General features: G+C 35.3%; 2 protein-coding genes and 1 long non-coding RNA gene across 4 annotated transcripts; 1 reads left to right on the forward strand and 2 right to left on the reverse strand.

Moving 5' to 3' along the window:
* Positions 1–11128: 11128 nt before the first annotated feature.
* On the reverse strand, positions 11129–41004 carry LOC117983334 (uncharacterized). 2 transcript variants are annotated; one of them, XM_034969848.2, is made up of 9 exons: positions 40932–41004; positions 40389–40524; positions 39394–39536; positions 37746–37844; positions 26044–26131; positions 21695–21780; positions 16696–16803; positions 14478–14537; positions 11129–14031 (listed from the first exon to the last, which is right to left on the reverse strand). In XM_034969848.2, exons 4-9 carry the CDS (start codon positions 37842–37844, stop codon positions 13945–13947), a joined length of 528 nt encoding a protein of 175 aa, XP_034825739.1. In that variant the 5' UTR covers positions 39394–39536; positions 40389–40524; positions 40932–41004; the 3' UTR covers positions 11129–13944. The 2 variants fall into 2 exon arrangements, with proteins under 2 accessions (XP_034825739.1, XP_069355431.1); XM_069499330.1 differs by lacking the exons at positions 39394–39536; positions 40932–41004 and having other exon boundaries at positions 40389–40770.
* A 132-nt stretch (positions 41005–41136) lies between these two features.
* LOC138402497 (uncharacterized) lies at positions 41137–43182 on the reverse strand. The gene is made up of 2 exons (XR_011236867.1): positions 42942–43182; positions 41137–42058 (listed from the first exon to the last, which is right to left on the reverse strand). It is a non-coding gene; the product is annotated as an uncharacterized lncRNA (long non-coding RNA).
* Positions 43183–53011: 9829 nt separating this feature from the next.
* LOC117983179 (uncharacterized transmembrane protein DDB_G0289901-like) lies at positions 53012–55743 on the forward strand. The gene is made up of 2 exons (XM_069499041.1): positions 53012–53166; positions 53555–55743. Exons 1-2 carry the CDS (start codon positions 53093–53095, stop codon positions 55596–55598), a joined length of 2118 nt encoding a protein of 705 aa, XP_069355142.1. The 5' UTR covers positions 53012–53092; the 3' UTR covers positions 55599–55743.
* The last annotated feature ends 12212 nt before the right edge of the window (positions 55744–67955 follow it).

Here is a 67955-nt window from a genome sequence, read left to right on the forward strand (position 1 = left end):
TAATCCGTTGAACCGTTGCGACGTGATTGAAGGACAAACCAACAAACCAATAAACCAACAAACCAACAAACAAACACACTTTCGCATTTATTATAAGGGTACCGATTTAGCGCGTTCCGAAGTATTCGAAACCGTTTCTATTGATTCGTCTGACTCCAACAGATAAATGCATAATTTCCGGCATGCTTACCTACTCGCTGACTAGACATACCGAGCCGTGTTACACTATGGTTTGATAGAATAGAATATATTTGTAGAATAGAATATATTTGTAGAATAGAATATATTTGTAGAATAGGATATATTTGTAGAATAGAATATATTTGTAGAATAGAATATATTTGTAGAATAGAATATATTTGTAGAATAGAATATATTTTTATTCAAGTAAACTTTTACAAGTGCTTTTGAATCGTGAAATAGTTTAATTTACCACTGGTTCGGAATGCCGTTCGTACCGAGAAGAACCAGGAAACAACTCGGCAGTTGCTCTTTTTAAGTTATGTAGACTGTAAAAGGTTAAAAACCAATCATAAAATACACAAACATAGTTTAATATTATAAATAGAGCTTTTGCACAGAATTTGAAAGAGTGATACCCATAGTAAGCGCCTTTCGCACCCTGTAATTGTGTTAATGAAGCCCATTGATTCAAGCTTGATTTTCGTAATCAGAAATGAAATCTGTGACGTTTGAAAGCTTTAACGATGGAAAAGTCCGTAATTTTTCATAGCATGGCAATGTTTAAAATCTATCACATTGCGATCTATCTCGAAACTGGATACGTTTTAGAAGTACATCAAGTACATTAATAAATATAAAATATAAAAAACAGGTAAAATTTAATAGTTTGTGAGAGGTATGTCGGGAACTAATGATCCTAAAAAAAACTCTAAAAGTTATTTCCCTGATATAATATATCTACATTATCTCCGGCTGCTATAGGCTATAAATTACGAACTTACTATAAAGTACTATATCACATGGACGACGTCAAGCGCAAAAGCTAGTACAGAATACAGGTAAATTAAAAAGGGAAAACAAAATACCTACCAAGGGGCGTCACGCGTAGCTACATTGGCGTAGCGCTACGAATATTGTTATTCGTAGGCGTAACGTATGCTTGTAGCAACATAGCCTTGATGTAGCCTCGATTCTCACGTAGCCGACAGCCGACGCTGGGTTTTGTTTTATGAAAGTGAAGGAATATGAAAGTGGGTCATTATTTCGAGTTTTTTTTTTTTTTTTAAAGAATATTAGCCATGTTAAATGGCTTATATTCCCCTTTCCTCTCCAACTAAGCGTCAGGCTTGTGCTAGGAGCAGGTACGACAATAGTGCAACGGGCAGGGTGAGATATGTTGTAGCCGTATGGTAATAATTAAATGCGGCAACGGTGAAAGATGTTTATTGAGAGCCGACTTATGATCTACTCCCCCTTATGGACTAACAATACCAATAAAGAAATCTTACATACTATTGTCTTAATCGTATTGCCTAACTACGTAACCTACATAATTTTGCATCACCTCTCATTCAATCCGATGTGCAGGCAACCTAATTCGATATATTGAGGAGTTGCATTTTTATGTTACAGCTAATATGAAGATGCTACGTTTAAACTGTCAATTCGTACATATTACAACTCCCCTGAAAATGTATGCGGTTACCCCTCCCCTTAAAAGAAAAAAAATGTTAGACGCTACATCGAATCAGAAGAAAAGATGATGACAATCACAAAAATAAAATCTAATGCTAAATAAAATTAAAATTATGTAAGGAAACATTTTTTTTAGTTAGTTCCTGTGCTTAAAGTGCAATTTATCTTATCTCTTACTTCGTATGGGCATACTTTTAACCTTACTTATATAAATATAAAAATCGTAATCTATTAAGTGCACAGTCAAGGATTTAACTTTTACAAAAGTTTCGAAAAATCTCATCATAATAAAATAATCTCAAAATAGCATCATAGGTATTAGATATGTATAAGCTGAGGTATCGATTTCACAAATCGACTTCAAAAGATTCTTTGACCTATCAAATCGTCGTCATCATAAGTATACAGCTGTCGTATAGCATCGTCGTAAGACGGTAATTATAAGGTTTCTATTCTATAACCCATAATAATACCTATTATTAAGTAAACATCTCAGGTATTCATATTTCCTGGACATTCAAAATAAATTTCTCCTAGTCTTCATCTTCCTTTCAAGTTACTTCTTCACATAATACAAATAAATAAACAAATCAACAAACGCGGCGCGTACTCTCCTAATCAATATTTAACATAACATGCTTGCGAGCATTTTTCATAACACTTATAATCTTCATCAAACTTATTTCTTTCAATAAGTATTTCAATAACATTCAACTTTTCATAAAAATTCTAGGTCTTTCACTAACACCAGCGCGGTAGATAATGATCAAGAGTCTAGACAAATATATAGTTGAATGAGGAGGTACTAAATATGCGCAAAACATCGCGTCCAAATAAATAAATAATAATCATCTTCCTACGTCAGTATGTCTCAATCCCAAAATAAATATTGTATATTTTATACCTATAGCACTTCTACAGCCGAAGGGTGATCAAGCCTTTGGTTTGCAGAGTCCTAATTTGTCAAAGCCGGGTATAGTCTTACATGGTCAAAACTTGCACGAAACTAGACGAAAAACGTCTGTAGGGGAAAAAATTCTCCTTATTTCATATTCATTTCCTTGTATTTGCAAATTGCATCGCGAGCAAAACCATTGTCTCGTATAACAATACAAAATGTTCGGGTACGCGTGTTTCGTTGACCACGCGATGACACCGTTATAATTCTCTGAATTATTATATTTTACGAAAGAAGTAAGTACCTACCTACTTATTCATTTATTAATTATTATCTATTATTAGTTTAAACTATCCTACACACTATATAAAATCTTACAAATTAAGCACGAACGGAACTTATTAGTAGCTAGTGGAGCAAGTATTATTTATTTTAAAAAAAAATTACCAATATTCTCCTAACCTATACGTACAAAATTAAATTATCTACCCAAAAAAAATACAATACCTAGACATTCTACCTATTTGCCCATTACGAGAGATAAATTGCACTTACTTTAACTGTTAGTGACGCATTTTATTAATCAATTTCGTGACCGCCGTGTAGTCGCCGTCGTCGTCAGGACTGGTTTTGGTCATCAGGTCCGGAGATCTGGAGTCTGCGCCTCTTCTTTCTTCTTGGTGAGCCGGGAAAACCCTGGACTCCTCGAACTGGGCCGGTAATACCCTGGACACCTCCTAGTTGTGGCCGGGATAACCCTGGACGCACGATGATGCTGGGCCGATCAATGCTCGGGATCAAGCAATCAATCAAGCTTTAGATGTCTTCTGTACATAAGCGATTCATTTTTGGGCTTATTTCTTGATGTTAGTGTTTCTTGATTTTTAATACAGAACGTGGAATTTTTTTTTCTTCTTTTTGTTCTAATTGAGTCTTGAATCTTGATATTCCTTTGAAAATTGTGTAGTCTTCTTCTTGATCGGTGCCCAGCCGGTGCACGCACTTAGATTAGGCATGCACCGACTGGCAAGGGTCGCCATGAGATATGTTGTAGCCGTATGGTAATAATTAAATGCGGCAACGGTGAAAGATGTTTATTGAGAGCCGACTTATGATCTACTCCCCCTTATGGACTAACAATACCAATAAAGAAATCTTACATACTATTGTCTTAATCGTATTGCCTAACTACGTAACCTACATAATTTTGCATCACCTCTCATTCAATCCGATGTGCAGGCAACCTAATTCGATATATTGAGGAGTTGCATTTTTATGTTACAGCTAATATGAAGATGCTACGTTTAAACTGTCAATTCGTACATATTACAAGGGTTTGAACCGTCGACCTTTCGGTTTTCAGTCCACTCGTACCGGTTGAGCTATTGAGGTTTATTGTGTACGGTTTCTTGTTTTGAAAACGGACTTATAACTTGAAATATGATGGCAGTATAATTTAAACCCATATAGCTAAGTAGTTTATATGCGGTAGCATAGCACGACCAAAGTCTTCCATCCGACCAGACTAGACACAAGACATTATATTTTACTCCCAAAATGAACTCGGGAATTTAACTCCAAGCCTCCTACTTTTAAGATCACAGCCTCCTACTTTTAATATAATTATTCCTTTATGTTTCCACAGTGACCCTTCTGTTCAGATATTGAATCATGGCGATTCAGTAAATTCTGTGATATTTCGGGAACATTTTAACAAAAGATACGAGGGTAGTCGTGTAAGGGTGCGGTGTGACATTGTAGAGAAATTTATGTGAATACATAAGCACCGAAATGTTCAGAGGGAAATCTTTAAGTATACTTTTACTTTTATTTTATTTGTTTTTCGAAGGAAAGTGTAACAGGTGCTTTAAACGCTCTAAGTGATGTAAGAACCGAATTATTTTGTCGCGTTTATTTTTTTGAACTGAAGATTTTTGCTTGACGGATTTTTACCGATTTTTTTAAATTGAGAACGCGCTAACTTTGAAAGGGTGAAATCAGTTATATTTATGACATAATTATTATAAAAATTAAATTAATAAAAAAATAATAATTTTAAAATATTTAAAAAGCATTTTAAGGAGGTATTCAGATATTATTTGTAGTACCTATAGTTGGATTGGTGAAATGGCCTGGGAAAAATAGAGCTATATTTCCGCAGAGCTGATTGGTGCTAAGCGCCATACTTACCAAGTTTTATCCTACTCACAAGTGAGGTTCTAAATATTTTATTTATTTAATATTTAACGTAGGTACATATTATTTCTCATATTTTTTTTGTATTCATTGAAAATTAATATGCCTAATGTCTATATACATATTTTATTGTAAATAGCTCTGCTGCTCCCTGTTTTGATTAGTTTCAAGCTTGGCAAGAAGACAAAAGTCACCATGGCTTAGATAAGGAGTTGGTATTGCTTATAAACTAATATGAATATAAAACTTTTGTTTAAATCATAAATCATAAATAAATCATAAATCCTTTATTTTGCTAGAATACATGTCACAATGGTAGTTAATTTTTAAGGTAAGTAAGAATCAATGTAATCGGCCATTTCTGGCATGCAATTTTTTTTCTATTATAACACAATTAATAAAATTCTAATAATTATTAGCATAGTTAAATTCATTAAATTTTAATTATTTTTACAATCTAAGTCAAGTTTAATTCTATATATTATATATTATAAGAGTCAACTTAACCTACTGTGCCAACATTTCATTGATTGAATAAAAACATTTATCTATAAGCCACTTAAAAAGATCCTTCTTAAATCGTTGGAGAGGTAATACCCGTAATCCTGCAGGTAGTTTATTAAATATTTTTATACACATGACATAACTACATTTTCCGTAAGATGCACTGTAAAACCTATGTTCAATCACCAGTCTATCACCGTTTCTTGTATTCCTTGGATAAATATCTTTTGCTTTTGTAAATAGATCATCATGTTGTTTCACAAAGATACAGAACATGTTACAAAATAATTTGCAACATGTACTTACGTATACATTTCAAAATCTTGAGAAGCGCTGTGGCGGTTGGCAGCCGGCCAAGTCTATAACATTCGAGCTGAGAAACTTTAAATCTCATGCAAAATTTGTTTGAGACTTGCTAAGTCTTTTTATTACTTACTCCTTCAAAATTTTCCTGAAATAGGCTGTGTTTGACGCGTGCAAGTCGATCGCTAACAGTTCGAAGCCGCCCAAGAAAGCGGTAATTGTACTAGTAATATTTGTTGTGTAATTTTTACATTTTTGTTTCTTTTTATGACTGTGTACAATAAAGCATATTTCATTTCTTTCATTTTCAAAGCGCAGGCTAGACGGCAACGCGGGCGGCAAAATGAAAGAAAGCGGACCCCACCTAGTTGGGACAACGCTAAGTCGAAGAAGAAGAGGGTTTGACAAGTGCACTTACTTTTCTACTTCTACTATTATTATATACTCTATTATGTGTTTGAAATATAAACCTTCCTCGTAAAATGTTCTAAGTGATGGTGAAAATCACATTGAAAACGACTATAGTCAAGTAAAGAGTATGAGTATGTTATTTAATACAACCTATAGTACCTTGTGTTATACTTTCATTTTTCTAGTCCTACTAGGTATATCGGTTTAAAGAATTTATTCTCAAAAAGAACATACTGTTCACTTACATTAAGATTAATTATATATACATTTTAGTAACTACTAACACAGACGCATGCATTACAAATTCAATTTTTAAATTTTACTATGATAATACTTAACTATGTCTATACCTAATTATAATATCGATAAAAAATCTAACTTATTAACTATTTCAATTTTATGCAAATTACAAGTTCTAGTTAAACAATATTGTCCGCAACATATTTCTTTAGCCTATTCTTAAATTGAACAATGGTTTTAGTCTGTTTTATCACTTCAGGTAAGCTATTAAACATATGTACACCCTCACACATTATATTTTTAGTTCCGTAGGTTTTTGTTCGTGGTTGCCAAGTGTGTAATTTACTTTTATTTCTAAGATTATAGTTGATAGTTTTTTGTTTAAATGTTATATTGGTATGTACAGTTTTACTAGTAATTTTTTTAATGAGAAGACATGTGTTGTATGTGTATAATTGTTTTATGTTAAGGAGTCCAGTCTTTCTATATAGGTCTTTAGTTGGTGTTAGGTAATTATAATGAAATAGTGTCTTTATTAGTTTATTCTGGGTTCTTTGTAATCTGTTGATGTGTGTTTGTGCAGCTGATCCCCAGATTTCTATCAGGTACTCCAAATGTGACTTAGCAAGGGCGTTATAAATGATTGTTCGGATTTTAGGTGGAATGCAATTTGAGACTTTTCGTAATGCTCCTGTGAGTGATGCTAATTTGGAAGTTATTTGGTCAATTTGAGAGTCCCATATAAGCTTGTCATCTAATATTAGGCCTAGATACTTTTCTTTTTTAGATCTGTTTAGAATACTATTATTTATCTGAAGTGGTGTGTAGTTAGGTATTTTTTTGTTTTTGGCACTGAAAATCATGTAAGATGTTTTAGTTGTATTAATTGTAAGTAGATTATGTAGAAACCATTCATTTAATATATCTAGATCCTTTTGTGCTTGTGTTATAACTTCGTGAATAGAATGTGCAAAATAGAAGAGACAAGTGTCATCTGCGTAGAGTGATAAGTGCCCTGATAAATTTAAATTTACTATATTATTTACGTATATTAGAAAGAGCAATGGTCCTAATATCGAGCCCTGTGGAATACCACACGTCACCAGTTGGGAGTCACTCTTATAATTGGAGATTTGTACGATCTGCTGGCGGTTGGTAAGGTAAGAGACGAACATATCCAGTGCTGTTCCTGCGATTCCCATGTTGCTTAGCTTTTGTAATAGCTTTTTATGACTGACAGTATCGAATGCTTTTTTTAAGTCTATGAATATGCCTAGACACACATGTTTTCTATCTATGTTAGTTTTTATTTTAGTAACTACGTCAATTGCTGCAGAAAGAGTGTTTGATTTGGATCTAAAACCATATTGCTGTTCAATTAAAAAGTTTTTAGCGGTTAAGTACTCATTCAGTCTATTACATATAATTTTTTCAAAAATTTTGGAAATCACAGGGAGCACCGATATGGGTCTATAGTTACTGGGGTCTGATTTTGATCCTGCCTTATGGATTGGACTGACCTTTGCGACTTTTAGACTATCAGGAAAAACCCCATGTGATAGACATTTGTTGATACAATTTGTGAGGTCTTCTGCAATAACATTTTTAATACATTTCAGAGCTTTTGGGCTGATTCCATCAACACCGGTGCTCGTATTACTATCTAAATTGTCAATGATTTTAATCACTTCCTCCAGATTACAAGGTTTTAGTTCGCTCAAAATTATGTCATGTTGATAGGTATCTTTATACATGAAGGTATGAATTGAACTTGCATGGTATTTTGAGTGTATGTTATTTGCTAGTTCAGTCCCTATTGTCAAGAAGAAGTCATTAAAAGTCTGACAAATCTTATTACCATCTGTTATAGTACCAGTAGCTGTAGTGAGTTTTGGCAAGGCAGTAGCGTTCTTGAGTTTGTTTACAGCTAAAGTATTGATGACGCCCCACATTTTTTTTGGTTTATTTTTACACTTATTGAACTCATTGCAATAGTACATTTTCTTAGTGTCCCTGATCATTTCACTTACACTTTTTCTTTCTAAGTTATATTTAGTTAATAAATCTTTATTTTCATTGTCTTTTTTCAATCTGTTCCAGTAGATATTACGTCTATTAATCCCATCAATGATGATTTTATTAATCCAATCTTTCTGTGGTAAGTTTAATATTTTAGTCTTAATTATTTTATTTTGCGCTAATTGTGCCATTATATAGTTTTCTAGGTAGTAATAGTCGCAGTCCTTATTTATAGTTTTAGTTTCTGTACAGCTTTTTAGTAGTCTTTCGTAATCTAGGGCCGTATACTGAACCCGTTGGAGTGTTTCTGCATTACATTTTGATAATTCCATGTAGATTTGTTTGTGGTCAGATAAAGATGATTCGATGATAGAGAGTGTGAATCTAGTATTATTTAGGTTAGTACATACGTGGTCTAGAATAGTCTGGGTTGTAGATGTCTCACGTGTACAGTATTCTTTGTCGATTTTATTTATTATGTCACATCCAGCTTCTTCTATCATTCTCAAATAATTGGTAGTATTATTGTTGGTACTTAAAAGATCCAAGTTGAAATCACCGAAAACAATTGTTCTTTTACGTTTTTCCAGTTGGGTGGAGTATATTTCCAAAAACTCATTAACGTTGGACTCACCGGGTTTATAGACTCCGCCTATATTCAGTGCAAACTTGTTTAAATATATCCATAAATAGTGATTCCCATTCTCTGTTAATTGCTCCGTTATGTCATATTTAATACTGTTATGAATAAACATAGAAACACCACCACCTTTACTGCTTTTCCTATAGTTGTATATATGTGTGTAATTCGGTAGCTGATATTGACGGGCGTCTTGTTCGGATGTAAGCCAAGTTTCGGTAAATATAAGGATATGAAGTGTCCTCGGTACGGCTTTAAGTATACATTGAATTTCTTCGAATTTACCTGACTTCCTAATACTTCGCAAATTGGCGTAGAATATTTTTAAAGACTTTAAGCTGGTTGGTAGGTCTTGGTACTTCTGAACTAGGCGATGCGTGACATAATGACTATCTGTGGTTATAGGACATGTAGTCAATGAAACATGAACAGTATGCTTTAATCGTTTTTTGACTTAATAATTTTAGGTACTCCCTGTATATATTTGATAAAAAGGTCTGTTTCCCCATTTTCTTTCCGTTTTTGTAATTCGTCCGAAAGTTGTTTTAAAAATATCTTCTGAGACGGAGTTTGATCAGCATATAATCGAATATTGTCAGTCAATTTAGATTTGTTTCGTAATAATTGTTTAGGTATATCGGTTGATTCAAAGCATACTTTTAATGGTCGATTTTTGCCCGGGTTATATTTTCCAAGCCGCATTGTTTTTATCGGTTTAGGGCAATGCTCAAATAAGGAGGTAATTACATTTAGTGTTTCACAGTCATCATGCTTACGTCGGGTCGCGTAATTCTTGTCGCATATTTCTGTAATGCCTACCAATACGACATTTCTCTCTCGCTCGCAGCGGTCTTTCAGCTCGAGCATAAGGTCTTCGTAACTAGGCGAGAGCGATTTTTCGCGCGTACTGGTATTAGCTGCGGAAGAAATAATCTGTTCTGACTGCTTTAGTCTATCATGTAGCACTTGATTTTCTGATTTTATGGTTTCAATTTCTTGATGTAAAGATTCATATTTTGAGTTTAATTTTTCCGTCGTCTTTTTGATACATTTGATTTCATTCGTGATCTCAGTTACCTCTTGGCGTATAAGCGATAGTGTTTCATTTTGGGTGGTCGCGAAGTCTTGGAAAAATTTGGTAATTTCGTTGCGAAAATCAGCCAGGTCCCTTTTGAAATCATATTCTGTTGAACGCTCTTTTCGTTTTCTAGATCGTCTGTCCATATGTGTATATTCGTCTTCACAATTTGACAAATTTGACGTGGAACCTCCACCTCCGCTGCCGCTTGTAAGGTTTCCGCTAAGCGATGTTTGTTGTGTGCTCATCTTTACAACAGGTTAGTCAATGCAGAGTGCAGCGTACGCGCGTCCTGATGCTAGTGCGAGCGAGTCAAAAAATCGCAACCGTACTCTTTACCCGAGGGGGTGAGGGGAGCTCCGTAAGATTTGCACTTCGCACACAGTAGTTATTAGTCTTATGTAAAGGAGACAATGATTTCCCAAAAACACTTCACAATCAATTAGAGCTTAAGTATCACTTTTCGTTGCATTAGGTCAACTGAATTTACGAAATATTTTTAATAGGTTTATTAAAGTAATGCACACGTCCGCGCAGACCGAGCAATGCGTGCGTTCAGTATTCACTACATATAAGGAATAGTATGTACCTACGCCAGGTCCGTATCACATCGTTAGCCTCGGCGACTATACATGTATGTGAAGGAAAACGTGTACTAGAGGCTTCATAAATATCCCTTGAGAGTTATGAAAAGATGTGAAAAGTTTGATTGAGAAGGTATTTCGTTAGATGAAGGATAAAGTACATTGTTATTTTTGTTTCTGTACTTGCTTATTTTGTCAGCAATTTGTAGTTAGGTTTGAAAGATGAGCTAAGAGTACTTAAACTTTTTTTATGGTGTGTTTTAGGGCAAAAAATTAGAGTCACCATTGTGGTACCATTTTTTATATATGTGCCTACTTAAAATACGACTTGTAAAAAAGATGTCACATTTTTTTATAAGCTACAAAACACCCCAATCTTAATCCTACTGACTGACCCACTGGTTTGCAAGAGTAAAACGCAAAAAAAAAACGACCTGTCTCTAACAACCCCAAGTTTACTTTTCATAGTATCATGACTAAGTAGACGTAACATTCCCTTGCTTATAGGTTCAGTAAAAACATATTGAAAAATATATTGTTTTCCTAACAAGAGCTTTCGTGGTTGTTTATGGAAAGTATAAAGCAAACAAGATGAGGCAACATTCAATAATATTGTTTATTAGGTTTAATACATCGGATTGTCGACTGTGTTCTTATTTTTATACATTATGACACACACTAAGTGTACTCACCTAAAGGTAAACATGCGCTATTATCGTCATTAGTTTTACGGCTCTTCCACATTGTAGGATCCGATAATATGTCAGAAAATACGTTGATTATTATTAGACGACATTAGCCAAATAATGTAGTTATGGCACTGTATATCTGTAGATAGCCAGAGAAAGGCGGTTTCGAGATATGTATTCAAAATTTTGCCTCCCGTGTAGGTAAACACTAATCCTTTGTTGTCTACAACTTTCCATAATGATATATCCATAGGATCGGAACGGAGCCGATAAGCTTTATCATATATCTACCCATTGATATCACATCGGATAGTGTGGAAAAGCCCTTAGGCACTTGTCCCACCGCCAACGAGAAAGCGAATAACTATCAACAATTTTTTCGCTCAAGAAACGTACATCAATGGTTGATTGTAGACTGTGCACACGGCTGCTGAGAACCCCTCCCACTAATATGTCACAGCGATAAGAGCCATCAAAGAAAAAAACTCGTTCAGTGACGCTCTATTGGCGGTTAAAACAATCGTGTAGTTTGTACAGGGATTAATTAGTGTACGTCTCGGCAACCGGTGCGAGTAATCGTCCGTCAAACGCACACGCTCGCTAATGGACAAAATGATTCCAAATATCCATTTCTAGTTTTTAGTTCGACTCATTTCTCGCTGCTCATCGGCGGTCAGACAAGTGGTTAACAGTTGTAAAATTATACTTATACAAATTAATACTCTTTGAAGCTAGCTACTATTTACATTTCGTTTATAAAAAACTTTATAACTGCGAAACTCTGTCTCACTTTGTGTCCTCTTAATGTTTTCATCCTTTGAAACGATATACAATATGGAATTTTCTTTTGAACGCTATGTTATTATTTACATTATATATTTTATAATACAACTATTTTACACTTTTGTAATGTACAGTTAACAGCTATTAACATCAAAGAACAATGAAAATATATTATAACGGTAAAATTTAGTCACCAATATAATAAGGTGCTTCAAATAAAGGAAGGCTGTAATTTTTTTAGATTCATAGCAGAAACACATCCCCACGCCATGCGACGTGATTAGTGTTGACTTGTATACAACATGACACGTGGTCGAGTATTGGTACTTGTGGCGTAAGAACCAGCGCGTGCCAGATTTTCCTTATTTTATAAAAGCTGAAAGTTTCTCTGCGTATTGCCCCCAACACTGGGAGGAATGTTACGGCATGTGCAGAGGTGTTATATAATAATTCATAGTTGTATACCATGGTTTATGATATATAAATTAACACAATGAATAACATTTCACCAAAGTGTAAACACATGCTATTAAATCAACATCAAACAATGTGGGTGAGTTATGCAACAAAAGTTCTATAACTTGTTACATGATCTGGAGTGTACCTTAAGGCTGACCTTACACGGGCAGCTCGAGCAGTTAGTCAGTCAGTGATTAAAATACACAGAAGGTGTCATTGATAACTGCTGCAATAGCCAGTTTCAACTGTCAGTCATGTGTCAATCAATCATTCAACCATCAGTCACGGGCAGAAGACGTGGAGGTGGCTGATCAAGAAGTCAGTGCCTGGAAACTGCTAGACCACACAATGAAATCATGGTGCTGCTGACCGCCCGAAGCAGTCGTGACTACTCGAGCGGTTCAATGTAGGTATGTATGCAAATAGAAGACTGTAGTTCACAGTGAAGTCACAGCTTGAAGCAGTCCGTCCTGACTGCTTCCAGCTGCCCGTGTAAAGCCGGCCTAACAATTTTACGTTGTTCAAATACCTCGCTGGAAGTAGTTTGTACTTCGAATAATCATGAATGCATAGCAATTTGGAAGACACTTTGTATAATTTGGTACAGCAATGCGCGAGTGTGTTGTAGAAGTGAAATTATAATATGTTATCTATGCAAATATGAGATAGGGACTCTGTAAACAGTGTAGTGCAAGCGAATTCGATCATTAAAGTGCTAAACGAGTTTTGGCCTTTGACTGTACAATGAAATGTATATTGTTGAATTCAGTGACATTATACCATAGACATATTGCGTTTATTTTACATGGCGTGTAAAATTCGTGCTCGCGGATGAGAACAGAAGATACACATCGCACGACAATAGAAAGAGACAGCGCTCTACAATTAATGTTACCCAAGTGTCGTAGAATTAAATCTTCACTTTCGATACGCATGTATCTACTTCTCTTTCACTAACGTAGCCTTCTTTTTTATAAATTCAGATACAAGTTAGCCCTTGACTGCAAACTCACCTGGTGGTAAGTGATGATGCAGTCTAAGATGGAAACGGGCTAAACTGGAAGTGGTATTGTAGTTTTTATTAACCCATGCCCAACTTACATAATATACTTTAAAAAAAGAAGTAGATAGGTACATTACATAGCGAGCTATTTGTTCTACTCAGATGCGTTTCTCATTGGTAGAATTAATACACTCAGATATTTTGCAATTTGCTACAGTTTTCAATATAATTGTGTATTTTTTAAGGTACCCTATTACATTGATTAAACATTATACATAAATTATAACATAAATAAAACATAAATTACGACAGTGAATAAATACAAAGTTATTTCAACTAATTATTACAATCGAAAGATTTGTCATAGCGAATGCAGACTGGCATCTGTGTCACTTTCAGCACCACCTAGTAATAGGCTTGTTTCACACGGAGGAGGGCGAGTGGGCGAATCGGGTCGCGCGTCTGGCCGCGGCATTAGTCACAGCTCGATAGCCGCGGAACCCTTCCACGTGATGCCGGCCCTTAGTAGATGGTAGAGGCGTAATACGCACCATATGCATAAACACTGGAATAAACAAAAATTTGTAAATGGTGCTTTTTGACAGATAACAACCTTGCTAAACTAAGCTAAACGTTTAAAAACTCAAAACTTACTACAATAATTTTGTAGTTAAGTAGTAGAATTACAATTATTGACAATATCAGATTGGGAGATATCATAAAGATATTTGTGGCATTTCTTCAAATTCTTGAATATTCTTTTTTTTGGACCTGTTTTTGCATAGCGCTACGATTTATCATCTTCCATAACTCGATTCATCAAAACAATTTTCTTTCAGTTTTATTTTTCAAGCTTTGTTATCTTTTCCATTAAAAGTAGATAATATTACTTAAGTAGTACAAAAAAATAAAATTTGAGAAAAATTAGAAGGAAAAGGCAAAAACTTCAGCGAAAATGAAAGGGATTAAAAATTATCGTACTCTCAAGGCACGGTCTAATGGCGTACTTACATTTAGAAGTACTCTTGGTATTAAAAATAATACCTCCGCTTTGCATATCGCGTCGAATTGCTGAAACAAAAAAAATCTTAAGCTTACTCTGTTCTAGTTCTTACTGGTATCTTTTACCCCAGATTTTTATAGACAAGATATAATGGCAAAATTTTAATATAGAATCAGTACCCTTATTATAAATGCAAAAGTGTGTTTGTTTGTTGGTTTGTCCTTCAATCACGTCGCAACGGTGCAACGGATTGACGTGATTTTTTGCATGGGTATAGATAAAGACCTGGAGAGTGACATAGGCTACTTCTTATCCCAGAAAATCAAAGAGTTCCCACAGGATTTTTGAAGACATAATTCCACGTGGACGAAGTCGCGAGCATCAGCTAATTATATTCCATAAATACTAAATATTATAAATGCGTCATGCGTCGTTGTTACTTTATTGCCAAATCCGATTTCCAGTTTCATATATTTTTTTGTAGTCATTTTACTTTTAACAGTCTCCAAACAAGCCTCATCTAATTTGGGATACAAACAAAAGAAAATTAATTTCTGAACTTAATACACAACGTTGACAAAATCTAATAAAGCCATTCTTAGTTCAAGAGAAAATGTTGCTTATAAAAAAAATTAGTTTTTTTAAAAATTAATCGTCTGCCTTTTAATCGGAGATCGGGGGTTCGAACCCGAGCACGCAAACTTTTCGGAGTTATGTGCGATTTATGAAATTAAATATCACTTGCTTAAAAACGTGAGGGTTTTTGTGTTCTGTGTTCTCCATAATGTTCTCCAAGGTGTGTGAAGCTGTCAATTCGCACTTGACCGCTAGGCGTGGTACACTATGGCCAAACTCCTTCTCACTGAGAGGAGACCCGTGCTCTGTAGTGAGCCGGCGATGGGTTGACCATGATGATGATGATGATGAAAAAAACTGTATCGTCGCTGGTATCATCTTTTCAATTTGATGTAGCAGACTGAATGTTTCACCTATTTGTTAAAGGCGGGGTTTTTATTACGTCGGTATTAAATTAAAAACACATCAGCTGTGTTTCAGCATTAAAGTAATTAAGCAATTAAGTAGAGTATACGAGTCCCACTCGACGCATTATTGCGTTGGTTAAAGTTTGTTGGTCATTTAGTAATGGATTAGTAATGGGAAATCCACATATTATAGTGGCGTAGTAGTTCATGCGTTGAGTTACCTACATGTGCAGGAAAGATAACTTTCAAGGTCGCGTAATTTATCGATCAATACTAACAATATCTTTGAGAGTCGAATATAATTATTACACTTGTCAAAACAATGCGGTTTTGTTTGTTATTTAAGAAAAGTGAAAATGAGAAGCTGGCGAACAAAACGGTGCAAAATATTGCAGGACAAGCAAATATGAAATCTCTTGCAACTTTACTGATTATTCCGTTTTGATTGAAATCACGAAGTTTGGACTAAGTTTTATCACAAAGTTAGGATGTTCGTATTCAATGATCAAAATCACAAACTTTTGACTCAATTTTAGTGCAGTTTTAAGCTGATTTGCTTAAAAATTTAGTTTTATATTCATTTGGCAACAAACATCCGGATTAAAAAACCGGCCAAGTGCGAGTCAGGCTCGCGCAATGAGGGTGCCGTACTACAGTCGTATTTTTTCGACATTTTGCACGATAATTCAAAAACTATGATGCATAAAAATAAATAAAAATCTGTTTTAGAATGTACAGGTAAAGACCTTTCATATGATATCCCACTTGATATAGTCACTCACTTCGAAAGTTGAAAATACTAATTATTAGTTCATGACCACAATTTAATTTTTTTTGTGTGATCTAACCCTAAATTCGCGGTTATCAGATTTTTCCCCAAATGTCAGCTATAAGATCTACCTACCTGCCAAATTTCATGATTCTAGGTCAACGGGAAGTACCCTGTAGGTTTCTTGACAGACAGACAGACAGACAACAAAGTGATCCTATAAGGGTTCCGTTTTTCCTTTTGAGGTACGGAACCCTAAAAATAAGTATTTACGTGAAATTGTATAGTATTAGGTTAAACTTATCTGTTACAATATTAATTAATTATTATTTATTGCTGAGAAGCTGTTTATAATAGATATAATCAAGTGCGCGCGATGGCTCTTCCAGGAAGGTTGAGCCGTCAATGGTACTTAATTAAATAAAGCTCGATCGAGAAGTTAACAGCTAAAGTAATAAAAATATAATAGTTTACTTTGTTGACGTGATCTCGGAGTATGTTTGAGTAGACCATGGCCATCGCTTCTAAGGCCATAAAGGTCATACATCCAACGACCCATGGCACCAGGAATGCGATGTTTTCCTGAAACAAGCCACGACCATTACAAGTTCCTGCTAAACTTTTTTCTTCTTTTATTACGAGTAGGTAGACATAATGTTTTCAGAAATAATTAAGATAGTATAAGGCTATCAGCTAGTATTACAATAAAACTTAAACCTAGCCTTATCTAATTACTATAGAAATCATGTAGCGTGGGATGGTGCCAAGAATACTAGCTGCATTTCAGCCAGGCTGATCCATTGCTTAGAGTCTAAAGAGTCTTAGACATTGGTCTGCTTCTTTAAGCTAGGTAATAAAATTATTTCAAGGCTGTAAAGTTTTGTAACACCGAAATTTATGTAGTAAGTAGTACATAATTATTTTGGTGTGAGACTCGATAAAGCTTACAAAAGCAGTTAAGATAAGCTCTTTTTAACTGCTATAACACAGCGATAAAGTTATAAAATAAAGTGGGAACCCCTCATAAAACCCTACTTGACACTCAATCTTAATTCAGAACAGATTTATTATAGTTTAAATATATTATGTATAACTATATACAAACATAAAACAACATTTAAATAATAGGTAATAGGTAAACATTTAAATATACCTATCTACCTACTAGGCATTTTGTCTGATTCTTTAGTTTCATCTTCTTTTTCACATTTTTTGAAGTAAAAATTCTTGCGTGACGTGAGTGTAAATCAGTTTTTTCGGACGGAAATAAGAAAGCTCAGAGTCACTCAGCGGGCGATGGAGAGAGAGCTATGCTTGGAGTTTCTCTGCGTGATTCAATCGGAAATAAGGAGATCCGTAGGAGACCTAGAGTAACTGATGTATCTCAACGGGTTGCGAAGCTGAAGTGGCAATGGGCAGATAGTTCGAAAAATCTCCAAGGTCCTAGAATAATCCACCTGCTCCTTTGCTCGCTATCTCTATTAAAAAAAATAGTGACCTCGCACCGGAAAGCGCAGCGTTGGAAGATCCCCCACTAGGCGGACAAACGTTATCAAACGAGCAGGTGGCGCAAGACCGTGGCGTGTGGAAGCCCCTACAAAATACCTTTGTCCAGCTGTGGACTTCTATTGGTTGATAATGACGACGATGATGATGATGATAATGATAACCTTCTTTGATAATCCTTTTTAATATAAAGAATGAAAATCCGTACAGTAATTTCTGAGATTAGCCCGAGGAAACACGCACTCAGCGCGGCGGGGGACTTAAATTTATAATACTCGTATGTAATGGATGTGATTTAATCGTTATATCGGCCACATCATCCAATAAGATTTACAACAATTGCGGGTAAAAGTTACACGTACCTATCTACTATAGTTTTTTTTTGTAATTTTAAAAATAGCGTACCTAACTTGCCAACCAACTGCGGTCTAGCTAGTAGGTCTAGTTTGCCATACTCATGTATCACAAAAGTACCACTTAAGAAACTTTCATGTTTTATCAAGCACCTGTTCAAACTTTGCTACGAGCTCTCAGCCCAACGAGAATGCCTGAAAAGTTAAACAGTTGAAACTTCACGTATTCTTCATGTTAGAAATGCATAGACCGAATTCGTAGCAAAATTGTAAGAATATAAAATACTGACTCTTGCCACAATTTAAAAATGCAAATAAATTTTCTTATTTTGAATTTCCCAACGAAATTCTGTATTACATTTATTTTAAGGTTGCCAAATTGAAAACCTATATACGTACTCTATAAAAGAGTAGGTACATCTATAAAGAGAAAGAATCTATAAATTTGGATGTAGTAGGTGATCTCCGAAACTACTCATCCGATTTCAAAAATTCTTTCATTGATAGATAGGTACATTATCCCCGAGTGCTAGAGGTCATTAATTATGTGGGTAAAGTCGCGGGCAAAAGCTAGTATTTAATAAAAAGGGAAACTGACTGCCTAAAATATCGACACACCACCTGTTGTACGTTGACTGCTCAAATAACTGGGTCTAGAAACTTAAATTTTTTCATACTAGACCCCCACTAAGAAAACATTTTCAGAAATTCCAACTGAGGTTTGGTGTGGGTGTGCTAGAATGTCTGTAATTTTTGCAAAGAATTACTGTTTATGTCTGTTGTATGATAGATAATATTATGTATGTATGATGGAAATAGTTATTTTTTATGTTTAATAATGAATTATTTATTTATAACTGGTTACGCTACCTACTAGGATCCCCGATATCGCTGATCATACCCCCTCTATTCTCGATCTTTTTCTCACCACTCACCCTACCGGCTACCAAGTTAGTGTCGATGCTCCGCTAGGGACGTCTGATCACTGCTTGGTACAGACCACCGTGCAGCTTCCATCATCCGTTTGCACGCGTGATACCGGTAGCCGTAGAGTCTGGCATTACAAATCAGCTGACTGGGATGGTCTCCGCGAATTCTACGCCTCATATCCATGGGGGCAGCTTTGTTTTTCCGTAAATGACCCCAACATCTGTGCTGTGGCCGTTGCTGACGCTATACTCCAAGGTATGGATTGCTTCATCCCCAACTCTTTAATACCCACCGGTGAGCGAGCACAGAAATGGTTTAACGGGACCTGTAAGAGGGCTGCAAACCTTAAGCAGTCCTCTTACCGATCCTGGTTATCAGCACAACGCAACAACGAACCAAATACCGCCATCCTGAAAAAACAATTTAATGTTGCCTCTAGATCCTACAAAAATGCCATTGCCAGGGCAAAATTCAAGCATGTCGACAGAATTGGACAGAGACTAGTCGCAATGCCATCTGGTTCCCGCGCGTTCTGGTCGCTGGCAAAAGCCATTCAAGGCAACTTCTGTCGTTCCTCGTTTCCACCTTTGCGCAAACCGGATGATACATTGGCCCACACCGCCAAAGAGAAAGCCGAAATTCTAGGCACACTCTTTGCTGCCAATTCAACGCTTGATGACGGGGGGAGAACACCGCCTACCATCCCGCGGTGTCAAAGCTCGCTGCGTGACATACGCTTTACCCAGACAGCTGTGCGTAAGGCACTCCTCTCTCTCGACGTCAATAAAGCGAGTGGGCCGGACGGTATTCCTGCGGTTGTGCTCAAAATATGTGCTCCTGAGCTGACACCGGTCCTGACTCGTCTGTTCCGTCTGTCTTACTCCTCCGGTACAGTTCCATCTTCGTGGAAGACTGCCTTAGTTCACCCTGTTCCGAAGAAAGGCAATCATTCAGACCCCTCAAATTATCGACCTATCGCGATTACCTCCCTCCTGTCCAAAGTCATGGAGCAAATCATAAACGCCCAGTTGCTGGGATATCTTGAGGAGCACCAGCTGATCAGTGATCGTCAATACGGTTTTCGCCACGGCCGATCAGCTGGTGATCTTCTTATTTATCTCACGCACCGCTGGGCGGAAGCCATTGACAGCAAGGGAGAGGCCCTGGCGGTCAGTCTTGATATTGCAAAAGCCTTTGATAGGGTTTGGCATGGGGCACTTCTATCGAAACTACCATCTTACGGACTACCAGTGAAGCTGTGTAATTGGGTCGCCAGTTTCCTTGACGGTCGCAGCATCAAGGTCGCTGTCGACGGTTTTTGCTCGGAACTCAAACCCATCAATGCTGGCGTCCCTCAGGGCTCGGTGCTATCGCCCACACTGTTCATCCTGCATATCAATGACATGTTGCATCACAACAACATCCATTGCTATGCGGATGACAGTACGGGTGATGCCCTGTACAAAGGACATACACAGCTTTCTCGCGCAGTGCTGGAGGAGTGTAGAGCCAAACTTGTGTCTGACATAGAAACCTGCCTAGGTAAAGTGTCAGAATGGGGCGCACAAAACCTAGTGCAATTTAACCCATCTAAAACACAGGTTTGCGCGTTTTCCGCCAAAAAGTCCCCTTTTACATTACCTCTTCTCTTTCAGAGCACTCCCCTCACACCTTCCAACAGCATTGGGATCCTTGGAGTCCACATTTCGAGCGAGGTTCAATTCCGCGATCATTTGGAAAGCAAGGCCAAATTAGCCTCCAAAAAGCTTGGGGTGCTCAACAGAGCAAAGCGGTACTTCGCGCCTGAGCATAGGCTCCTACTCTATAAGGCGCAAGTCCGCCCTCACATGGAGTACTGCTCCCACCTTTGGGCTGGAGCACCCCAGTACCAACTCCTTCCATTTGATCGGATCCAAAGGCGGGCTGTTCGACTTGTGGACGATCCCAAACTTACCGGCTCGTTGGAAAGCCTGGAGCACCGCAGAGACGTTAGCTCTCTATGCGTGTTCTATCGCCTGTATAATGGGGAGTGCTCTGAAGAGCTTTTTGACCTCATTCCACCCTCTTTTTTCTACAACCGCACCGCGCGCCACCGTAAGGAATTCCACCCTCACCATCTGGGTGTCTGGTGCACTTCGACCGTCCGTTGCGCCAGATCCTTCTTTCCACGCACGTGCAAACTGTGGAACCAACTCCCATCGGCGGTGTTCCCACTAGATTATAACATGGGGTTATTCAAGGGGCGGACCAACAAATTCCTAAAAGGCCGGCAACGCATCGGCGGCTCCTCTGGTGCTGCAAATGTTCATGGGCGGCGGTAATCACTTAACATCAGGTGACCCGCCTGCTCGTTTGCTCGCTATATCTATTAAAAAAAAAAAAAAAAAAAAAAAAAAAAATATTATACTACTACATAATATTCTGTGTAAGTACTATCCAACAACCCTAGTTTCTCCTTTCACAAAAGGTTCCCTGGTGGAGATTAGGCACTCTTAGCCATAAGGCCGCCTTGCAAACAATTGTTTTTAGTTTCTTTGTTTTTGTCGTAATCAATAATAAAATAATAAAATAATAAAGTTTTGTATCTATCTTTCTAACTTTTTCTAATAAAAATGCACTCAAAAATGTTAAATATGAGTAGCTAATACATTGTGACAGGTAATACAAGGTATTACGGTACTTACTTTATAAATCCCGTAAAACAGGAATATGCTGAGGATAATCATGAACATTTGCGTTCCTATAATTGCGAAATATGCTATCTGTACACCTGAAATAAAACATTCATTAAATTCAATTATTTTAAATCACGTTAGGTAATAGAACATATTATTAGTTAAAGTATTCGTGTCATTATGACCTACCACCTTCGTACTACGGAGAGATGGAAAAGAGACGTAAGAAACTAACTACCTATATAGTACTGACAGGTCGAGATGGCAATCGGGGAGGGAACGCCCCGCACACCCGCACAGACCTCGAGCTAACCCGGTCCGGCTGGATGGATTCACGGCAGATATCTGCACAGCAGCGATTAACGTGGATAAAGAAACTTTTCTGTGTATCCTTAACAAATGCTTAGAACTATCTTATTTTCCACAACAGTGGAAAGAGGCAGCAATTCTCGTAATAAGAAAACCGGGTAAAAGCGATTATAATGAGCCAAAATCTTATAGACCTATAGGTTTATTGTCTGTTCTAGGTAAGATTCTTGAAAAGATGTTTATTAGAAGAATAAGGTGGCATATGTTGCCCAAAGCCAATACGAGGCAATATGGATTCGTGCCACAGCGAAGTACGGAGGACTCCCTCTATGACTTAGTACAACATATTAGAGAAAATCTTAATAAGAAACTAATCAGCGTGATCGTATCACTAGACATAGAGGGAGCCTTCGATAATGCATGGTGGCCGGCTATTAAAGTACAACTGGCTGAAAAACGATGTCCTCAAAATCTGAGAAAACTAGCACAGAGTTATATGGAAAATAGAAAGGTTATTGTGCGATACTCCGATACCGAATATAAGAAGGACGCAACAAAAGGATGTGTTCAAGGATCTATAAGTGGCCCAACGCTGTGGAATATCTTACTCGACCCATTAATTGACAGCTTCGACGAAAGAATTGTTCATTGCCAAGCATTTGCCGATGATATCGTTCTGGTAATTTCCGGAGATTCAATAAGTCAAATAGAAGAAAAAGCTGAAAGAGTTCTTCAACTTGCTTATGAGTGGGGATGTGCTAATAAATTACGATTTGCACCTCATAAAACCAATGCTATGCTAGTCACAAGGAAACGTAAAGTCGACAACCCACGCATAAGCATGGGAGGAACTCAAATACAGATCGTCAACGAAATAAAAATACTCGGACTTACGATTGATCATAAATTAACATTTAATAGTCATATCCAAAACATTTGTAAGAAAGCCATAAATATCTATACGCCATTAGCTCGGACAGCAAAAACACAGTGGGGACTGAATCCGGAAATTATCAGAACGATATACAAAGCAGTAATTGAACCAATAATAATGTACTCATCCAGCACATGGGCGCCGGCTGCAGAAAAAATTACAACGCAAAAGAAATTACGTACTGTGCAAAGAGGATTCGCACAAAAAATATGTAAATCCTATCGCACAGTGTCTTATAACGCAGCAGTGGTTCTGGCCGGACTCATTCCATTGGATGCAAGAGTCAGAGAAGCTGCGCAGCTTTACGAGGCGAAAAGAGGGAGACCACCGTCGATATTAGCTAATAAGGAAATTGAAAATAGAGTCTGCTTTCTTCTTGCTCCTCACCCCGCCAAAGAGCCGAATATAGAATTTTCTTGTTTAGAAGATATGGAAGAGCTGACAGTAGCTGCGAATGGAATAACCGGACTGAATATATTCACCGATGGAAGCAAGACAGATGATGGAGTGGGTGCAGCTCTGACCTGTTGGGAAGATAGGGAAGAAACGCACAAAAAAAAGTTTCGTCTCGAGGCTTATTGTACAGTTTTTCAGGCAGAGCTGTACGCGCTCTTTCAGGCAACAGAATATGCCTTTAAAACGACCGGAAACCAGGTGAATATATTCAGTGATTCGAGATCCTCACTAGAATTGCTTAAAAACATGCAAGTTTTTCATCCATTAGGCTTTGCTATCAAAAATAATTTAATAAAATTAGAAGAAATAGGTAAACTGGTAAAATTATTCTGGATACGAGCCCACGTAGGGGTGCCGGGCAACGAGAGAGCAGACGTGTTAGCAAAGGAGGCAGCAAACGAATCAAGAACACAAGCTGACTATGACAAATGCCCAGTATCATATATAAAAAAAGTCATAAGGAAGGAGACTATAAATCGATGGAACCAAAAATATATAGAAGGCGAAACTGCAAGCATAACTAAAGTGTATTTCCCCACAGTAGAACTGGCGTACAAATTCGTAAGGGAAATAAACCTAACACCGATTTTGGTTCAGGCAATGACGGGACATGGAGGTTTTGCCGCCTATCTTTACAAGTTTAAATGTAAGGATTGCCCGTCATGTGTCTGTGACCCAGACCAAGAGGAAACTGCTCTGCATGCCATTGTGGAATGCCCCAGATACGGAAGAGCACGGGAAGACCTACAGCAAATAATAAAAGTAAATTTAACTCTGCAGTCGATCCCTGAAATTATTATGAATAGTGAAATAAGAAAAAGGTTTTTAAAATTTTGTACATGTGTAGTAAATAAAACATTAGATAGAAATAAGTCAAGATAGTAGCTAATTAATATTTGAAGCCATAATTAAAGTTAATTTAAAATAAGATATATAAATAGAAAATGTAAGAAATTATGTATATAATATATTATTGGAATAATATGTTACATATGCATATAAATATAAGTCTGAATAGAATAAGTTAAAAAACGTAAGGCTATTATTAGCTTAAAAATCATGATCACAGTACAAAAAAAAGAACCTGTTTCATGACAATATAAAAGAAAAAGGTAAAAAAAAAAAAAAAAATGCCGTGTTAAGCTATACAAAGTCTCCGATAACCATGTCGGAGGATTGCCAGCGAAACATACATAAAAAAAAAAAAAAAAAAAAAAAAAAAACCCGGTCCGGCGAGCGCGGGTGACGTGCGGGTGTGCGGGCGTCCCCCCGCCTCATACCCGATTGCCATCACGCATAATTATACGCTCTTTGCGTAATTATACGTGCCACGTGGTAACTAAGAGGTAAAAGACCCATGCTCAGTAACACCTCGGTATTAGCTATACCCAAGTACGTATGCTAAGTTGCATTAAAATCCGTTCATCAGTTTCAGCGTGAATCGTGTACAGACAGAGAGAGAGACAGACATACTTAAATTAAAAAAATATGGTCTTGTGCTGTATATCAATAATAATGCTTCCTCTGGTTAAAATTTTCAAAATAATATATTTAATGTACAAATGTACAGAAATTGTCCAGTTAGTTTTATAATAGGTTTGTTTATACACCAAACCTAAACAGCACATCTGCTCCAAGTTTTGATAACATATTACCTACAGCGACCACATGGGTTATGTGGTCGCCATATATCTATAAAACAAACAAGGTTTTACTACAGCTCTCTCATCAGAAGCACGTAATCGATTCTGAAGTGTACTAACAAAATGAGCAGAATCGATCACATCGATTGCCCGGAGGTATTTACTCGAACCTACCCCGCTCAGCTTGATAAAATATATGAAGGAATTACGCTTAAGATCTCCAAGCAAATTGTAGTAAATTGAGAATTTTCCTTCCCAAAATTAAATTACAAGGATCATTGAATAAACCAATTTAAAAACGCCTTTAGTAAATGTAGACTTTTAGCTATGCGACAACGATGTGCGACTGCGATACACGACAAAGAGTCGTGCGATTCCAATGTATTATGGTGAAAAAGTCAAATTGGTCTTTAACTGTAGTTGATCCTGATCATAGATTGCGACCATCGCCCGCAAACTTGACGGGCGATGATCGCAAGACCGAGTGGTTATTTACGGCTGCGCCCGCCAACATTGCAGATCTTACGGGCGCGCGACGACCGCAAAGCTCGCGGGTGACCTCGGCTTGCGCGATTCTACAAGTTGCCCGCCGGTGCAGCGGGACGCGCAGACAACCGCGCACTCCGCGGGAATAAATCGCGTCGTGAAAATGGCTGTCTACATTTCCATGTATTTCGTGATCGCACGAGTATTGCGGTCCCACAACCGCGGCGGGTGCGGGAGAAAACTGCTCCGTGAGTTCCCACTCTTAGCGAATCAGTAGACTGAACCGATTACGAGCTTGTGGTACAGGATTGTAGTAAAATAATTATTGTTTATTTGACAGATTCTATAAAAGCTTTTTTTTTATTACAAAAGGAAAACATACAGCATATTCATGTAACTAAAGCTAATTCAAGAGTCTATTACAAAAGCCAGTAAAGTTTTCACAGTTAAGTTTATATACATTTTCTAAGGTGGGAGTCCATTTCTATAGTAACAAACACAATGAGGCGTGTGCAGCTTTATTTACTCACCGTAATATACATCGTCAAGTTCCTTGTATCTCTTTGCATTGACACCTATCCTCCAGCTGTACAACAGCACCACCAGGATTGATATATTCTGTAACAAATCAATATTATCGGACCTAATGTATGATCTGTTAAAGTCCTCCTTAAATTCAAAAGGGAATCCTTTTCTAAGTCATTTTATTTAAAAACGCATTTATTTTTTGCTGTTACACTCGGATTCTATGAATGTATCAAAAAAATTTTTGGTGTCGTCTGCAGCTTAAATGGGTCGATTTTCAATTAATGAGCAGTTATTATTTTCTTGGTTGTAGAAGTAATACTGGGTGGGTGTTCAAAAAAAAAAGGTGGACCTGGCCACCAAAAACAAATATTTTCTGGCTCAGCTTACTGTCAAGTGAGTGGTAAGAAAATTTTGAGAAAATAATTCCCAATATATAAAAAAAGAAAGTTAAAAAAAAAATATGATTGTATCCCCTTGATTAGTTACCACTCCAAAGTAGTGACGTAATAGTTATGTATCGTGATCGTCGTGATATATATTTTGAATTTTAAAAGTACTTACGTACTCTGCTTTTTCTAAGAGTTTTGGTTGCATTCTAGATTGTCCCTGTGTATGTCCTTTCAATTTACTTATATGTTTTAGTGTTATGTTTTGGTACAATAAATAGATAGATATACTGAACTGTCTAGACTTGTTATGCATTTATTTCAATAATTGGGTATTTGACTCCAATTTTTTTATTACTTTATTATAAACTAGGATAAGAACTAATTAAATCGATCAAATAATAAAAAAGTTATAAGCATTTAAATATTTCTGATTAGACAGAGATAGCGATATAGAATTATGACGTCGTTTTGACAAATCGACACTGTCGTAGAACATTGTCAGATATGACAATATGACGAAATCGTGATTTTGACACGAATCGCTTTTATAAACAATTTCCTTTCACACAGGAAAAAATTAGAAAAAAATATTTAGTAGTTTTGGAAATATTCAATAGAACAAAGTAGTATTTGAATATCATTCCGAAGAAAAAGATTACTTGTAAAGAAGCGCCGTTGTTGCTTGCTTGTCAAATCACGCTCGCGCCGGCGGATCGTCAGTTGCGATGTTGTTAGATGGAAAACAATTGCGTTACAAATGTTTTTTAGAAATAGCTAATTGTTGTATTGTTAAGCTAATTTTGATATAATAAGGATTCAACATCGAAATAATCAAAAACTACGTCGTATAATGTGAAACGACATTGTTCTACAGAATTCAAAAAAATCAAATTTACGCATTTTAAAACATTATTATGACGATTACTACATACTATGCTTTGTACCTGGAAGTTCTCAAGCTTTTTATTTTTGTATATTTTTTGTGTCGTATGTTATCGTAGCGTTGTTTTTGTTCGAAATTTAATTCCATTATTTCGATCGGTTGAGCATATATGACATTGTACTTAGGAACGGTGACAATTTTTTTTGTCGTGTATTTTGAACTGACTGTATTCTTGGGCATATTTTCACATACGCTTTTGTTCGGAATTTTGAATTGTTAATAACACCCTTTTTAATTGATATATTTTTTTAAATTTGTTTTTTTTATATTTTTATGACTCAGCTTTATAATCTACCACTAAATTTGTTATGATATTGTAGATTCTAAAGTAGATGGATCTGAATCATTTCTACTACCAGATGCAAAAAACCTCGCTATTTAACTGAAGGAACATAATACACACACATAGGAACACATAGGAAGGAGGATTAAAAACAAGAGTGCATAGGCACTTTCTAGGCAAATGCGTCCCATCTTAGGCCACATCATCACTTCCCATCAGGTGTGATCGTGGTCAAGCGTGCGCCTATAATAAATAAATAAAAAGGATCTGAGGCAAGAAGTTTTGGTAGATAACGCTGTAAATTTGAGCCCCATATGAATGGTTGACATGAGTCAACCCCGTGGAATATAGCTGATGCTAACACCAGTTTAGAAAATTCTCTACCCGCCGATCGTTGTCAAAGATTTTGGAAACACTGTTGTGGCCACACCTGAATCTCCATTAACTATTCCAACCCTTATGCCTTCACTAACTTATAGTCACAGCAGCTTTAATCACTTGTTTTGTGCTGATCACGATCACTAGCTTGATGCAATACCATCTTCTCCTAATACTGTAAGCAATACTTGTAGATCTTTGTCTGGATTATATACTACCTGTGCTCCGTCTCCAGGGCGAAAAAAACGTAAGGAATCTAAGAAATCATAGTCGGAGGTTAAAAGGAAAAGTTTAACAAATTTCCAAAAGGGGCAAGGTTGTCGCTGAAAAAGTCATGGGTGTACCTTGCAAATGTTACAAATGTGTGGATAGAATTACTTATGAAAAAAGATTAGACTGTTTTACAAGATTTTGGAGTCTAGTCGAGAAAAACATTGAGGGGTTTGTTGTATTTATTCGTAAGCTTGTAAAGAAATGATGTCTCAATAAAAACCAATCAAATTTGCGTAAATTTACCTACTCATACTATTTACTACACCTCCTCGACCTCCTACGTCTGACTCTAGTATGTTGCTGTATGTCAAACAATGTTCTTGAACTAATTGATTGTCAAGACAGCTTAGATGAATAACTTTTATAGTCTCGTATTGTTTTTTATAGTAATAATAGATACATTTTTAAATATTAAGTAAATTTGATTACTGACCGTATAACATTTTTTATAAGACTGTTCACTTAACCGATTCCTAACATTTAGATAGTGGTTCCTAACTCAGATGGGCAGGTAACAAAAGATGGTTAAGGTTTTTAAAATTTTAATCATAATTAATATTCTAGGCCTATCCTATTTATGATTGATGAATTATTTTTAACATTTTATCATGATGTTCATTCCATTTTTATTACCATGACATTTAATTAGTAATAATGTTTTAAATAATCTCATTTTTTGTGATTCTGATTTGTTTTATGAACCCATAGCGGTATCTTTTATAGATTTATTTATATATTTTAAACCTTTAATTATAATAATAATATATAAAACAGGTAATAAAAGTTGGTTTTGGTTTTTAAAATAAATAAATAAACTTTTATTTCAGGCATAAGTACACACATAATTGTGTGAATTTTATTCCAGTATTAAATACTAAAGAAATTTACATTTTATTTTTATTTTGAGCTAACCATGTGTTGAAATAATGAAATAAAACCTGTCCTCCATTCATAAAAATACTATTCTAGCCAGAGATAAATAAAACAATTGCTAATATTAAAATAATAGTACAGCTTTTTTGAAAAGGTACCAGTTTTTTTTTCAAAGCGGTGTATCAAAATTTAACATACAACATTATCTTCTTATGTTATTCCGTAGAAAAATGTGGCATGTTTACAAAGGTGAACGCATTTTCCGTAGAAAAACATCGTATTGTAACACAAAGCGTTCTATCTATCGCAGAACAACGTCGGATATCAACATAAATGGACTATTTCTTTAAAAAATAGATATAATTTACTGGTAATTGTCTATAAACAAGCCGTAATATGATGCCAAAGGCTAATTGTAAGTTATTATTCATTAAAGTAATTAGGAAATAAAATATGCAGAAAAATCCGAGTTCAAAACTTTAAACTGCTCTCCTGTAAAACTAACATTTCGTAGAAGTGACTTTGTTCTATGACAGTGTCGAAATGCCCTAGTAGCTTCGTGCGGTTTCATACAAATTTTCGTTTCGGTTCGGGATAGAAGACCTGGGAGGCTCTCCCAAATTAAAATGCCTGTAACTTTGTAAATCTTTGTTGGATTTTAATATTTTTTTCAGCGTACGTCATTATTTTTATTCTAGTTTATAATAGTGTAATAATATATCTCGACTCTAGTATCATAAGGTCGGATGTGGATTTTTGCTACTTTTCAGGAGAGCCAAAACAAAAATGCTAGGGAAATCGGGTCATAATTTCTAAACTACTAGAGATACAATTTCAGTTGTTTTTGTAATATTTAACACTTAACTGTACCTATCATTAACCATTACTAGAAATACTTTATCATTAATAAATAAAATATAAACTCACAATTTCATCAAAATGGACGATATGCGACTTTATGCTGGTAATATTCGTAACTGTGCTAAAAAATTGTGTGCATAAGTTGTAAACCGACTTTATGGCTGCAATTTTTACTATTACAAATTTGAAATAAAAGTCGGATCTATTACTTAATATTTCATAATACGTCTTAACTGATTATACATAAGTAATATTCGGACAAAAGATCACAGTAGTTATCTCACAAAAATCATTTAGGAGTTTTGTGAGATAGCAACAATGTACCTATCTGATTTTTCTGAAACTGATTAGTTAGATCTGAAACATAATAATTGCATTCGCCCGATAGTCTGACCATTGCATCCGTGTAAACCTTGTGACTTCTGAATGAATGAAAATAACATTAACAAATTCACAAATAAAGCCCATTAATTAAAAACAACGGCCAAAAATTGGAAAAAAAAAATTACAAAGTAATTAGAAACCTACAGTGGGCCAAACATTTTTTGTGGAATTGCATACATGACGGTTACATCAATATAGAAATCTAAAACATGCCAACATAGCCTGATTTTCCTTATAATGATTAGGTACGTAAAGTAAGAATGGAGGTCAACAGGTACCTACTGCAAAAGTTGGTTATATTTTACAGTGGATAATGGTTTCTCATTATGTCGTATATTGGGCGAAAGCGGGGAAGAATTTTAAGTTTATATGTACCTATAACATACTAATGAAATACAAAAAAGTCTTTTTAAATTAATAACACCCAACATTATTGCGTTAGTTGTAGCCAGAATTCTGAAAATCCCCGCCGTTCTTATTTTTTTTTGATATAACAAACGGTCCTGATATATCACCTTTGTAAAGGGATGTGGTCTTTAAAAATATGTTGTAGTGCCAAATCAAACTTATCAAAAAGTTTTGTTCCTTCGCATGTTCTTGTAAACTGTGACCAATCTCTTAGTTTAGTAATCTGCATTGTTTTCAGCTGTTCCCTTTTTTTCTATTTGTGCATGGATTACATCTTACTCCACGTAGGTACATGTTGCATTTTAGCATAAAGCTTGTGATTTATCACCTTTTAGTGTGGTAATCCTTATAACAATCATAAGTAAGCCATAACGATTATCATGCTCCGATTTTGTGGTCTGATAATTGTGTCGGTCATAAGACCGACACAATTATCAGACCACAAAGTCAATTCTTCAACAATTTCGAGAATACTTTGTTTCTTCTCTAGTAGATTAATGAAATAAGACAAGATACTGTTTTATTCCTTCCGCTGCAGCTGATGTTTTCAGACCACATTAAAGTAGCAACACTGCTGGTAGCATCATGAATCGTTTTTAAGGTGCAGAAACTACGCAGGTATAAGGATTTACTGTTAGTCAAATCCGGCATTGCCACTTTTGTAATAAAAAAATACTTTCTGCTTTCTTGAAAACTCCATTGCTTCGGTTTCGACTGTTCTTTTTAACAGATACTTTTTTAAACTGTTTCTTTCGTGTTTTAGTTAAGTTTTTTTATTTTTTTACTTTCACTTTTATTAGTTGTTTAATTAATAAATTAATTTATACTACATTTATATTTAAATTAACATAATCTAAAGCTTCCTATAATTAGGTGTGTTTCGTTAGAATCACTATCATCACATATTGTAGGTGCCTTATAATTTCTGCTCTCGATTAATATCAAATTCGGTCGATTATAAGACGGGTAACGAAGAAAAAAATTGATTAGGTACTCTAATTTTTTAAGGCTACCTTAAAAACTAGGGCAATAAATTTTTGAACTGATGATTTGAACTATGAATCATAAAAAACACCATAAATGCACGGTTTTTTGCTTAGTGGGGTATTATTATAATATATGTTTAGATTTCCATGCTGTGATTTTCGTGGTCCTAAAAGATTTTCTAGTCTATATTTTCAAAATGTCTTCAGCTTTATTCTGGCTCTTTACTTTTTTCCCGCAGTTTAGTCCAAAATTTTGGTGAAATAGGATGGATCTCTTACCTATTAATCACATCAACTTTAATGTAGTCACAAACAAAAAGCTTTATTTCAACTTACTTCCATGAATTTTATTGCAAAATCATTTATATTACAAGGCAAAAAGTCTTAAATGATTCACAGTCCAAATATTAATACAAAAAATTCGAAGCATAACATCTGTTGTGATTTTACCTAACAAAATTATTACATATTTTAGAAGCAGAAGTGCGTAACTGCAGTACTAGCTAGTATTACAAATAAACTTATTTCGTAGCATAATGGTCGAACTCAAAATACATCTATCATTTTTCTCCATTGCTTTGGTGCATACATACGCAAGTCAAAAAATATAATTATGGTTCTCCAAATTTTTAGAATGTGTTCAGATACGACATTATGCATGTATTTATCTTTGCAACGAAAAGAGATAGAAATACTGGTGTCAGCTTGGCAGAAAGAGCCCGAAATGCTCATTACCTTTATGTAAAAAAGTGAGTTTGGTCGGAGGTACACATCCGACCTTATGATACTAGAGTCGAGATATATCAAATTCAAAAGTAGTAAAATACCCAATTAGTCTCGCTTGTAATTAAAATGTGGGGGTGGGTGGCATATGTCGTTGCCATGTTTTGTTTAAACCGAATCGATAGTGATTCTGAAGTCTGATAGTGCGGCACGTTGCTCAATTCCCACGTTGTCAGATATCGTAGGTTAACAAAAATGAATTAATTTAATGGAATGGAATCAAAATTTTTTCAATATTGAGTTTTGTGTAATAAATGAATATTGGATATATACTTAGGATATAAACAGACGATACGTTACAACATTTCACACAATGAATATATATATATAAAAGAAAAAGGTGACTGGCTGACTGACTGACTGATCTATCAACGCACAGTTAAAACTACTGGACGGATCGGGCTGAAATTTGGCATGCAGAATGCAGATAGCTATTATGAGGTAGACGTCCGCTAAGAAATTATTTTTGAAAATTCAACTCCTAAGGGGGTGAAATAGGGGTTTGAAATTTGTGTAGTCCACGCGAACGAAGTCGCGAGCATAAGCTAGTTCACTATAATCTTCATCAGAAAGATCAAAAGAGATACTGTATGTTATGAGTACCTATGGTACGGTACTGGTATGGTACGTATGGTCTCTACCATAGAATAGAATGGATATGTGGGGTAGTTGGAATCTTGAACCTGCTGTGAAACACTGATTACCGAAAAGTCTAAAAATACTTGTAACTAGCTGCCCCGGCGAACTTCGTACCGCCTAACAGTCGATTCTTTTCCAGGATTTTTAAAAAAAAATTCTCTCCGTAAGAACCATCCTCCTACTTCATGGAACATTATGAAAAAAGAATTAGCGAACTCGGTCCAGCTTTTCTCGAGATTTGCGATCAGCAACACATTTTGCGATTCATTTTTATATATAGAGATATAGAGATAAGGTTTATTACAACTGAAAATTCAAGTAGACAGTGTATTTGATATATTATTATGTAAAAACGCACATTATGTTATGAATACGTACCTACGCGTCTAAAATGAAGACTTACTTACCGTAGGTTATAGGTGTTTGAGTTAGACTAGTACCTAGTTGTTTTCTACTTTCGTGCATTCTGTCTTACTCATCAATTAAAACGGATTTTATACTCCATGTAATTTGTAAGGTACCTTTGTAATTTTTTTTTCTTTTTTCTTAAAAGAATATTAGCCATGTTAAATGACTAATATTCCCCTTTCCTCTCCAACTAAGCGTCAGGCTTGTGCTAGGAGTAGGTACGACAATAGTGCAACGGGCGGGGTTTGAACCGTCGACCTTTCGGTTATCAGTCCACTACTTTACCGGTTGAGCTATAATAATATAATAGGTAATAAATAGATTATGCCCGCAACTTTGTTTAGGTGGATTTTGTTTTTTAAATCCTGTAGGAACAAAATGCAGCCCGTACCTATCCGTCAAGATCAGTTAAATAGATGGGCTGTGAAACTAGCAGATAGACAGACGACTGTGACAGACATAACATTTTCGCATTTATAATAATATTATCAGAGATTCACACAAAAGTACACATTACAATCCCCTTTGTTGACAAAGGGCTGTAATTAATTAAAGCTGCAAAACCAGTATGCGGAACTTCACCTAAATGTTACTGTAAATTACTCGTTTTAAGCCAACATAAATCTTTTCGCAAACCCTATATGATAAAGGATAGGATGGTCCCTTAGGAAATGTTAATGTTTTCCATACAGAGCTATTTGTAAAACAAGAGTATGTAGGGAAAATTAACCCATCTCCTAACAGAAAGTACCTACAAGAACGAACCAAACGTATAAAAAAGATTTGGGAATATGTACTCTATACCATTTACCTACATTTTGCTTTGCATTTAATAAAAGCATGCCCTTGTAAAATACTGTACAAAATTTTAATGAATGGAAACATTAAAAATATGTTGTACAATAGACTTTCTATTATTCAAACATTACCTCATATTATTTTTAAATTAAAATTCGTTTCTGTAAAAGGAGTACCTACCTATCCTGGCTGTCCTAACTCCTAACCACAGATTTGAGGTATACAGAATGTAACTAGAACGCTGGCAAAAACGAAGATAGGTGATAGTCTGATGCTTACTGATATGATGCTACAAAAAATATATAAAAAATCTGGTAACACCTCGTATATACCTAGTACCTATCTAATAAGTACCAGAAGATGCCCGTGACTTGGTCAGCGTAGATAGTTTTTAGGGTTCCGTACCTCAACAGGAAAAACGGAAACCTTATAGGATCACTTTGTTGCCTGTCTGTCTGTCTGTCTGTCTGTCAAGAAACCTACAGGGTACTTCCCGTTGACCTAGAATCATGAAATTTGCCAGGTAGGTAGATCTTATAGCTGGCTTTAGGGGAAAAATCTGAAAACCGTGAATTTAGGGTTAGATCACACAAAAAAAAATTGTGGTCATGAACTAATCAGTACCCTTATTATAAATGCGAAAGTGTGTTTGTTTGTTGGTTTGTTGGTTTGTCCTTCAATCACGTCGCAACGGTGTAACGGATTGACGTGACTTTTTGCATGAGTATAGATAAAGACCTGGACAGTGACATAGGCTACTTTTTATCCCGGAAAATCAAAGAGTTCCCGCGGGATTTTCAAAAACCTTAATCAACGCGTACGAAGTCGCCGGCATCAGCTAGTAATTACTATTTTCAATATTCGAAGTAAGATAACTATATCAAGTGGGGTATCATATGAAAGGGCTTTACTTGTGCATTCTAAAACAGTTTTTTTAGTTAAAGACCTGGAGAGTGACATAAGCTACTTCTTATTAAAAAAAAAAAAAAAAAAATTAATTTTTTTAAATCTACACGTACGAAGTTGCTTGACAGACCGACAGACAGACAGCAGACGGACAGACAGACAGACAGACAACAAAGTGATCTTATAAGGGTTCCGTTTTTCCTTTTGAGGTACGGAACCCTAAAAACGAAAATTCGATCTTTTTTGTCGAAGTCTGTTGGCTCTGACGCCTAGCGAGTGGCGATTGAAAATTGTGATTGCTCGTTATGATCATTATTTAATGATTCGCGTGACGTCAAAATACGTAAGTATAAAGTACGATAGATACGTAGATAGAAAAAATGGCCACAGTTGGTTTTCATACTATTTATTGAACTTTCACGGCATCTAGCTCCTCCAAGTCCGTGGAAATAACTGTTCTAATCGTCAAAGCTCTTCTGGAACAGTTCTCAACAGTAAGTCATAACTACACACTATACAGTGCACAGTAAGTACATATGTATGTGTTGGATAGCAAGCCACACACGTTTTGATATAACGATGGCACGGACTCAAAACTTTGGACGTGAATTCGGTGTCATATGTGTTGCCATTACGTACAAACTTTATCTAGCTCGGCCAAAGGATTGTTTAATTTCCAAAATTACATTTTGTTGAGTTGCAGATATAACGGAAAATTAATATTTTAGAGTGGAGTTAAACGAAAGTTTTAAACATAATAAAGTCCCAGCTCGGAGTTGTTTTCACAACTCTGTATTACTTAGTTATTGATTAATTATATTGCTGCTATAGGTACTTGTACACCTATTCTCTACGAAACGAATTTTTACTTTATATGCAACCACTTATTTTGGTATCCAGACTCTAGTTAAATAATAGTTTAGAAAATAATTGGTATTATAACGATGAACCTTTGGTGATTTCGGAAACGTTTGATTTTATTATCGTATATCATTAGACAAACCTTCATCAAAATACAAAATGCTTTCAGTAAATAGGTACAATTAAATCCAGTCCGCTCTCCGCTAATCGGCACTTGGTCAGCATGGCGGAATATGGCCTAAAACGTTCTCATTCTGAGAGGAGATCCGTGGCCATGATGATGATGAAACACTTTCGAGTATCGCACTTGCGCATTCAAAAGAGTCATGAAATGAAAGCACGACTTTATGACTTTGAACTGAAAGTTACTTGGGAGAATTGATCTTCTACATCGATGTTACGATACAACGGCAACTTCGTTGTCTTAAGATAGGTAACAATACTATGCGGCGGCGATATTCTAATGTGTACCTTACCTACCTAATTTAAAAAGTTGTTTGCTTACATTAGTGTTTCGTACACTTTAAGTTTGTTTATATAGCTTCTACATTTGGTACGAGTATGTTTGTTTGAATTATTATTAAAGTTTTTTGTTCATAAACATTTATCGGTGTATGGAAACATTTGCATGCTATGTTTAGAGTTAAAGAAAATTCTTTATGAGTAACGATTTTCCCACGCATTGCATAATTTACTTTTATGAAATCAATACCTGCGCCCTGTTTAAGTTTATAAAATTTAAGAATAGAAAAGAATCTATTTTTATTCAAATAAACTTTTACAAGTGCTTTTGAATCGTCAAAATAATTTACCCAAATTCTTTAACTATTATTTGATTTCTATTACATACTAGCTGCCCTGGCGAACTTCATTCCGCCTAACAGTCGATTAAATTTTTTTAAATTTTTCTCTCCGTAAGAACCATCCTCGTACTTCAAGGAATATTATAAAAAAGAATTAGCGAAACTGGTTCAGCTGTTCTCGAGAGTTGCGATGAGCGATGACCGACACATTTAGTGATTCATTTTTATATCATAGATCTACCTAATAGATGTTATGTTTACGACTCCGTTATCACTTATCAGTTCGGTATATTGTGTTGTAGAATTCAGAAACTCATTTTTAAATAACCTGACACGGATACACAAACCTGAGTTACAAACGGATATACAAACTTATCCCTAACAAGAACTCGAATTAGTTAGGATCCTCTACACACTGATATTGTAACAGAGTGTGAGTGCGTATCGTAAAAATGAAAAAAAATCTTTATAGGAGCACAATGTACTTAATAGTTTCTTCCATGTACCGTCGCAATAAAGTGTAATTTAGCTTGTACAGCGCTGTGGTCTAAAACTAATACAGCAAACACGTCTTATCGCGTAATTTAGACTTGCAGGCGCACCCTTTCGCTCTGCTCTCGCGATCTCCTATGATAGAGATATAAGCATTAAGAGTTCAAGTACGCCATTTACTAAAAGCGCCTTTGCGGAGTAATCCTTGTTTACATAGAAGTAAAAGAGCATCTCACCAGTGTGTAGAGGGCACTAGCGTACGCGGCGTGTTTCACGTGCAGCGATCTGCAGCAGGACAGCGTCGTGTCCTGTTCGTGCGCTGTCCACGCTTTCATCTGTAAAGAGTTAAATATGTTTATTTTCACATCACTCGCTCTAGAATGCCTTATTACATACCTGTTAGCTAAGGGAGTTGTTAGTCTACCCTTAAACTCTGTCAAACTAGTCCATCCATTTAGATTTAAACTAATTTAACTAAGTATATAGAAAATTGTATTTCTTGTCATAAATCGTAACTTATATTCAAAACTACGCCATTTGCGTTGATAACTTGTTGATACTTCTCTTTTGAATATGAAATTAGATTAGATACAAACACATTAATTGGTAGATATAATATACAGGTAGGTATATAACCGATTTCTTTTTCTTATAGGTATTAGCTCTCCAAGGGCTGTCCTTGCACATTGTTTTTTTTTGTTATCTAGATAATGAGTTTATCTTGAAAATAGAGAAACTTTAGAATAAGAACTAAAGAGAAACTGAGCTCTAATCGCTGGGTATAGAAAAAAACTTGTGATTTCTCATGTAGGTTTTGTTTAAAACGTTGACCACCATTAAAAAGGATTTTTAACAATTCACCTGACTGATGTCGGAACGGATTAAAGAAGGGTGACGTGCCTACTAATTACTTTTAATTTTTGTTTCTAGCGTTAACAGCAAAAGTATCCAAGAAGTAGATAGTGTTTTATTTGTTTGGATCTGATAATCCGTTTATTATTATTATTATTAATTATATATTTTTTAATACCCTGGGAACTCTTTGATTTTCTTGTATAAAAACTAGCCAATGTCCTTCCACGGGATGTAAGCTAACTTTGTATTTCATCAAAATCGGTTAAGCTATTGGGCCGTGAAAAGCTAGCAGACAGACAGACAGACACAATTTTGCATTTATAATATTAGTATGGATCTAACGTATGACGACATGAGGTACTTTTGTTAAACCACAAACTTTTCGAGTCAGGTCCCTTTACCTTACTTACATGTTAAAAGGTTTCGTGTAAAGCAGAATTCGTGATATTTTCCTATTACCCTTATTAAAACATAGCTGTTAATTATGAAGATAGTACCTAGAATAACATACTAGCTGATGCCCGCGACTACGTTTGCGTTGGTTTAGGTTTTATAAAACTCCCGTGGGAACTCTTTGATTATCCGGAATAAAAACAAACCTATGTTTTCTGCAAGGTTCCAGCTATCTTAAGTATGGCAGCAGATAACAATTTAGTATGTGTTATAATATATTGGATTTCATAGATTTTTTTTTTGCGCGGAACCCTAATTATAAATAATCTAAGTTACTCCTTATAATATGAGCTATCTTCCAGTAAAGTCCCGTCAAAATTAGACCATCCGTTCCGGAAATTAACCGGAACAAACAGACAGACAGATTGATAAAAATTAAAAAAAAATGTTTAAGTACCTAATGTACATACTTTTGCAAATTCGTATGAATTTGACAAAATGCTGTTATTTTGACATATAAACAGACACTTCAATTTTATTTATTAGTATAGATAGATTTCACTATCTAGAAAACAAAGTTTTTAAACTTCGATTTGTCACTAAAAAAAAAAATATCTTTGAGTTAAAAATATTCACCTTTGTGTTACCTTTGATGTACAAAATATCGCTGAATTAGCATAATATCGCAAATATTGTCTCACTGTTTGTTTTTATCGTACTTATTCCCGAGAAATGCGATGGGGAACAGACGTGCGTTCACCACCGCAGGCGCGATCTCACTGAAAACTAGAAAGCTTTTCAGAGACACGTCCTGAAATGTGGGCACCAGTAGGTATGTGCCACAGCGTTGACTTCAAGTAATGCAGGCTCACACTGTTTACTCAGGAACGCTCAGTAGAGTGCATACTAATGTTTTTTTATTCATTTCGTGACCATAGAAAAGTATCTAGTTAGTATAAAAATTAATCATAATCATAAATTATGAATTATTGCAAATACGCGTTTTATAGGTACAGCAGTCAGGTCACAGCGTATTTGAATATGAAAACTTAACATAAAATAAGTTTTACAAAGTAAAGTAGCAGAAGTAGCGACTTCAAGATTCAAGTTATAATTTATTGTTAGCAATAGAAATACACATTCTTTAAAAATTTCAAGTCTGTACCTCTTACGGAATTATAATATTTTTATTAATTTGTATGCTGAATAGTTTTTGATTTATCGTACGAAAAAATACGACTTTAAAACGGAACCCTCGGTGCGCGTGTCTGACTCGCACTTGGTTGGTTTCTTACAAAATTCTTTTTGGAATACTAGCTTATGCTTGCGAGTTCATCCACGTGCACCACACAAATTTTAATCCCCTATCTTAACCCCTTAGTAGTAGAATTTTTCAAAAATCCTTTCTTAGCGGATGTCTACGTCATAATACCTATCTGCATGCTAAATTTCAGCACAATCCGTCCAGTGGCTTGAGCAGTGCTTGATAGATCAGTCAGTCACTCAGCTTTTCATTTTATATATGACATTTTATATATACAGATATCTACAAATACTGATAGTATTCTTTCTAACAGTGTACCTAAAATTTGTTCGTCTAGAATTGTAATTTGTAGAGACTACATACCTACCTTGATCAAAATAAATAATAGGTACTATGAAAGTAACTAGCATTCTTTGTGTAAATGGTTCCAAGCAGCATCTATTTTGTAGTTACTTTAACCAAGGTTATGTACACAGCGTTCTCCGTCACCGACGAAGCCGAGCCTGCGATAAAAATAATATTTACCCATCCACTTAGAGTCGACAAACTTTGGGGCGGTTCAGGACAATCTTGTTAAGGTAAATGTAAATACGGCTTCATGAATAAGGCGAATTTTTTCAGACACTTCTTTTTTCTATTCGATTTTTCGGCTTGGTTTATCAATAGGGAAAATTGAGTTAGCGAAAACACCTACGTCTTATTTTGTAGTGTAACTTCGTAAGCGTTGATATAGGCTTTTAACTTAAAGATTATTTCATACTACGAGGTATAATATAAAACTCATCCGATCCGAGTCCGTGAAAATACGTTCCGAAGATGTCACAGAACTATTTGTATGGTATAAACGTGGATATTTTTTACATCCGTATTTTCACGGATTCGGATCGGATGAGTGCGTAATCGCTCTTACTGGCAAAAATTCGATGCCATTGCATTGTTATGTCAGTTTCTTACACAAAACTTGCAGAAATTGAACTGCAAGCATATAGACAGTGCAAGAGACGTGCAAAGTGCAAATGACGTGCCACAGCTGCAAGTTATATTGGTATTGGGCACTTAGCTTTAGTATGGAGGTGCATCTACTTCGGTAGACAATAATTCAAGGTTTAGTGGAATTTAGATTATATCTATTTATTTACATTAAATGGAACACACACGTAAATAGGAAGATAGAATTTGCACACACCAGCACAAGTCGCGAAATTCGTGTTATGGCTCTTATGGAAACGCTCACGACGCGTTGTGGCTATGAAGAAAAGCCACGACGCATTCTGAGTACTAAACCAGAACGAAGTCTGAGCACCCCGACTCCACGCAGTCTTGCCTGCCCTACCCTAGAATGTTTTTGTAAAATGCGAAGCCAAGCCAAGTCTTCGAGCGTGGCCCATTCTTTAATCATCATCATAATTCTCTCCTTCCCCCCACCCATTCCCTCTCATCTTCCCCGTCAACTTACCCTCCCTCTTTTCCTTTTTTGTCACCTACTCACTCCTCTTAATTGAACGTCGAATTAAGCTAGTTCGCTGCGATAGTTACACTAGCTACTTACTTAGTGCTCAGAAAGCGGCGTGCGTAGCTTTTCTTCGTTGCCATAACGCGCCGTGAGCATTTTCATAAGAACCATAACAAGAATTTCGCGTCGTGGCCTTTCTGCAATTGCCACAACGCGTTGTCAGTTTGTAATAATGATTGATGCAGGTTTTACGAAATCGATCAGCTGGTTTTTCAGTCAATAAGCGATTTCGGTTTTTGAGCGAAACACATACACTATAATTTCCTCACTAGAGACCGTAAGAAAGCGTAACAAATTCTGTGGATAAGTTTTTCAATCTTTCTTTAAATCCGTGTGTTTATAGATTACTCTTCTACTTGGGTAACCCTCTCTCGTATAATATGTGAACTTCGTTATGGTTTTTATAGCCGTTTCCAATGTTATTTATTGTGCAGCCGTCGCATGGCGCATCTTCTTTGGAGTTCTCTTCGCTTTCTTTACTTTCTGCGCTAAAGGGAAATCGATACCGTCCCATTCTGCCGCCTCTGTAAAATCAAATTATTCTTGGTCACATATTGCGACACATGGAGCTAAAATGGCGAGCGAGTTCTCTATATAAAAGGAAAGGGTGACTGACTGACTGACTGATCTATCAACGCATAGCTCAAACTACTGGACGGATCGGGCTGTTTGGCATGCAGATAGCTATTATGACATAGGCATCCGCTAAGAAAGGATTTTTGAAAATTCAACCCCTTAGGGGATTAAATAGGGGTTTGAAATTTGTGTGGTCCACGCGGACGAAGTCGCGAGCATAAGCTAGTATAATATATAGGTACCAGTACAAGCATGACGTACCTAAGTCAGTATAGGTAACAGTTAACACAGCCTAAATAACTTTGGAGGATTGACGTCAACTGCCTAAAGGCCTGTGTGTTCTGGGATAGATAATGTTTAACCAAAACCCGCACACTGATATCAGAATAGTCGCGCTTATATTAAAATGCTGTTAATATAATATACTTGTACTAGCTTATGCTCGCGACTTCATCCGCGTGGACTACATAAATTTCACACCCCCATGGAATTTTGAAAAATCCTGCTTATTATATTTATAGTTATACTTGTGTGTGATGACATTCAAGATAAGTTTAAAAATAGTTAAGAATCCAAAAGTGTCCTTTACACAATTAACGACGTGGTGTCATAAATAAAGAAATTCGCGTTGCTCCGTTGCGACGTAGTTGCAGACACACTTTTGCCTTTATAATATGAGTAGTGGTACCTCCACTAGGAAACGATTTTGAGTAAATCTACCCGAGTGAAGCCCAGGCGGGTCAATAAGTTATTATCATAATATAAAGTTAGTAATTATTATAATGTAAAGTATAGGTTAAGTTTAATGTAATACTTGTCACTACTCCATACCTTGGCTTAGCTTCGCTTAAAGTCACTAGAACGAGGAAGCAAAGCATAAAAACAAATGATATATTCATTTTCAAAGTTCTGTAATCGCTTCACGTCAACAGTTTTTTTTTTTGCAAATATAAAAACACGATTCAGAAATGTAACATAACAAAGCACATATATTTAATGACTGGGTCTTTAAAGATGTGTTGCTTATTTTATACGTAGACTGTGGTTAACCGGGCTCGGGTCACTCTGATAAGACATATAATACCATACTCAGACTCGGACTATATAATATTTTGTTATAACGCGTATTTAACTCCTCACGCCATAGTAACTTTTTGTGTCAAATTTCATGTTAAAAGTACGATTTTAGTCTTTATTTTAAAAGTATTTTTGACATGACCGTTGACCCATAGAGTTAAAATGGCGCGTGAGGAGTAATTTTGTATGGACTTCACCCTCTTATCGTAGATTTACGAGGCGAACGGGATCGACCGAACTACTTATTTGAAGTCTCAATAGCAGATTTATTAAAAAAGAAATAGAAAGATTTTATATTTTAATAAATTTTTACAACCAATTCTGAATCGTCAAATACATTTAGCTTTCCTACCGAGAAGAAGCAGCAAGAAACTCGGCGGTTTCTCTTTTCAAAGTTTCGATTTACAATAGTATTATGCCATGTATGAAAGTCATTGCAGTCCCGAGCAGTGCTGGAGCGAGCTGCAAGTCTTTTATTATTTACATAATTTTCGACTGTATGATAAGATAAGCTTTTTTCAGGAGCATACTTTAATACATTTTTTAAACTTGTGTAAAGGCAAGTCATTTGCAGATTGCGGAATGTTACATAAAAGATAAGGTACACTCATTCCCATAAATGACTTTCGGACCTCCTAGAAGCGGAGCGCAGAGTCGCAAGCCTATATAACGGTTCCTATACCTAGATTGATAGATCACCAATTTTCTTGTAACTAAGAATATTTCGTCTTACAAAAATGATATTGTTTTAAATACTATATTGAGAGGTTACTGTAAGAATACCTATTTCCTTAACTTTTCCATAAACGGGATCGCGTTATTTTAAATAATAAATTGCGCGTATGTAAAAATAATGATCATTATTATTGAAAAAAAAATGGAATTATGAATATTGTTGTCATTACACTGATATGTTATCTTCGAAATGTTTGGCACTTACTACTTGGTACTTACTTGTACGTTCTTGTACAGTTAAATATAACATGCTTCAACATGAGGAAACCTGCATGCCACAGAGATGTCCATAATATTCTCAAAGGTGTGTAAAGTCTGTCAATCCACACTTAGCCAGTGTGGTGGATTTTGATCAAACCCTTCTCATACTGAAGACCCATGATCATTAGTGGGCCGGCGGCGATGGATTGAGATTAGTAGTTTTAGGGTTCTGTACCTCAAAAGGAAAAAGGGACCCTTATAGATCACTTCGTTGTCTGTCTGTCCGTCCGTCTGTCTGTCTATATTACAAAACATTACATTCTAAACATAGCATAACATTACAATACATTCTGAACAGATTTTTATTTATTTTTATGCATAATAGTTTTTGATTTATCGTGCAAAATGTCCAAAATAGTATGACTGTATTAAGGAATCCTCGGTGCGCGAGTCTGACTCCCACTTGCCGTTTTTTTACTGGTTAATGTCAACATACCCCAGCACAATATTGTTGTTTAAATCTAAATGTAGTCTGTAATGATTCAATGCAGAATTGGAAAACCCTAAGATTGAAAACCCATAAGTACCCATACGTTTGACCACAAAATTTATTATTGTTATTTATCTAATGGTAAGAGTGGTGGTCTTACTGTTTACTAACTGGCTACTGTTTCTCAAAGGGCAAGAAACCTGGTGAAGCCTCTAAGAGGTTTTTTATAATATTATACAAGTTATGTATGGTAGCACAAATTTAGCAGAACTACTTTTGGTATGAGATCGGGTATTAGAAATATCTACCCTCATCTGTTATTAAAGGTGATAAAGAATATATGCTAGAATCTAGATAATGATTAGATTGATAAATCACCTGCCGATGATGTTAAATTGCTGCAGACATTCGGGGAAAAATCTGAAAACCATGAATTTGTTACACACAAAAAAAAAAAATTGTGGTCATGAATTAATAATTAGTAATTTTTCAATTATGAAAGTAAGATAACTATATCAAGTGGGGTATTATATGAAAAGGCTTTACCTGTGGATTCTAAAAGTGATTTTTATTTATTTTTATGAATCATAGTTTATGATTTATCGTGAAAATGTCAAAAATACGACTGTACTAGGGAACCCACAATGCGCGATCCTGACTCGCACTTGGCCGGTTTTTTTGATTTTCGTATAAGTTGTTTATTCTATCATGACGTCATGAAATAATTTATTGTTGAACATAATATTTCCCTTAGAATTATTATCCTGTAAGAATAATGCCAACTACTCATTATAAGGATAAAATGGTCCAAAATATGTTGTTATTGTTTTCTGTTTGTCACCAAGTTATAACTTGGCTAACCTCGCGTTATCAACGCAAAAGATTATAATATACTTACTTATATAAAATGGGTGATGTTCTCGCGTCTTTAGTCAGTAGGAAAAATAAGCGTGAATACACAACATGAAAACGCCTCTGTTCTTTATATTTTGCATTGTTGCAACATTTGCAATAATCGAAGCTGTTCCTTGGTAAGTTCCGATATCACTTGGATATTCATAACTTATTGTGTTAAGTAGATATTTGTGTTATCTAAAATAAAAAAGCACTCACTTTTGAGTCTGTATAAGGTATGATAATATTACAAACTAGATGATGGATGTCCGCGTGGATTTAGTTTTTTGAAATTCCTTTGATTTTCCGGAATAAAAAGTAAATGTATGTATGTGTCCTATATGTCCTTCCACGGGATGAAAGCTATCTCTGTACCGAATTTCGTCAAAATCGGTTGAACGGATGGGCCGTGACAAGCTAGCAAACAGACAGACATACACACTTGTTTGGTTTTTCATGGCCGATACGCGTAGCCGATTTTGAAGAAATTTAGTACAGAGATAACGTAATTTAATATAACATCCCGAACACGACCTGTTTTGTATCATGGAAAGGCAAATCCACGCGGAAGAAGTTACGGGAGTCATCTAGTAACTTTTTTACCAAAAAATGCATAGGTAGGTAGGCCGTAGGTAGGTACATAGTTTCGGTAGTGTAAAGCCCGGCCTCCTGCGGTAGTAAAAACAACGATAGTGTAATCATCTCCCTAAATCTATAAGCAAAATAGACAAATTAAATCATGTAAAAAAATTGCAATTTTACAGGTTCAGACAGAATCCAACAAAAAGATATGGAAAACCCGAGAGGTGTGTATTGATTTAGCTTTTTTATGTTCTTATTAAATATATTGAAGAACGCATATTTTGAGTAGTTCATGACTTGACAAATATAATGTAAATAATCAAATGATTTTTATTTTTGTAGCCGGTTGTATTTACAAGTCTTTGCATTCACCTTAAATGAAATGTAAATAGTTATTATGATTTTTTTTAAAAGAATCCATTACCCAAGCGTTTTTTTTTTCACGTTTACAGTGAAAACAATGGCGCAGCTGATTTTGCAGTAGATGAGTTTGGAGTAAATGGCGGTAATACTGAAATTAAAAGGTATATTAATTACTATCATTGTTTTCTGTGAATGATTGTATATAGTATTATATCTATTCATATCTAGATTTGAGACCGGGCCAGCAACCAATACCAAAAAAATCTTGAAATCTCATGAAAATCTATTTTATTTAGGTAACTATTAGGTACTAGGTATAACAGCTAATCTCTAATCCTCACAATAATATTAGGATATTTTTTATATCTACACTAAAATTAAAAAAAAATAACATTAAATTAAAACTAAAATAAATTTAATTAAATCTAAAACCTCATCGAGACCACCGCACCGCAATGTGCCCAAGATGCTGGCAGCATTACCACCGCTTTGGATGGCCAAACTTATTCTTTGACCAAAGTAGCTGTCAGCTCTCGGGTAACCGGTTGACACGATAACCCTTTTCGAAAAAAAAAAAGATGTAAGTATTAGGATACTAAAACAGCCGTTCGTCCGTGGTAGTATTAGGTATAGCGCATAACTAAATAAGTAGGCTCCTGTGCTCAGTGTGTTATGACACCCGATTTTGTCTCATTTCTGTTTTTTGCAAAACTCGTTAATATTTTATCATTAACTTGCTTATGCTCGCGACTTCGTCCGCGTGGAATACGTAAATTTCAAACCTCTGTTTTACCCTGTTAGGGGTTGAATTTTCAAAAATCCTTTCTTAGCGGACGTCTACGTCATAATAGCTATCTGCATGCTTAGTACGAGATTTTATGTCTCACCAACGTTGATAGTATTCGAGTGTCAAAACATGTCAGCGTTATAGTAAACTGGATCTTAACCTGCCTTGTTTTAAAGCACATGTTTGTTTATACATCTACAGCCAGCGCTCCGAGCGGAAACGTTGCGAAATTAAAATCTGTGTTATTGAATTTTTTACTTCAATTCAAGGATCGTACGATCCATTTTACTTTGACGTTATTGTGTTTCTCAAATATTATCAACGTAGGCGAGACGTAAAATCTTATACTAAGCGTACTGCATGCCAAGTTTCAGCACGATCCGTCCAATAGTTTGAGCTGTGCGTTGATAGATTACTCAGACAGTCTTTTCCTTTTATACATAATATATTTAGAAGATATACTATAATGCATTATATACTAATATAGGTTTATTTAAATATATGTTTAAAGTTAACCGTTTTCATTGCGGTCGGTTTTCAGTGGAGGAGGTTTAACACGTGGGGACCAAAATGCTGATGAAAATCAAGATGAAGGTCAACGCGTCGGTGACCAAGATGGATATCAAGGTGAACGTGAATTCCAACCTGGTCGTGATATTCAAAGAGGCCGTAAACCTCAAGGTGGTGTTGGAAATAAAAGCTTTGAGAGCGGCGGCGGCCGGAGGAACCCAGGTGGTCGTGGATATCCAGGAACCCGAGGGAATGAAGGAGGACGTAATCAAAACAGTGGTGACGACAGGTAATATAGGAATTTTAACAAAAACAACACGCCTAACATGCGTTGCAAAGTGACTCATCGTAGCCTGGAGTGTTGGTACCATACCAGAAATCTTTACGCAAGTGCCCATAACAATTACAAAGTTTACCTCAATCTGATGAATGATCCACAAATACATAGGTAACAAATAGATAGACAGACTTATTTTGTATTGAATGATATTAAGATCTTAATAATATTAATATTAATATAATGACATGTCAAATAAGAACTAGGAAGTATTCAAAAGATCTCGAAGAAAAGAACTATTTATAAAAATTGTGCGAGCACTATTAATAAGGTAAAATAATAGACGTACAACAACAATGTTATTATTATTAAACAATATTATTTTTCAGACGTCGGGTGAATAGCGATAGTGAAGAAGATTCGCATGAACATACTAGGAAACCTAAACACGGTTGCAGGGGATGCAGATGGACTAATATTGGAAACGGTTTTAATAATGACAATAAAGTCTTTTTACACGAAGATTGAAATGAAGTTTTGAAGCAAGGCTATCAGAAATTTGTATATAAATAAACAGTCACCTAATTTGTATCAAGTATGAGAAAAATCAGCATGATTGTCGAAATCAAATAGTTTATAGTAGTTTTTAAATACATAATCTAATTTTAACTGAGAACAGTAATTTCATTACAATAATTAAATTCATATTATACGCTCATCAAAAAATTAATAAAGTATTACTAAAATTGTCTACTCACATTTCACTTTCATCTTTTGTCTTCCATAATAGAAAAAAATCAAAATCTTACTTTAAAATGGTAATTGTTAAAAACATTGGCCTAAAATAAAAAGAATTAGTAGCAATAAAGAATAAGTCATACAAAATCTTGTAATTCATTCCACGCTTACTTATTGATTTAATATTCAATATTATACGAGTGAGTATCATTATGTGTAATAGAATAAGTAAGATTAATGATAATTATTTTAAAATCAGATGTATATTTCGTGCTTAGAATCGGTTCTTAATTTGATGTGATGTGATAATAAAATAACTTACAGTTTAACACTTTAATCTTGTGAGCACATACGTTATGATTTTCTTTTTATTAACTTCCCGAAAAAATACTATACATCTGTCATATATACGTAATATTGATACTTGCATACCTATTAATATTATAAATAAGTCTGCCTGTCTATCTGTCTTTTGGTTACCTTTTGAATGTGAGGCACTGAACCGATCTTGATGATATTCGGCACAGAGATAGCTTAGCGTAGATGGGCGTAGGATACTTTTGATCTATGATTAGAAGCATAGGATACGTATTATGATAATGTTTTTTTTTGTAGTGAATCCTATAAAACATCTGATGAAGATAACAGCTTTGAAGATGCCGCGCTGAGGTAAAAATACAGCTTTTTATTAAGTACATAGTACAGTTTTAATCCTAGAAACAGTTATTATTACACGTAGAAAAAGAAATACGAGCATAAAAAAATATTAAAAAATACAAATATACTTTTTAAAAAGTTAAAAAAATAATATGATAAAAATTTCATTTTCGGTAAAAAGATGGCAAGAGGAAAGAAGACGCTTTTTTGGCTACGACAGACAGTACCAGTTTGGTTACACCTACGGGTATCCAAGCGGCTCCAGATTCCAAGGTCGAGGATACCCAAGTTATAGAGATGAACATCGAGATGGTAACGAAAAAAATAATGAAGAAGAAGACCAAGATTGTAATGGACACCAAGAACTTAGCAGAAATCAAGACTCTAGCGATGGTAAAAATAGGTGTGTACTGTGTACCAACCCAATAAAAGTAATATTACTTTTATTGTTGTGAGAATATAGTAATACTTAAGGTAATATATTTTTAGAGGATGGCAACAGAATAATCCGGGACGTCAAGGTGGCTGTGGCGATGGTATTATTGGCATAATATATCGCAGCGGAGGTCTAGACACAAACGGATGCCAATATGGCAACCAAAACCAAGATAATAATGGTGATGTACAAAATGGTAATAATAAAAATTACGACCGTGACCAGAACCCTGACGGCAATCAGAATGAAAAGCGAGCTGGTAAAGGTAACCGCGGTGGTTACACTTACTATGGTGGTTACAACGAGGGCCAAGCTGGTAACAGAGGCCAAGCAGCTAATAGGGGCAATGCTCATAACATGAATCCAGCTAACGACAGCGGCGAAAGAAGTCACAGAGGCCAAGCTGGCTGCAGGGGTCACGTAGGCAATAATGGCCGAGTTGGTAACAATGAAGAAAATGGGGATGAAAAGCAAGGCCATAATCGTGGTATAAACAGGTCAGTTAAAAAAATAAAAAATATGAACAAAATCTTTCAAATTATTTTGATTTAAAATTGTTTTTGATTAATTTAAAACTCCTGCGCTGGTAAATCAACCAGTCAATCAGTCAGTCAGCTTTTCCTTTTATATGTATATTTATCCTGTATATCAGTGTTATCCTGTATAGCAGTGAGTATCCTGCGTAGGCTCAATTGGCAGCTACAGCGTCCAAGCATCCAATTTATAAGACTACAATGCTCACCATTGCGCTTGGTCATCGAATTCGTTAGATAATAATAATACTAATGAGTCCATTGAATTTTTTTTATTTTATTACGTAGTGTGTATGTTATATTTCAGAGATTCCGGCAGGACACTGGATATTACGAATATAGGAAATGGCGAAGGAAATAGGAACACTGTTTATTTTCATTAGTCTATGAACTTTGAAATGAATGTTCGTGAAAGATCGTGATGTGAAAAGTAACTAATAGTACCTAGTCACTTCTCACAAATCTGGGAGCAGGTACCATTTTAACTCCTTCGCTTTAATGAAAAAAGTTTCTTTCAAAGTTAAGTAGATAAGATGTTAAAGTAAGGAATATTAATATATATAGAAATATATAATGTAATTCAAGTTGTATTTTTATTCCCATACCCTAACAGGGACACAATTCAAATATCGACTCTTGCAGGAAGTAACGATACCAAAATCTATTTTGTCGAAAATGAGTTTTTGACGTTATCTTACTCTAAGATACCATGCCGAAAATAAAGTGGTATTTAAAAGAAGTTAAATAATTACTTAATTATTTTCTGATTTTTAGTCTTGTAATTTATTTATTTCCTTACATCTCTTGCTACTAGCTATGTTTAAAAATTCAAGTTTCTACCTACTGGAGAAATTTAAAATCAATAGCAAAATTTGTACTGAACAAATAAATAATATAACCAACAGAAAGACAAGAAATAACTTAATCTTGCATTACCATCCAGTTCCAATCTCTATTTAAAACTAGATGCCTGCCACTTCATCCGCGTGGAAAATCCCGTGAGAACTTTTTGAATTTGCACGATAAAAATTAGCCCGGGAAAATATCCTTCACCGGGATGTACCTGAGCTAACTCTGTACCAAATTTCATTAAAATCGGTTAAACTGTTGGGCCGTGAAAATCTAGCAGACAGACAGACAGATATACAGGAAGACAGACAGACAGACGGACACACTTTATTATGGATTTCAAGCCTGTAGCTCATCGGTAACTTAGTGTGAAATAATTGCGAAATTTGTACCGAACAGACGAACAAACAAACAAATTAACAAACAGAGAGATAACGCAGCAAGTTAATATTTTAATACCTATTATTTAAATTTTCTCTAGCTCATCGTGTAGTTATTTTAAAATCCTTTGCAAAATTTGTATTGAACAGACAAACAAACAAATAAGCAGACTGATCAGAAAGCGAGTTAATAAAAACGTGTTAAAAATGAGCCAGCCCTTTTTTCACTTAAAATATTCGTGTAAACCAACGCTAAACGGCACCAAACTTTAAAAAAAATTATCACTGCATTTACCTATTGTTTTTGTCTGCAACACGCCACTGTCTTGCGCCGCCGTAATCCGGCGGCTTCCTGCAACTAGTTTGATGTCGCCAGTTCACCTAGTGGGGAGTCTTCCAACGCGAGTTTTCCGGGGCGAGATTACCATTCTAGCACCTTGGAACTGTTTTTTAAATTATGTGGGGATTGCCTCTGCAACCCATTCAAACCGATATACGGTTGATTTGGTTCTCCTACGAATCTCCTCATTTTTGATTTGATCACGTAGAATAAACTCTAAGCATAGCATGGATAGCGCTAAGATGTTAGATAGGAAAGAGAGAGCTAGCCGATTGATAGTATTGTAATTATCACAGTAGTAGTAGTATATTCACTTGACGATAAACTTAATAAAGTTTATTTGAATAAAAAACATTTCTGTTTCTATTTCAAAAATCTGATTTTCACTTGAAAACTTTCCTGTAAAATATTATGTTCCGCAAATCATGGGCAACACGAAAATATCATATTGTGAAAAATACTTAGGTGTCTAGATTTTACAATATTTAAAATAAAGAAGACGAAAATAAATCTGTTTTGTAGTTGTAGATATAAAGGCGATCATTAAACTGTTTTTGATAGAGAGTGAGTTTGTTGAGTATTTGAAAAGTTTTTTGAGCACAAGCACTTTTGATCGAAAAACCATATTACGATTTAAGGTTATCACTATTGGGCTTTTCCTTGATATTCACAATAAATATAAGTATTAAGTATATAAAATAATAATATTAAGCAATAAAAGTAACCTTTAACCTTATGTTGTAGGACTGGGATTATAAAATATTATTATAATAAAATATGTCTATTTTCTAACAGTGTTTTCCGATGACGGCATCATTAAATAATTGGTTGAGCGCAGCATACGGAAATAAAATAGGCAGAATGCACTAACATACATATCTCATGATTGTATGGACTATGGACCGCATATACATAAGTATACTTAGTATTTATAATTACTGTGAATGTTATCGATTGATTCATATTTCCCAGGGTCTGGGTTAATTTAATATTTAACGATATGTCCGAATTAGGTACATCTCATCTTATTATAAAAAGAGCAAGTTTGAACATTTTTTATTTAGTATTCGAGAGCTCAGCAGAGTATTACCATAATATTATTTTTGAAATATTCCATATGACTTAAAATAAACATGAAAAAATATGTTGTATTTTTTCTAAGCGTTGTAGCTTTGTTTCCGGTAGCCAACTCGAAGCCAAAACCATGGTAAGCTGTTGAGTAAACAGTACAGTTGTGGCTGTTGTTGAGTGTAGTTATCGAGTTTTGTAGTAGATATTAACTTATGATTATAAATTACCTACTCGATACTACATGTTTGTGGTATTTACTTGAAAATAAATGTTCCTAGTAGTTATCCTTTATAAGCTTTTAACTTTAGCAGTTTTAATTTTTATTTATGTATTAATTGCTTTTAACTAAGTCTACGCAACTTTTACAAAAATACACGAATATCTAAACCAGTTTTTTAATAATTTTGTTATAGGTACCTATCCTAAAAAAACATACTGTAGAAAACTTCAATTTGCCTCTTCGTACAATCAGATTTATAATTTGTATATAAATAAATGAATTAATTAGATTAATTTTATTACAGCGGTGCTGGCGCTTTTGGTTTATCGTATTGTGGAATGAAATTGGAAGATTATTTTGAAGGAAGTAACGACTATAGAGATGATCGTGGAAACCGATGTGGAAACTGTGGAGGAGATGGCACTGGTGATAGAAGTAATGGTAGAGGAAGCTACGGTAGCCGAGGTCAATATGGTGCTCAAGGTGCAAACAATTTTGAAGGCATCAGAGGTGGTTTTACTGCTGGAGGACGCAGCCATGATTTTAACACAGGCATCCACAGTGGTAGCGGTAGTATCAGTAGTGGTTATTCTACTGGAGGCCAAGAAAATAGGAATTTTGAAGGAAGCAACGGGAGTGAATATGTTGCCACAGATCAAGTAGGAAAAGAATGGTATGCAAATGTAAACCAACGAAGTGACTATGCACATAGCAGCAACGATGGTTATAGTAATTTTTTTACTGCTGGCAATCAAGGTAGCGTCTTTGGTAATAACGGTGTTAGTAGTAGTAGTTATTTTACCGGAGGACAAGAAAATAGCCATTTTGAAGGTAGCAATTATGGCACCATTAGTAATTATGATGCTACAGATCAAGAAAGCAGCTATGCTAAAGGTAGCAATAGTGATTTCAGCAGTAGTTTTACTGCTAGCAATCAAGCTAGCACCTTTGGCAAAAGTAATGGTGGTGGTAGCAATAATGGTGGTGTAAGCAGTAGTAGTTATTCTACTGGAGGACAAGAAAATAGCAATTTTGAAGGAAGCGATGTGGGTGGATTTGTTGCCACAGATCAAGTAGGGAAAGATTGGTATGCAACTGCAAGCCAACAAAGTGACTACACTCATAGCGGCACCGATGGTTACAGTAATAGTTTTACTGCTGGCAATCAAGGTAGCGTCTTTGGCAAAGGTAATAACGGCGTTAGCAGCACTAGTTATTCTACTGGAGTACAGGAAAATAGCAATTTTGAAGGAAACAACGGGGGTGGATATGTTGCCACAGATCAAGTAGGAAAAGAATGGTATGCAAATGTAAACCAACGAAGTGACTATGCACATAGCAGCAACGATGGTTACAGTAATTTTTTTACTGCTGGCAATCAAGGTAGCGTCTTTGGTAATAACGGTGTTAGCAGTAGTAGTTATTCTACCATAGGACAAGACAACGGTCATTTTGAAGGTAGCAATGGTGGCATCATTAGTAATTATGCTGCTACAGACCAAGGAAGCAATAATGCTAAAGGTAGCAACAGTGATTTGAGCAGTAGTTTTACTGCTGGCAATCAAGGTAGCATCTTTGGCGAAAGTAATAGTGGTGTAAGCAGTAGTAGTTATTCTTCTGGAGGACAAGAAAATAGCAATTTCGAAGGAAGCAATTGGGGTGGATATGTTGCCACTGATCAAATAGGAAAAGAATGGTATGCAGCTGCAAGCCAAGAAAGTAGCTACGCACATAGCAGAAACAATGGTTACAGTAATAGTTTTACTGCTGGCAACCAAGGTAGCACCTTTGGCAAAAGTAATAGTGGTGTAAGCAGTAGTAGTTTTTCTAGTGGAGGACAAGAAAATAGCTATTTTGATGGTAGCAATGGTGGCACTATTAGTAATTATGCTGCTACAGACCAAGGAAGCAGCAATGCTCAAGGTAGCAATACTGATTTCAGCAGTAGTTTTACTGCTAGCAATCAAGGTAGCCACTTTGGCGAAGGTAATTTAGATATTGGCAGGAGTAGTTATTCTATTGGAGGACACGAAAATAGCAATATTCAATGGAGCAAAGGTCTTGGATATGCTGACACAGATCAAAAAGGAGAAGAATGGTATGCAGCTGCAAGCCAAGGAAGTGATTATGCACATAGTACCAACGGTGGTTACAGTAATAGTTTTACTACTAGTGGCCAAGATAGCGCTTTTAGTGAAGCTAGCAGTGGAAGTAACTCTTCCGGAGGACAAGAAAGCAGCTTTGTTGGTAGCAACGATGTTGGTAGGGCTCATAAAAGCGGTAGCAGCAGTTGTAGTACTTGTGGACGACTAATGGTTAATAATGTTCACATTTATTTGGACTCGTGAAACTGTTACTTACAAAACAAAGCTAAAACTGTAAATTAACCATTACTATAAATAGGTAAATGTAAGTCCTTGTTGACTGTCAAAAAATATTTATTTAGGTACTTATGAAAATTATCTTAAAGTATATTTATGTTTTCAACTTTCACCTTCTATTTTTGTAACACTTTACCTACCAATTTTAGAGTCAATTGTCAAAAACGTACCAAAAAAAGTCTGACAGCCGCACTCAGAGTCGCTAATTGTTTCTTAAGATTGAGTTAAAACGAGACAGATTTATGTGAGAGATATAGCTCTGTCTCGTTTTAACTAAACTTAAGTAACGATTAAGCGACTCTGAGTGCGGCTGTAAGTAATTAATAACAATACGACTGATGCCCGACTGGAATAGTGCCAAGAATAGTGCATTTCTGCGCTTGACAGTCAAGTGGTGTGGCACCTCCTGGCAGACGCCCTTAAAGTTTAACAATTTATTAAAGTTTAAGGGTATCTATCTGGCATGTGTTGCCAATACCTACTATGCCGAAGAAAATATATAAAAAATAGACTTTATACTTTGACGCAAGATTGTTTACACCTTTATTACATGTAAAGCCAAAGCCACTATGATCCAAATTTCATAGTCGCTGATCGTTCCTCCCTGTGTTGGGGACAATACGCAGAGAAACTTTCAGCTTTAAAATAACGAAGGTCTGGAACGCGCTGGCTCTAAGTCCATAAGGCATTGTCGAGCCAGAGCGGTAGTCTGAAAAAAATTCTATTTAAATTATGGAAGTAGGTAAGTAAATCAAACAGCTTTTCATAGTATTTTTGTATTTTATTTGTAAGTCACAAGACATTTGTATTTTGCATATTTTGTAACCTAATTTTGACGTTTAAGATTTAAGTAGTTTTTGGTTATAATTATTTTTTATGACAATAATGTGGCTAACTCCGTTGTACACAATCTCGACATGTCTAAATCTATTGCTATCCTTTCATAATGTTGCTTGCGGAAAAGGATAGCTCTAGATTTAGACCTGGTAGCTTAGTTTAGTTTAGAGATTGTGTACAAGAGAATCGGCCCCAATAACGCACCAAGGACCAATACTCTGTGCTTATAGGTTGAAATTATCCTACAATGTTATAATTATTGTCACCCTGTCCAACAATGATGTCGATGTTTTCTCCGCAGGGAGATACTAGTAGCCCTCTCGCGTCTCGTATCTCGTTTATATTGTGGTCGCCCCTTCCGACATACTTTATGTGTTTGCACGGGCTGTTAAAAAATTACACATCGTAAAAATTAAACATCGTAAACAGTAGGTATAAGGTAAAACAGTAGGTATAATAAGAAAGGGTTTTTCGAAATTCCACCCCTAAAAGGGGCAAATGGGGGATGGAAGTTTGTATGGAAAGTTAATCATTTTTAAAGTTACATCGATGAAAATTGGTATACAGGTTTTCAGTTAAGGATAAAAAATACGTAATTTATGATTTTTTTAAATTCTACTGCCAAGGGGGTTAAATAAGGCATGAAAATTTGTATGAAAGTCCGTCATTTTTCAGGTTGTTTCCTTGAAAATTGATATTTGAGTTTTCAGTTACACAAAAAAAATACGTAGGTATCTTTTTCAGGGTTTTTGAAAATGCTACCCCCACGCCGATTTTCTAAATTCCACCCGAGCGAAGCCGGGGCGGGTAAGCTAGTATTATTATAAGTAATTAAAACTTACAACGCAATGAAAGTGTATTTTGTTAGTGATTCTCTCAAATTGTTATAGTTTTAGGTTTCTATGTAGTTTGATTTTAATTTAGTTTGTAACGATGGGGCTGGCATATAGATTATCTGTAAAAGCCCCTTACAAAATGTCAGATTAAAAAAAACTTACAGCAGTTAGCCTGCTGCCTGGCCTAATTACTGCCCGCGTGGAAATATATACACTAGAGTACGCACCTCTAACTTTCAGAGTTATGTGCGTTTTTAAGTAATTAAAATATTACTTGCTTTAACGGTGAAGGAAAACATTGTGAGGAAACCTGCATGCCTGAGAGCTCTCCATAATGTTCTCAAAGGTGTGTGAAGTCTGCCAATCCGCACTTGGCCAGCGTGGTAGACTATGGCCAAAACCCTTCTCACTCTGAGAGGAGACCTGTGCCCTGTAGTGAGCCGGTGATAGGTTGATCATGATGATGATGATGATGACACTAGAGTTTATAATAATATTATCTTATTGGTAAGTGATATGATACATCATTTTTAATCATTACAAACTTCATATGAAGATAAAATCCATGGAACTAGGAATCAGTTTAGCTTATTACTAACAAACTATGTAATGATTAGAAATTTTTAGTAAATAAGTGGTGATTTCAAATACAAATACAAATTCCTTTATTGCGAATCTGGGTAAAAAGTGGAGATGTTACAAAAACAAAAGGTACCTACAGCCAAATTCTGCCTATTATAATGCAATACGTTACGATGTACCTAACAACGTGTGCATAGTTTTGATAAAATTAGTCACATTGAATACATAATTAATTAAATTATTAAGGGTTTTATAAAATGTTTTAATCAAAGCTACATGCTCCAAATAAATCTAAAATAAAACGTTGGCAGAGGGATCAAAAATAGACTTTGATATATGATTGTTACTAGCTGATTGATACCCGCGACTTCATCTGCGTGGAATTAGGTTTTTAAAAATCCCGTGGGATTTTTTTATTTTCCGGGATAAAAAGTAGCCTATGTCACTCTGCAGGTGTTTATATATACCCATGCAAAAATCACGTCAATCCGTTGCACCGTTGCGACGTGATTGAAGGACAAACCAACAAACCAATAAACCAACAAAGAAACACACTTTCGCATTTATAATAAGGGTACTGATTATCAGACAACTTCATTAAATACGCAAAACCCGTTTCCATCTTACTATAGCATCGCAACTAACAAGTGAGATCATAGCTAAGGCTTATCGAATTAAAAAGCTTATGGTACTTACGGGGCATCAGCTGGTGTTGCCAATGTACTCTGTGTTGTCGCTTCCACTATCGCTGAAAGAGCGACGATGCAAAGAATAAACAACAGAGACTTCTGCATTTTAATTATTCTTACTAATTAAAGATATTTTTAGAGCTGGAAGATGTGTATCAACGGATGAGGTTATGACAATATTGTACTACTTTTTTACATCAACTGTTTTTATATGAATTGTAAGATTGAATAATAGGTAGCGTACGCACGTGAAAACCGGAGGGGTCAATTTGATAAGAAGTTTTGGTTTTTACTCGTAGTTAATTTTGATAACGTTGTATACTTCTAAAGTTGAAGTTTATGAATGCACCAAACTTGTTGTAAACTGTAAATATTCTTCTTTAATAAATAAATAAATACAAAATACAAAAAAAATATATAAAAGGAAAAGCTGACTGACTGATAGATCTACCAACGCACAGCTCAAACTACTGGACGGATCGGGCTGAAATTTGGCATGCAGATAGCTATTATGAGGTAGGCGTCCGTGGTAGAAATTATTTTTGAAGATTCAACCCCTAAGAGGATAAAATAGGGGTTTGAAATTTGTGTAGTCCACGCGGACTAAATCACGAGGATAAGCTAGTAATGATGTTATAAATTTGAAAGTGGACTCTGTTTGCCTGTTACCTTTTCATGGCCCAACTTCTTGACCACGATTTTTAGGAAATTTTGTAAAGAGATAGTTTGCATCCCAGAAACAGACTACGGTTTCTTTTTACCCGACTGAGCCGAAACCCATAAGGAGGGCTATGTGTTTGACCTATATGTATGTATGTAAGTTCATTCCTATGTCCGCTCGTTACTACTTACTCAACGGCTTAACCGATTTTGATAAATGATAGCCATTACATTTGATTCGATGGCGCGAGTGTCACTGGGTAGGTACCTACTTACATAGTTGCCTACTTACATAGTTTGTCCCAAGTGTCCCATCGATACCTATGAAAAATGATTTGGTTCCCCAATCATTGAACCCCTATTAGTAGTTATTTATTATTGGTATGGCCTATGCATTGGTATACAAACAATAATTATAAAACTTTGGAATTCTAAAGTGGAATTAAACCGATTGGCCCCGATTCTCTAGTTTCTTTAGTCTCTTTTAGTTTTAGTCTCTTTACTAATGCTAAAAAAGGAACGGAACATGACTTTCACATTTAAATACTCTAAATTTTAGTGCACAATACAAATTTAAACAGTAGGTTCGCGACTGCGCGCTAAAATCACGGGTTTTACAATCTAAAAATTAAATTTAAAACTGTCAAACTGTGTCTGTCCTTTTCATATTACATTAGTAAGAAGAGCACGCGAACACTCTAAAATTAGGTTGTGCTCAGAATCAGTTGGATTTTGATGTGATATTTCGTCTTGGATTAGTGGTATTTGAATCGTGACATTGGGGCCGATTCTCTTGTACACAAACTCTAAACTAAACTAAATTAGCAAGTCAAAATCTAGTGCTATCCTTTTCCGCAAGCAACATTATGAAAGGGATAGCAATAGATTTAGACGTGCCATTTTAGATTAGTTTAGAGATTGTGTACAACGGAATTAGCCACAGTGCTAAAACACGTTTTTACAGGTGTTATAAGTCCCGCAAATTGCTATTGCGCTGGAACCATGTCTCAATAACACCGAAATGACGTCATTTTGACGTCAGCTGATATAAAAATATACTATCAGCTCGAAACTTCAGTCTAGTGCTGACGTCACTAAAATGGCGGCCACGCGCATTAGCAATTTGCGGACTAGCCACTTTTGCACATAGGACGTGTAACGTCAGAAACCTCAGCTGGTTATACACCAGGATCCATATTATTAGCAAAAGAAAATTATTAAAATAGGTAAGTTAAAATGAGGGATTAGGTACGTAAATCAAACAGCATTTTCATAATATTTTTGTATTTGTTTGTAACATTTTGACGTTTACAGTAGGTATCTTAGTTGTTAGCCTTTTCCCACAACTAAGTACATTCCGTTACTGAACACGGTTATGTACAACATATAGCCGGCAGAACACATTTGACATTTAGGCCTTAAAACATAACTAAAATAAAAAACAAACACTAATACTATTCGAGTAGTTTTTTACAGACGGTGTAACAAAATGCAAACACGGATGAGCTATGGGCCCTCGCACTTTGTTCTTAATACCATTGAATTAATTAACATAATACGAGTATTATAGGTCCATGGTGGTTATCACCAGATAAAATTTACCTAACGGATAAATTTGACAGATTCCTGATTTGATACAAAAACTGTCATAACGTCTTTGTTCGTTAGATAAAGTTTATCTGGAGGTTGTGAAATAGGCCCTTAATATTATAAAAATACAATAAGAATAAAAAAACTAAAAATTTATTTTTGTTCTAAGAATTTTATATTTGAAGCCAGAACACACTCAAAAAAATTTTTTATTCGTTCTATTCTTGCAATATTTTTCTCGCTGCAGTGCGACGAAAAATTGTGTTTCGCACAGCTGCAAAATTATTTGCGCTCGTGAATTTGCATTCCTCACTACGCTCAGGACTCTATTTTTGGATCCTCTTTAGGATCCTTCTCTTGCTTGGAATTCAATACAAATACTCGCAACAAATAACAACTTTGCAGCTTTGCATATGACTATTATTAATTTAAACTTTAACAAATTACAATAGATAAATTACTATTTTATTGGAATTCATTACAATAGATTAAATTACTATTTACTATTTTATATATTAGAAGATTAATATTACTTTCGTAATTTTTACATGCATTTTTCAGCTCATGCATAACAAAGGTTAAGTAGGTTTTAGTACTTAACCATCTCATACTTGAAATACACTAAATTGTAAATAATAATAAATTAATGATTTTAGAATTTTTTCTATCTTTATTGTGTACATTACAAATATTTTTAGGGTTCCGTACCTCAAAAGGAAAAAAGGAACCCTCATAGGATCACTTTGTTGTCTGTCTGTATAAGTAAACATAAAGGTTCAAATTAGCTTTAAGCTTATGATATTATGATTACCGTAACCCTCTCCAACGATGAGGTCAGCATTACCTCCACAAGCTGATAATAATTTTGATACGTTACGTATCACGTTTATATTGTTGTTTCCCTTTCCAATATTAGCTGTAACTTTGCACGGTCTGTTAAAATAATAAAACATCGTTAATAATTATTTTTAAATAAATAATTAAACTCAGAACTAGTCTGTCCTAATTAGTTATCATCAGACAACCTAATTAAATGCGTAAAGCCCATTTCCATCTAACTGTGGCATCGCAACTAACAAATAAAATAGTGGTCAAGGGTCGATTAAAAAAAATATGACACTTACATTTCTTCAGCTGGTGTTGGTTTTGCTTCAACTATCGCAGAAAGAACGGCGATGCAAAGAATAAACAACAGAGACTTCTGCATTTTTAAACTATTTAAAGATATTTTAGAGGCAGATGTGTATCATCGGATGTGGTTGACAATACTGTAAGTACTAATCTTTTACATAGTCTTTTTATATGAATTGTGAGATTAAGTATAGATACATAGATAGCTACGTGAAAACCGAAGGGGTCAATTTGATAAGAAGTTTGGGTCTTTACTCGTAGTTCTTTCTGCTAAAATTATAACGGAAGGTATAATAGACCCAACGAGAGATTGCGTTTTTTACTTCTGTAAGTTACGTTCAAAATAATATTGTGTACCCTCTCGCACACATTACTTTGCATTGTGCTGGTCTGCCACTAGACAAAGCTACCAAGTAAGAGAAGAAGAAGAAGAAGATATCTGACAACGAAACGTCAAAAATGTAAGTCCTCTCCACGAATCTATACTAAAGCTTTAGTATAGATTCGTGGCCCTCTCGCACACATTACTTTGATATCTGACAACGAAACGTCAAAAAAGATTGAATGTAGATAGGTACCTACGTTAAAACCAAAGTGGTCAATTTGATAAGAAATTTTGGTCTTTACTCGTAGTTCGTTTTGCTAAAATGATAAATAGTTAAAATCCATAGCTAGAGGCAAAGAGAGATTGCGTTTTTGACTTCTATAAGTTACGTACAAAATAATATTTTGTACCCTCTTGCACACATTGCTTTAATACTTGACAACGAAATGTCAAAAACGCAATCTCTCGTTGGCTCTACAATAGGTACCTATATTTTATATAAGGCTGCGAACTTTTCAATTCGCTTTAGATATATTATAAAAAGTCCTGACTCATCAATGCAACGCCCAACCCATACATTTGGACCTGGAAAGCTGAAATTTTGTACAGAAGTTTCCTTTATTATGTAGACAAGAAATAAACAAATAAGAAAATTAACAATCTTTATTATCTTCAAATGAGTCAGGATTTTTTGGAATGGCCCAAGGGATGGGGAATGCATTAATTTTCTATTTAAATAATGAGAGTAGGTAAATCAAACAGCTTCTTCGTATTATTTTTTGTATTTTTTCAAGTTCTTTTTGTAACATTTCGACGTTTATAGTATGTTATAGATGTACTCTTTTTCTACAATTACATTCCATTACTCAATACGGTTACATTTAAATATGGAGGATTTAAAAGTTGTTTTTTTTTTAAATTATACCTAATTATATTTAAAAAAAAAAAAATAAGTGGTAACACATAGTTTAGGATTTCAAACATAATACTGTAACTATAAAATCTTCTGCTTGAGTACTTTTTTACAAAATGCAGATACGTAGTAGCCAGTAGGTATGAGCTACGAGCTCTCGTTTCGTTCGTCCTAATAAATATACATACTATATTAATTTAAACTTTTACAAATTACAATAGATGAAAATGAAATTAACATTACTTTTGTGATAGTTTACATGCATTCGTTAACATATTAGGTACTTACATAACAAAGGTAACAGCTAGGTTAAGTTTAAAGTATTATGATTCTCTGACTCTTGAACCATTACATACACCCATTGTAAACATGAAATTAATTAATAACTTAAAAAATATCTATCTTTGTTGTGCTCATACAAATATTTTTTCCTCTGTGGATAATATAAGTATACTTATAGGTTAAAATTAGTATACAATGTTACGATTACCGCTACCCTGTCCAACGTACAGGTCGACGTTACCTCCGCATGATGTTAATAATTGCGATACGTCTCGTATCTCGTTCGTATTGTTGTTTCCTCTTCCTAAAGTCCTTGTAACTTTGCACAAGCTGTTAAAAAATAAAGGATCGTTAGTATTTATATATTATACTTAAAATAAATGTATATTTACAGCCACACTGAGAGTTGCTTAGTCGTTACTTAAGACATTAATTAGTATGGATAAGGAATGCCTTAAGTAACGATTAAGCGACTCTGAGTGCGGCTGTTAAACTTACAACTAACCTATCCTAATTACTGCCTGCGTGGAATAAGGTATGTCGAAAATACCGGCTTCAGTTGGTTATTACTTAAATTGAAATTTTCACGAAAGTACAATAGGTGCGAGTAATTACTATACAAACTGTGTTTCATACAAAATAGCATGTTCAAGCTCAAATAAAAAATCAAATCAAAACTAAAACACCAACAGAGGAATAAAAAATAGTCAACTTTTGTATGTTGTTATCATAACTTTGTTAATTATGTGTAAAGCCCATTTCCATCTAACTGTGGCATTGCAACTAACATAATATTATGAGAACGTACTTAGTGAAGGGTCATAGAATAAAAAATAATAATATTGTACTTACAATCCATCAGGTTTTGGTTTTGCTTCAACTATCGCAGAAAGAACGACGATGCAAAGAATAAACAACAGAGACTTCTGCATTTTAATTTTTTAAAAGATATTTAGAGGCGGATGTGTATCAACTTATGCGATTGACAATACTGTACCCTCTTTTATGTAAAGTGTTGGTATATATATTATATATATGTGTGTGAGATACGTAAAACGGGAGGGGTTAATTTGATAAGAGTTTTAGTTTTTACCCACAGTTCGTTTTGCTAAAATGATAACAGTAAAATCAATGAAATTGGAATGCCCATAAACTCATGACTATACAAATTAAAATAAATGTGCAAGTGTATCTGTCTGTCTGTTATCTTTTATAGCCCATCTTCATGGCTGCAATTTTGATGACTTGCATCCCAGAGACGGACAGTGGTTACTCTTTATCCAGGAAAATCAGAAAGTTTCCACGGGATTAAAATAATACAACTTAATCCACGCGGATGAAGTCTAGGTACTTAGTAGTCAAATCATCTGGTATTATAAATGCGAAATTGACACTCTTTTTCTGTCTGTTTGTTACTTTTTTACGGGTCAACCGCAGACCTGATCTTGACTGGGAAGAATGTTTTACTTTTGGGAAGGTTCCTAAGATATGTTTTACAGCTATACATATACCACAAGGGCTCGTTGCATGTTGTTAATTAAACTAGGCCGATTTACATGCAGTTTTTTTGCATTACACAGGTATTAATTCAGAGTAGGTCCTTTAATAACATTTGTTTGACAAATTCAGCAGCATGCAGTCAGCAGAAGTCGCGCATTTTTAGGGCACGCTCGACGGACTTCACTCGCATATTCAGTACTGAAAATTGCGTCTCTAACGGCTCTTGCACCTCCTGCGAGTCTTACGGCGCGGCCGTGTGTGATCTCCTTTAGTCGGATAAGATTAAGGGCGACCAAGGGGCGCTGATCCTTGAGTTGAAACTTTGTTCAATTTTTTATTTTTTATTTATTTATTCATATTAATTTTACAGAGTTTCCTACACATCTATCTCGCCAAACTGGTGGGCCAGTTTGTTGGCGAGGTGGCGCTCTTAATACTATGCACATAACTTACTACTATATTTCCTTAACGCTATTCATACACCTATATGTATACCTATAATAAAACTGTACTACATACTTATTTAAACCTACCTACTTCACTAAAAGATAAACTAACACAATTGAGTATACTAACAACTTACTAATAAATAACCAAAGAAAACACAAAAACACAAATTAATAATTAAGAAGCATGATAGTCAGTTAGAGAGTCCCTAAGTACCTAAGTGTTTCTTTAACCTCTTCTTAAGGACTCCCTCACTGAGCCTATCGATATCCTCCCCAGCCCAACCGATTGCATTAAATGTTTTAGGAACTAAATATGCGCTTATTCTTCCACCGTAGTAGTTATACATTTTTGGCTCTAAAAATCTCACCTTTCTATTTTTTCTAACATTACCTATCCCTCATTTTAACCTTTTTACTATTAAGTATTCTACTTTCCTGTTAACAGGTAAAATTTTCAAGTCAATTGTCAACATACCAAGCGGCATTGTAACGCTTGCCAGGCATTATTTAGAGAGAGAGCCACCGCGTGCCTGACTTTCGTTATTTTTAAAAGCGGTAAATCTCTCTGTCCTCAACGAGGAGGGAGGAACGATCACTGACGATGAAGTTTGGATCATGGTGGCTTTTGGAGATAACAGGTAATAAAGGTGTTTAACTAGTTCACATTAAAACAAACTTAAATATACGTAGGTACTAGTATTCATAACATTTTCGTTGATCGCTATTTTTATCTCTTGAGGGAATACCTAATTGATATTGAAGGAACCCAAGAATAATAAATGTTATCATGGTGGGCCTTTTCCCTCTATTGAGAGTTTTTACACGTTGTTCAAATCTGATGAATCTTTTGGAATTATTATATTGTTATAAGTACCTACTTAAATCTATAAATATGTATATAGAAGAAAAAAGTGACTGACTGACTGCCTGATCTATCAACGCACAGCTCAAACTACTAGACGGATCGGGCTGAAATTTGGCATGCAGATAGCTATTATGACGTAGGCATCTGCTAAGGCATTTTTCAAAATTCAACCCCTAAGGGGGTGAAATAGGGGTTTGAAATTTGTGTAGTCCACGCGGACTAAATCGAAAGCATAAGCTAGTTTATTATAAATTCAAAAATGCCATCAAAAAGTATTGTAACAAAACCTGAATTATTCTTCCATTGAGCCACGCTTTATAAATAACTAGCAGTTGCCCGCGACTTCGTCTGCGTAAAATTTTTGGTTTCTCATGAGATTAGAAATTTTGCCGCTGCCAAAGGCCTCACTTACCTACTCACATCTCTAACTTCAAAAACATAGGACCTTTCATATAACGTTTCAACCTCCATTTCACACTCTTAGGAGTGGATTTCCGTAATATCTTAAAAAGAGTCTACTTTCCAAATTTCAATTTAGCAATTATTAAAACTTTCCCATACAAACTTTCACCCCCTATTTTGCCACTCTTAATGGGGATTTTCCAAAATAATTTATATCAACCGGTTTTTATTATTTACAGCGAGTAACCCAAACGCCGATTTTTACGTCGCTAACTTCAAAAACATAGGACTTTCATATAACATTTCAACCTCTATTTCACCCCCTTAGGGGAGATTTTCGTGAGATCCTTTCTGATGTTGTCACTTAGGCCTTAAAAGAACGTAGCTTCCAAATTTCAAGTTAAAATAACAACAAATAAAACTTTCACATAAAAACATTCATCCCCTATTTTACCAGCCTTAAGGGGGGTTTTTCCAAAATAAATTATACAGGTTTTTATCATTAAAAGCTGATAACCTAAATGGCGATTATACGTCTCTAACTTTAAATACATAGGACTTTCATACAAACTCCCAACCCCCATTTCACCCCCTTAGGGGAGGATGTTATCAAAACAGTTTCTTAGCTGACACCTACATTATAGAAAGAACCTACCTTCCAAATTTGTAGGCTTTATAGTTCCGGAGATTTCGTGATTAGTCAGTCAGTCAGTGAGTGAGTGGTATTTCGCTTTTTTTTTTTTAATAAAGAATATTTTATATGTATATATAGAAAAAGATAGAAGAAAAAGAAGATAAGGCCAGATTCTTTGAAATTATCAAGGGATAGAGACTAAAAAGGTTTTGTATTTTCGATATAAAGGAGAATGACAGATCCTGACCCACCAATTTACACACAATATAAATTAATGATAACTATCCTAGTATTAAATAGACACTTACAATTAAAAATTGTGATTTTAAACTTGCGGATGTTTTTATTAGTTTCACAATATTATAGGTAAATTGCATAAAACCTAGAATCATTGTGACTTAAACTTAGATTTAATGAAAAACCGCAAGTTCTAGAGGTGTTAAATCCTATGTTTAGTGATGAAACAGCAACAAAATGCTGCATAAAGCATACGTGTAAACGACTTTTATATAATAAAACTGGTTACGGTTTTATATAAATTCTGTCACTATCTTTTGTCTTATTTGTTGAATTCGTGACAACCGCACGTTGTTCAATTCTCATCTCTCCATTCAAAAATAATCTTCGGT

The sequence above is a fragment of the Maniola hyperantus genome, chromosome 6 (genome assembly GCF_902806685.2).
Source record: "Maniola hyperantus chromosome 6, iAphHyp1.2, whole genome shotgun sequence".
NCBI classification, from domain to species: domain Eukaryota; kingdom Metazoa; phylum Arthropoda; class Insecta; order Lepidoptera; family Nymphalidae; genus Maniola; species Maniola hyperantus.

Bases quoted from the DNA above. Each gene is read 5' to 3' on its own strand.
- LOC117983179 (XM_069499041.1), top strand. From the start codon at position 53,093: ATGAAAAAATATGTTGTATTTTTTCTAAGCGTTGTAGCTTTGTTTCCG. The intron at 53,167-53,554 runs GTAAGCTGTTGA...ATTTTATTACAG, and splicing joins AACTCGAAGCCAAAACCATG to CGGTGCTGGCGCTTTTGGTT.
- LOC117983334 (XM_034969848.2), bottom strand. From the start codon at position 37,844: ATGAAAGCGTGGACAGCGCACGAACAGGACACGACGCTGTCCTGCTGC. The intron at 16,804-21,694 runs GTAAGTACCGTA...GGCTTGTTTCAG, and splicing joins TGTTTTACGGGATTTATAAA to GAAAACATCGCATTCCTGGT. The intron at 14,032-14,477 runs GTAAGTACGCCA...TGTTTATTCCAG, and splicing joins TACCAAGAGTACTTCTAAAT to TGTTTATGCATATGGTGCGT.